General features: G+C 48.7%; 1 protein-coding gene, 1 long non-coding RNA gene and 1 other non-coding gene across 12 annotated transcripts; 2 read left to right on the forward strand and 1 right to left on the reverse strand.

Moving 5' to 3' along the window:
* Positions 1-8,984: 8,984 nt before the first annotated feature.
* LOC100383461 (uncharacterized) lies at positions 8,985-46,748 on the forward strand. 8 transcript variants are annotated; one of them, XM_008653505.3, is made up of 9 exons: positions 8,985-9,620; positions 10,676-11,830; positions 16,631-18,895; positions 18,997-19,078; positions 39,974-40,224; positions 40,416-40,575; positions 40,655-40,744; positions 45,660-45,940; positions 46,127-46,724. In XM_008653505.3, the coding sequence occupies exons 1-9, from the start codon at positions 9,234-9,236 to the stop codon at positions 46,556-46,558; spliced, it is 5,103 nt and encodes a 1,700-aa protein (XP_008651727.1). In that variant the 5' UTR covers positions 8,985-9,233; the 3' UTR covers positions 46,559-46,724. The 8 variants fall into 8 exon arrangements, with proteins under 8 accessions (XP_008651727.1, XP_008651729.1, XP_008651730.1 ...); XM_008653507.3 differs by having other exon boundaries at positions 16,631-17,056; XM_008653508.3 differs by having other exon boundaries at positions 16,631-17,032.
* Positions 10,033-28,535, reverse strand: LOC109940840 (uncharacterized). 3 transcript variants are annotated; one of them, XR_002263535.1, is made up of 3 exons: positions 25,060-28,535; positions 24,876-24,956; positions 10,033-10,316 (listed from the first exon to the last, which is right to left on the reverse strand). It is a non-coding gene; the product is annotated as an uncharacterized lncRNA (long non-coding RNA). The 3 variants fall into 3 exon arrangements; XR_002263534.1 differs by having other exon boundaries at positions 24,876-24,970; XR_002263533.1 differs by having other exon boundaries at positions 24,876-28,535.
* LOC111589837 (small nucleolar RNA Z247) lies at positions 14,031-14,169 on the forward strand. Its single transcript, XR_004851672.1, has one exon. It is a non-coding gene; the product is annotated as a small nucleolar RNA Z247 (small nucleolar RNA).
* Positions 46,749-71,898: the final 25,150 nt, after the last annotated feature.

The following is a 71,898-nucleotide window of genomic DNA, read 5'->3' on the forward strand; positions in this document are numbered from 1 at the left end:
CCTGACACCTTTATCCTGACACGCGTCCTCCAGTCGACAGAGCCGAAGTGACCGCAGTCACTTCGCCGCTCCACTGACCGACCTGACAGAAGGACAGCGCCGCCTGCGCCGCTCCGACTGCTGTGCCGCTCGACAGAGTGAGGCTGACAGGCAGTCAGGCCCGACCTCAGGCACCATAGGAAACTCCGCTCCGCCCGACCCAGGGCTCGGACTTGGGCTCAGCCCCGGAAGACGGCGAACTCCGCTGCGCCCGACCTAGGGCTCGGACTTGGGCTCAGCCCCGGAAGACGGCGAACTCCGCTCCGCCCGACCCAGGGCTCGGACTTGGGCTCAGCCCCGGAAGACGGCGAACTCCGCTCCGCCCGACCCAGGGCTCGGACTTGGGCACAGCCCCGGAAGACGGCGGACTCCGCTGCGCCCGACCCAGGGCTCGGACTTGGGCTCAGCCCTGGAAGACGACGAACTCCGCTCCGCCCGACCCAGGGCTCGGACTTGGGCTCAGCCCCAGAAGACGGCGAACTCCGCTCCGCCCGACCCAGGGCTCGGACTTGGGCTCAGCCCCAGAAGACGGCGAACTCCGCTCCGCCCGACTCAGGGCTCGGACTTGGGTCGGGCGCAATTTTGATTACTTTAGGTTACCAAAACATATTTTTGAGTGGTCGATAAGCATTGCATTTTAATGTAATTTGTTCCATGTGTAAGACTTATGTAAAAATTCACTTGGACCCCCGAGGCCGAGGAAGCCCTCGGGAACCTGAAGGCGCTCCTCACGAATGCGCCCATCTTGGTGCCCCCCGCTGCCGGAGAAACCCTCTTGATCTACGTCGCCGCGACCACTCAGGTGGTTAGCGCCGCGATTGTGGTTGAGAGACGAGAAGAGAGGCATGCATTGCCCGTCCAGAGGCCAGTCTACTTCATCAGCGAGGTACTGTCCGAGACCAAGATCCGCTACCCACAAGTTCAGAAGCTGCTGTACGCGGTGATCCTGACGCGGCGGAAGCTGCGACACTACTTCGAGTCTCATCCGGTAACTGTGGTGTCATCCTTCCCCCTAGGGGAGATCATCCAGTGTCGAGAGGCCTCGGGTAGAATCGCAAAGTGGGCAGTGGAAATGATGGGCGAAACAATCTCGTTCGCCCTTCGGAAGGCCATCAAGTCCCAGGTCTTGGCGGACTTCGTGGCTGAATGGGTCGACACCCAGCTCCCAACAGCTCCGATCCAACCGGAGCTCTGGACCATGTTCTTCGACGGGTCGCTGATGAAGACAGGAGCCGGCGCAGGCCTACTCTTCATCTCGCCCCTCGGGAAGCACCTACGCTACGTGCTACGCCTCCATTTCCCGGCATCCAACAATGTGGCTGAGTACGAAGCTCTGGTCAACGGGTTGCGGATCGCCATCGAGCTAGGGGTCCGACGCCTCGACGCTCGCGGTGACTCGCAGCTCGTCATCGACCAAGTCATGAAGAACTCCCACTGCCGTGACCCGAAGATGGAGGCCTACTGCGATGAGGTTCGGCGCCTGGAAGACAAGTTCTACGGGCTCGAGCTCAACCACATCGCCCGGCGCTACAACGAGACTGCAGATGAGCTGGCTAAAATAGCCTCGGGGCGAACAACGGTTCCCCCGGACATCTTCTCCCGAGACCTGCATCAACCCTCCATCAAGATCGACGACACGCCCGAGCCCGAGGCACCCTCGGCCCAGCCCGAGGTACCCTCGGCTCAGTCCGAGGCATCCTCGGCACGGCCCGAGGCACCCTCAGCTCGGCCCGAGGCACCCTCGGTTCAGCTCGAGGCACCCTTGGCACCCGAGGGTGAGGCACTGCGCGTCGAAGAGGAGCGAAGCGGGGTCATGCCTAATCAAAACTGGCAGACCCCGTACCTGAAATATCTCCACCGAGGAGAGCTACCCCTCGACCGAGCCGAGGCTCGGCGGTTGGCGCGACGCGCCAAGTCGTTCGTCTTGCTGGGAGATGGGAAGGAGCTCTACCACCGCAGCCCCTCGGGCATCCTCCAGCGATGCATTTCCATCGCCGAAGGTCAGAAACTCCTACAAGAGATACACTCGGGGGCTTGCGGCCATCACGCAGCACCTCGAGCCCTTGTTGGAAACGCCTTCCGACAAGGTTTCTACTGGCCGACGGCGGTGGCCGACGCCACTAGAATTGTCCGCACCTGGCGAAGGGTGTCAGTTCTACGCAAGGCAGACCCACCTGTCTGCCCAGGCTCTGCAGACGATACCCATCACTTGGCCTTTTGCCGTGTGGGGTCTGGACCTCGTCGGCCCCTTGCAGAAGGCACCCGGGGGCTACACGCACCTGTTGGTCGCCATCGACAAATTCTCCAAGTGGATCGAGGTCCGACCCCTAAACAGCATCAGGTCCGAGCAGGCGGTGGCGTTCTTCACCAACATCATCCACCGTTTCGGGGTCCCGAACTCCATCATCACCGACAACGGCACCCAGTTCACCGGCAGAAAGTTCCTGGACTTCTGCGAGGATCACCACATCCGGGTGGACTGGGCCGCCGTGGCTCACCCCATGATGAATGGGCAAGTAGAGCGTGCCAACGGCATGATTCTACAAGGACTCAAGCCTCGGATCTACAATGACCTCAACAAGTTCGGCAAGCGATGGATGAAGGAACTCCCCTCGGTGGTCTGGAGCCTGAGGACAACGCCGAGCCGGGCCACGGGCTTCACGCCGTTCTTTCTAGTCTATGGGGCCGAGGCCATCTTGCCCACAGACTTAGAATATGGTTCCCCGAGGACGAGGGCCTATGCTGACCAAAGCAACCAAGCTAATCGAGAAGACTCGCTGGACCAGCTGGAAGAGGCTCGGGACAGGGCCTTACTACACTCGGCGCGGTACCAGCAGTCCCTGCGACGCTACCACGCCCGAGGGGTCCAGTCCCGAGACCTCCAGACGGGCGACCTGGTGCTCCGGCTGCGACAAGACGCCCGAGGGCGGCACAAGCTCACGCCTCCCTGGGAAGGGCCATTCGTCATCGCCAAAGTTCTGAAGCCCGGAACGTACAAGCTGGTCAACAGTCAAGGCGAGGTCTACAGCAACGCTTGGAACATCCAACAGCTACGTCGCTTCTACCCTTAAGATGTTTTCAAGTTGTTCATATACCTCGCTCCCATGCAAAGTTTAGTCATCAAGGAAGGGTCGGCCTTGCCTCGGCAAAACCCGACCCTCCCTCGGGGGCTAAAAGGGGGGAACCCCCTCTGCGTCGAATTTTTTTCCTTGAAAAAAGATCCTTTCTGCCAGAATGTCTTTCGTGCTTTTCGACTACTTCGAAAGTGGATCCTGAAAACGACGGAGTACACGTAAGCAGCCAAGGCTGACCGAGCCGAGGGACTCCTACGCCTCCGGGATACAGATACCTCACTCATCACCTTCTGCGATAAGTAACCCACGTTCGAATAAGTGATTCCGCAGACCGAACAAGTCTTCACGTTCGAAAGCTCCTCTGCCGAAGCGATTCTTCGAGCCCTCTTGACTGCGTCGGTGACAGAACCCTATGGACGGGTAAGAGTGCGCGTAAGCGGCAAGGCCGACCGAGCCGAGGGATTCCTACGCCTCCGGGATACGGATACCTCACTCATCACCTTCCGTGAGAAGCAACTCTCGCTCGCACAGACAATTCTGTTACCGACGAAAAAGTCCAGATACTCGAAACAAGAGGAAAAGAGATGCAGCTTTACAACACGGCGAGGGTGTGTTTGGGCCTCGGCGGCCGCAGAAAACACACGCTACAAGATAATCCGATCCTGCAGGCTCGGATCTTGATGGTTGAAGGGAGCAGCAGCACCCTCGGCGTCAACTACACCTTCGGCAAGGTCCGACCTAGCCTCCGACGGCGACACGATCCGAGGGTCTCCACTCTGAAAGATGACTTCATCATCACTCCCGGGCCATCGCCGCCCGGGTCTCCTCCAAGAATCCGGCTCGAGCAGGCGGCTCGGCTGGTCACCCCGAGGCCTCGGCCAGCTGTCCCCCGAAGACATCAGCCCGGCCCGAGGCCTCGGCAGATCAACTCCGGCGTCGGTCCCGCTAACGGACGACCCGGCCAGGCTCCGACCGACCAAGTCTTCTTTTCGAGCCAACTCTGCCTCTGTTCGTGCTGACACCGCTACCCCTGGCTTCGGCTCATCGAAGAGCGGCGGAGGGGTTCCTTTAACTAAGCAAGAGAAGCCTCGGACAGCAAGGCCGACCGAGCCGAGGGACTCCTACGCCTCCGGGATACGGATACCTCACTCGTCACCTTTGCATGGGGCGACTCACGCTTGGTGAAGCGGTTCAGACAACCAACAGGCGAGTCTTAGTGCTCGAAAATGAGGAAAAAACACGGCTCCGTGCCAAAAATACATACATGTTCAGGCCTCGACAGCCACAATGAACAAAAACACCGGCATTCAAAGTGCCATTACAAACGGAACTCCGGTTCCACCTCCGCAGGTACGAACAACCCCACTCGCTGGGGGGCCTGCGGAGCAACAGAAGACCGACGAACGGCACGTCGTCACCCGCTCCAGCAGCGGCGACGACGACGACTTCTGCTCCGGGGGGGCGAACAGCAGCAACGATGACCTCAGGGCGGATGCTGCTGTCAGGAGGCCCCCTCTCGTGCCCAAACTCGTGAGGCAAGGACGGGCAGAAGGCCGTAGAGTTGGAGGTTGGTCCGTAGGCGGCTCCGGCTATCTCGTCGGCGGAGGAACCTCTTCTAGCTGCCATGGCGGAAGGCGGCGCCGGGAGCGGCTCCGAAGCCACTCGCGTCCGAGAGCCGGGCATGCGGCAGCTGCCAGCGCCACGGACGGTGAACGCCCTTCCCCCCGATCACTGAGGGAAGGAGCGGGCCACCGCCCACGCAGGGGCCGACCCCAACTCGGCACACTCCCCTCCCCAGCACTGGTGATGAAAATCCTTGAGGCTGAGTGAGGGGCAGAGGCCGCAGCTCGGCTTGCTTTCCCCCGCCATCGAACTGGAGGTCACCGTCTTGGGTGACCGCCGGCGGAGGGGTGCAGCCGGGCTGCATGATGAAAATCCTTGAAGCCGAACGATGGCTGAAAGGTACCGACTCCCACGGAGTTGCATTCCTCCAACGACAAGATGAAAGGACTGCGGGCATCCCCCATCCGGGGGCTTGGAAGGTGGAAAGACACGATGCATAAGGGAGCGCGAAGACATGGTCGCCTTTCAAGGGGGTCACCCTCCTTTTAAAGGCGACTCTCCCTACTTGCGTCCCCAGCCGTCGTGGGCTGAGTCTTCTCCAACATGCTCCAAGGTCCTCCCCCTACGGCGCGGGGGCTGGGTCCCACACGTCATGCAAGCCGGCCCAGAGCAGAAGAAGCCAAACCGCCGCGCGCGGTACATGCAACTGCCCAGCGGTTACAAGCAATTCTCCGCTTTCGCCCAGACCAGCGGGCGAAAGGGCGGGCAGCCATGCAGGCAGCATGCAACCGCGCCACGTGGGCGCACCTCTCCGACTTCCAACGCGCCCAGCATGGAAGCCCACGCCCACGCGTCATGCAACCGGCGCGCCGGTCGCTACGTGCAAGCAACTGCACCGCCACTCGCACCACTGCCACGCCTCCTCGACTGCGGAACCAACACCACGACTCGAGGCAACCCTGCGTACGACCCAGCAGTGCCAGCCAGGCGCGACGGTCAATGCGGCCAAAAATGGGCCGGCAGTGATGGCGGTGGCAGGTGGGCGGGAGCAGCGGTCACGTTGTCAGCCAAGCTTACGTCCCATCCTGGGGCAGTGAGAGAGCCCTCTCTCACGGCGTGAAGATGACGCGCCCGTGCTCCGTTCCTCGAACGGCTCGCGCACGCGCAACGGCCGCCCCGCGAACCACTCGCCCCGTCGCATTAACTCCGCGGCGGGACAGGCGACGACTCTGGCAGGGGAAGCGAGCGACACTTCGCCTTCGCCATAATGACCGCGTCAAAAAAGGTACGCCACGTCATTTGATTTTGTGTCCTTTTCCTTTTCCTCTTTCTCTCTCTTCCAATAGGGACCGAGAAAGGGGGATACCCCGAAAAGGACCCTTCTCCATGAAGGAAACAGGCTCCGAGCCTCCCTACTGATCAGAGGTTCGAAGGCTGGCCCCTCGGAGGGGTTCAACAGCCGCCTCAGAGCACGTGGGCTCCACACCCACTACTGGTCAGAGGTTCGAAGGCCGGCCCCTCGGAAGGGTTCAACGGCTGCCTCAGGCCACTCGGGCTCCGCGCCCACTACTGATCAGAGGTTCGTAGGCTGGCCCTCGAAGGGTTCATAGTCGCCTCAGACACAGAGCGAGGGATGACCATGGGTACGTTCCATACATAACCAAGGCTCGGGCTATGCTCCCGAGGTACCCTAGGACATTTCCGAGACCAGCGGGAACGATCTTGTAACGGAATCCCATCAGAGGGAGGCATCGAGCCCTCGGACCCCGTCGACAGGGGACCGGGTCCGGCAGATCACCCGCAGGTACTTTTGGGCGCGCCTCTGGGCCTCTAGCCGACCCCTAACAAATAGGGCATAGACGTCCGCTCGGATTACCCGCCAGTAGCTCACCGGAGACACCATGTTCGGCGCCCACCGAGGGCAACATGGCGCTTTCCCCCCCTCCTCCTTGCGGAAAGGCGACACAGGGGCGTATGTAAAAAAGTCGAGTCTGTCCCTGATCGTCCTCTCGCCCTGTGCAGAGGCTCGGGGGCTGCTCTCGCAAACCCGGCTCCGGCCAAACCATTGACAGCGTCAACATACCAGCCCGAGAACTTGGAACCCGACCGTGCACCCGGGCTACGGCCAGCTCGCATGAGGGAACGACCAGACCAGCCGAAGCATTACGCGAGGCATTAAGACCTCGGAGGAGTCAAACCACTCCTCCGAGGCCTCGGGGGCTACACCTGGCGGGTGCGCTCGCGCGCATCCACCGGAACAAAACGCAACCGAGAAAGGCTGGTCCCCTTGCAAAAAAGTGCGACGAAAGCCTCCAAGCGAGTGCTAACACTCCCTTCGAGGCTCGGGGGCTACTGTCGGGGACCATAATTAGGGGTACCCTCAAGTCTCCTAATTCTCAGCTGGTAACCCCCATCAGCATAAAGCTGCAAAGGCCTGATGGGTGCGATTAAGTCAGGGATCGGTCCATTCGAGGGACTCGATCACGCCTCGCCCGAGCCTAGCCTCGGACACGGGCAGCCGACCCCGGAGGATCTCCGTCTCGCCCGAGGCCCCCCTCCAGCGACGAACATACTTCCGGCTCGTCCGAGGCCCTGTCTTCGCCAAGAAGCAACCCTGACCAAATCGCCACGCCAACCGACCAGATCGCAGGAGCATTTAATGCAAAGGTGGCCTGACACCTTTATCCTGACACGCGTCCTCCAGTCGACAGAGCCGAAGTGACCGCAGTCACTTCGCCGCTCCACTGACCGACCTGACAGAAGGACAGCGCCGCCTGCGCCGCTCCGACTGCTGTGCCGCTCGACAGAGTGAGGCTGACAGGCAGTCAGGCCCGACCTCAGGCACCATAGGAAACTCCGCTCCGCCCGACCCAGGGCTCGGACTTGGGCTCAGCCCCGGAAGACGGCGAACTCCGCTGCGCCCGACCTAGGGCTCGGACTTGGGCTCAGCCCCGGAAGACGGCGAACTCCGCTCCGCCCGACCCAGGGCTCGGACTTGGGCTCAGCCCCGGAAGACGGCGAACTCCGCTCCACCCGACCCAGGGCTCGGACTTGGGCACAGCCCCGGAAGACGGCGAACTCCGCTGCGCCCGACCCAGGGCTCGGACTTGGGCTCAGCCCTGGAAGACGACGAACTCCGCTCCGCCCGACCCAGGGCTCGGACTTGGGCTCAGCCCCAGAAGACGGCGAACTCCGCTCCGCCCGACCCAGGGCTCGGACTTGGGCTCAGCCCCAGAAGACGGCGAACTCCGCTCCGCCCGACTCAGGGCTCGGACTTGGGCTCATCCCTGGAAGACGACGAACTCTGCTTCGCCCGACCGAGGGCTCGGACTCGGGCTCAGCCCCAGAAGACGACGAACTCCGCTCCGCCCGACCCAGGGCTCGGACTCGGGCTCAGCCCCGGAAGACGACGAACTCCGCTCCGCCCGACCCAGGGCTCGGACTCGGGCTCAGCCCCAGAAGACGACGAACTCCGCTTCGCCCGACCCCAGGGCTCGGACTCAACCCTGGCCTCAGCCGACGGTCTCCGCCTCGCTCGACCCAGGGGCTCGGACTTGACCACGGCCACGGAAGACAGACTCAACCTCGACCTCGGAGGAGCCTCCACATCGCCCAACCTAGGGCGCAGACCGACCACGTCGATAGGAGGCGCCATCATTACCCTACCCCAAGCTGACTCAGGCTACGGGGAACAAGACCGGCGTCCCATCTGGCTCGCTCCGCCAGATAGGCAATGATGGCGCCCCGCGCGCTCTGTGACGACGGCGGCTCTCAGCCCCCTTACGGAAGCAAGAGGACGTCAGCAAGGACTCGACAGCCCCGACAGCTGTCCTTCCGCCAGGCTCCAGCGCTCTTCCGACGGCCACGACACCACACGAACCGGGTGCCAAAACCTCTCCGGCTGCCACGACGACATGTACTTAGGGCGCTAGCTCTCCTCCGCTAGACACGTAGCACTCTGCTACACCCCCATTGTACATCTGGATCCTCTCCTTACGCCTATAAAAAGAAGGACCAGGGCCCTCTTACAGAGGGTTGGCCGCGCGGGGACGAGGACGGGACAGGCGCTCGCGTGAGGCCGCTCGCTCCCTCTCCCGCGTGGACGCTTGTAACCCCCTACTGCAAGCGCACCCGATCTGGGCGCGGGACGAACACGAAGGCCGCGGGATTTCCACCTCTCTCACGCCTGCCTCCGGCTGCCTTTCCTTCCCCCCTTCGCGCTCGGCCTCGCGCCGACCCATCTGGACTAGGGCACGCGACGACATTTCACTCGTCGGCCTAGGGACCCTCGGTCTCGAAACGCCGGCAAGGATGGTTTCATTTTTTTAAATAAATATAGAAACAGAATGTTCCCATGGTTTTTCATGTCCTCGATGTCGATATCCATTTATGGGAGACTCTCTTTAGCCATGTGTCCTCGATGATGATATCCATTTATCAGAGACTAGTGAGACCATGTTCAATTACGTTGGATTGTATCCGGAATCGTTTCGGCTAATCAAAATTTATATAAATTAAAGAAACAATCCCGTTACGTTCCGCCCACCAATCGCGAAGATGCTAATCTTCGCCGGTCGCCACTCGCCCGTCTCGGAGCTACTGCCGCTGGCCAACCATTTCACCTGTTGCGGCTCTCGCCCCTCCATCGAAATCGCCATGCCGCATGGTCACGCCGCAGCCGTGGTGGACCGGCTGCTGCGCAGGCTGGGGTCCGCCGCTTGCCGGCTGGAGGTGCCCCCGAATATAGACGGGGACCTAGCGCATGTGTGGACAACTCTGGCGAGGTTGCAAGATATGCTGGTTAGCCTGGAGATCCGTCCGGAGCTGCAAGAATGGATGGGGGATATCAAGCAGGTCGCGTACGATGTTGAGGATCTGGTCGATGAATTGGAAGACCACAATAGCATGGAATCTCAGATGAGCGGCTGCGTTGCAGTTGGAGAGGTTTGGTTCATAGATCCTTAAAATTATTGCCGATGCAAGTCCTTCTTCCATTATTTTAGAATTGATATTTATATAAAATTTTTAGTGCGAATTACTTGAGCTTGTTTGATTGTCGAGCCCCTCCAATCCCTCCATTTTCCTTGCTGCCACAAGCCCTTATCGTACCTCCCTCCTTCCGTCGAGCCGCACAACAGTGGTCTAATAAAATTAGTTTGAGAAGATATGAGTTATGCAAATATTTATGACAAAAGAGTAGTATCTGCACATGAATATCGTTTTCACGTAATCGCTATGTCTAACATTTCATCAAATAATTTATATGCTATCGTAACCAACGGACATTGTAATAGTAAATACTACAGCCTAAGGTTGGCAAGTTTTAACCTTTTCGGGCCCTACATTTTGAACCTAGTTTTATGATTGAATATCCGTTAAAAACACTGACTATTGCAAATGCGTGCAAAGTTGGTGTAGATGTTTTAAAGTTTTCTTAAAATTTATTACTGACACATAAGTCGATGCATAATGCAAAAATGAATCTCAAGGGGTTATCTGTCTTCCTCATCTCCAGAACCTTTCTTTTCCCTCTGTCCTGCCTCTCAATAAACTCCGTGGAGCTCCAGCGGGTAAGGGGACTTGCTCCTGCAGCCCCGAGTCGGATCTGCCCCTGCTGATCCGAAGGGCCACCTTCTCTACCTACACAAAATAATATCAAAAGAACACTTAATTCGAAAAGTATGAGAAAACTATCTTTTTTTCTATCTATTTCTGTAGTTAATTACTAAACCTTTGTCTAAACGAGGATTAACCTTCAAGATATGATCTGAATGTAAACTAATCTAGGAGGTTGTGGACCTAATCCGCTCTGCCCATGAAATCCTAAATGTGTAGTAAACATGTTAACTATTAAACTTATTGTGAAACTATCATTCAAATTTGAATGTAGGCAGTATTTTTTTCATACTTCATTTAGCAGTTCTTTGTGAAAGATATGCTCATCATGACACATAACTAGAAGCTGATCGTCTTTGTGGTCATTTTAAATAAAATTACAGGAAACAAGATGGTGCTGTTCATGTTCGTTTCTCATGCATAGTACAAGAGCGGACAGAATGAAGACAATCAAAAGAAGGTTGGACTTTTTAGTAAAAGATTCTGTCATCTTCAGTTTGATGCAGTACCCTTTTCCTGATGTTGAGAGATTTGATAATGAAGCATTTGATAGAGCTGCAGTCGTTGGAAGAGATAATGACAAAGCAAAGATAAAGGACATGATCTTGCAAAGTAATGCACAAAAGTTCTCAATCATTCCCATTCTTGGCCTCGTGGGGTTGGGGAAAACAACTCTTGCTAGATTAATTTTCCTTGACCAGGGAGAAGGTTGGGATTTTGATCTTCGTATCTGGATATCCTTAAATAGGAAACTAAACATAAAAATGATTGCTAGTGATATAATCTCGCAATGTAATCATAGAGAAGAAAAGCTTTTAGATGTTCGTACGGACATGGAGATCCAGGAAAACTTTCAGTTGCTAAAGAGGTGTTTGCAAGAGGCACTCCATGAAAAACATTGTCTGATTGTCTTGGATGACCTTTCTAGCACAGATAAAAACCAGTTGGATGAATTGAAGGAAATGCTGAAGGGTACAAATGAGTCTATCAAGGTTTTAGTGACGACCTCCAGCGAAATAACTGCAGAACTACTGCACACCATTCCACCGTACAAGTTGTGTCCTTTATCTGAAGACGACAGTTGGAAAATATTTTCTCAAAAGGCTTTTGGGAATTGTGATGGTGATAACACTGACCTTAAGAAAATCGGAAAGGAAATAGTAAAAAGGTGTGAGGGAATACCATTATTGACTCATTCTCTTGGTTTAGTTGTACAAAATGAAGTCACAAATGTGTGGTTAGCTGCAAGGGATGAAGAGATATGGAAACTAGAAAGAAGAGTTGCCACTAAAATAGAATTGTTTTCACCATTATATCAAATATACAATGACTTCTCCTCAACTATTAAATTGTGCTTTCTATATTTATCCATATTTCCTAAAGGGTCTACAATAGATAAGGAAAAACTGATCCAACAGTGGATTGCACTCGAGATTATTGGATCAAAACATGACTCCTTGCCTCCTTATGTGAATGGAGAGATGTGCATCCAGGACTTTTTGTCAATATATTTTCTCCAAGTTCGAGATACACACTCAGTAAGTTACTACATACTTATTAACTTGGGAGTCATCCTTTTCATGTCTAGTATGCCTTCAAGCCTTAAACTAATACAATCACAACTTAAAGATTAATGTATACTTAATCATTCTTTTAATGATTAATTCCATGTTCTTGTATGTTTTTCACTTGTGAGATATTTACTGAAAATCTACTTTAAATTTGGAACGTGTGGCGGCCAGGAATTGGGAACGTGGTCACGTTCCTCGTTCCGGGAGCGTGGGAACAATCTCGTTCCCGTAATGTTAAAACCCACGTTCCCGTTCCTTGATCCTATCGATCCAAGAACCTGGTTACTAACTGTGGCCTATAATCTATTCGGAGTGTTAGAATATGCTATACATAAGCTATGACCTTAGTTGTCTAGGATTCCCTTGGGCTAGATTAGAAACCGACTTGGATTAGAGGTTAGAGATAAAATATAACACTATCGCATTTGTTCAGTTTATTTAGAGTCAAGAGTCAGTTGGGATGTCCTAACCGAATAAGATTCCTCTTGTAACAGTTGGTTTTTGCTTATATAGCCAATCAACCCTAGAGGTCAATGGAAGCAATTTAATATCTTGTTGTTGTGTTTCTTTTATAATATCAGAGCCACTTCATCTATTAGTCGACGTCAGGGGTGGATTTGGGCCCTAGGCCACCTGGGACGTGGCTCGGGTCGAGGCCTAAAAAACCATTTATACCTAGTGGTATTTTAGCCCAAAAAAGCAGGCCCAATAACCCCTTCCACATTCCACTTCCCCTAGCGGCTGGTTCCCTCACCACAGCGCGTGTTCTACCACCGCCGCCTCCGCACTCGCCTCCGCGGATCCACTGTTCACAGTCCGCGGCGATGACCTGTGCCATATACGGTCCACGAGCACGGATGCGCCGCGGTCGTACCATGTGCCCCTTGCCGGTGGCTGTGGCTTCACTCCGTGGCTCGGCCGGCTCCACTCCACCATCTCCATGCCGCGGTGGCCACAACCCACAGTGCCGCGTCGGGCGCCAGACTCTCCTCCGAGTTTCGGCCCTCCATGTCCTGCTGTCCACGACGCCAGGCGCCGGCTGTTCCTGCTCTCCTCGATGTCCAACTGCCCCACACCTCTCCATCTCCCCTCTCTGTTCAAACTCCGCAATGCACAGTGGACAGTGTTGCAAACTGCCAGCGCAATGGGCTCAACTGGCCAACAATCCAAGGCCGCAGTGCACAATGAGTGATTCTCCTTTGTCCTTCCCTTTTCACTACTTGTGTACTAGATTATTAAGTGTTACATTGTTAATTTGTAATCGTATTAGAAAGCTACCTCCAAAAAGTTAAGTGGTATGTTTTGTGCTCAATTGTTGTATTACCATCTCTCATTTATTGCAAATGTTTAACTTCCAATGTGTATGTTTAAATTCACGTGCTAATATAACAATATTGATGAAGCTATTAGAGATAAGGAAGGGCCAAATTTCCTTTAATTAGATACTTTTATCTTTTTATTAAGTTTGTTGCATTTTTAGGCGCTGAATTGATATAAACACTATGTTAGTCTGTGTTTGTAATGTATTATGATTTTAGCGATATATTTAGCTATACAATATTTTGGAAAGCTATTTAGGGCGATTTTCGAGTTTTATAGAGTGGTTTGGGGCGTCATTTTTACTGAGCTCCGCCACTGGTCGACGTCCTGATCAAGAGCAAGTCGATATCAACCTCATCGGCGACAAGATCCCATGGCATCATCTAGCTCTGTAGTACCAACGCCTCTTCTAGGGGAAAGCGTTGTTGTAAAGCTCAACAATACCATCTTCGCGCTCTAGAAAACACAAGTTCTCTCCATCCTTAGGTGCACAACTACAAGGTGACCTAGATGACACGATTGTAGCGCCCGGTCAAAAGATCTCCGTCATCAGGATGGCAAGATGATCGACGACGTCAACCTGGATTACATCAGATGGGTCGCGCTCGAGCAGGTCCTTAGCTTCCTCATGACATCCATGACTCAAGAAGTCATGGGCCAGCTTGCCATCTACTAAACACCCTATGAGGTGTGGTCAAAATTGCAGAAGACCTACGTGTTGCAGTTAAGAGCCTGAACCGTGAACACATGGATTACCCTGACAACTACAAGAAAAGGTAATGTGACAATGGCTGAATACAAAGCCATGATGAAATCTCTTGCAGATGAGATGACATCCACAAAGAAGACTGTTCATGATGAAGAACTCTTCTCGTACATTTTGGCGGACCTTGATGAAGAGTACATCCCGATGGTCCTTGCTTTGGTGGCTCATGTTGAGCATGTCACTGTAGCTGAAGCCACCTCCCAACTTCTCAGTTTTGACACCAGGATAAATATACTTCATGGAGGTCATCAAGCCTCTGCTAATGTTGTTGGTCGAGGGCATGGAAATAACCGCGACTGTGGCCATGGTTGAGGCAGAGGGCGTGGTGGTCTTGGTGGCCGTGGTGGCTACCAAGGTCCATTGTCATCTTCGTCTGATGGACGTCCACAATCTCGACACACTGATAAGATATGTCAAGTCAACGACAAGGTAGGGCATATTACCCTCAACTGCTAGTACCGCTACGATGAGAGTTACACCTCCAACACCAAGACTGTAGCTGCAGCCACCCATGGTGGCTATGGTGTCGACACCAATTGGTACATTGACACAACAACAATAGATCATGTTAGATCCGACCTAGACAAGCTATCAGTCCATATCAACTAGCAAGTACAAGGGGACAGATCAGATCCTCACAGCCAGTGGGGCATGTATGAACATTGACGACATTGGTCATGTTGTTATTGATACCCCTGTTAAAAATCTTGTATATCAACAATGGCTTAGATGTTCCTCGGGCCAAAGAATCTAGTCTCAGTCCATTGTTTTTTAAAGACAATCATGTCTTACTTGAATTTTTTCTTATCATTTTCTAATTAAGGATATAGACACAAGTAAGGTTCTGCTTCGTGGTAGATGTGAAAATGGTCTCTACCCCTTACCAAGTCTCTAGTGAGGGGCTCTTCTCTGCCTTCTCTGCATATGCGGTTTGGTGCTCCAGACTACAGACTAAATTTGCAAACTTGTCCAATTCTTCTTCAAATGAATTTGACTGGTCTAGAGGATGTTCCTATGACTTAGACAAACATATCCAGTGGCAATCTAACTAATCTAAGTCATAAATCTTGGATATTTTAATTTTACTAACTCATATCCCTGTTTTTAGCTCAAACTAGCTCCAAAAGAGTGAATTGTTGAAATTGAGCTATCCAACCCTTCTAGATGTGTCAAATATGTTCCTTGGGGTATTTAGAACTTATCCAAAGTATAGAACTATTGCTAGTTCATATATTCCAAGTTTTAACCCTACACGGCTGGGTTTGAGCTATTTCTAACTTAGAAACTCTGAAGTTGATCTTATGGACCTGTGAATCAAAGACTTGGCAAACTAGTTAGTCCACATGGTTGTGATGGTCATCAAGCACAAAAAATAATATAAAAAATGGTGTGGAAGCTGAACCGCTCTCTGTACGACCTCAAGCAGGCGCCGAGGGCTTTATACAGTTGCTTCGCCTGCTACTTAGTCTTCCTTGGCTTTGTTAAGGCTAAGTCGGACACGTCCCTGTTCATCCATCAGGATTGCAACGACACCATATACCTCCTCTACGTCGACGACATTGTGCTCACGGGGTCCAGTGCCGCCTTCCTCCAGCGCACGATAGCCGCCCTTCAACGCGAGTTTGCGATAAAGGACCTGGGGCCGCTCCATCACTTCCTTGGGGTTACCATCGAGCGGTGGCCCCAGGGCTCTTCCTCCACCCGCGCCAGTATGCCCTCAACATTCAGGAGCGGGTTGGAATGTCTGACTGCAAGCCCTGCTCCATGCCTGTCTACACTCAGACGAAGCTCTTCGACGATGACGCCCCCCCCGGTCAGCGACATGACGTCCTACCAGAGCCTCATCGGCGCCCTCCAATACCTCATGTTCACTCGGTCTGACATCGTCTACGTCGTTCAGCAGGTGTGCCTTCACATGCACACGCTGCGGGAGCCCCATCTCACTGCTCTCAAGCGGATTCTTTGCTACTTTCACGGCTTCATCGACTTCGGGCTTCTCCTTCGACCCTCCCCGACTTTTGAGCTAGTGGTCTACACCTACGCCGACTGGGTTGGCTGCCTTGACACACGTCGATCCACATCCGGCTACGTCGTGTTTCTGGGTGTCAATCTCATGACCTCGTCTCTTGGTCTTCGAAGCGACAACCTTTCGCCTTCCGCTTCAGCGCTGAGGCCTAGTATTGCGCTGTGGCCAACGGCGTGGCCGAGGCCTCTTGGCTCTGCCAGCTTATTCAGGAGCTCCACAACCCCCCTCCTCGAGCGTTTCACCCTCGTCTACTGTGACAACATCAGCGCGGTCTACCTCTCCACCAATCCCGTGCAACATCAGCACACGAAGCACGTGGAGATCGACCTTCACTTCATACGCGAGCGTGTCGCCGTTGGCGATGTTCGTGTTCTCCGCGTCCCGACCACTTCACAGTTCGTCGACATATTCACCAAGGGACTTCCATCTAGTGTTTTCACTTAGTTTCGATCCAGTCTCAACATCTGTACAAGACAGATTTGCGACTGCGGGGGTGTTAGAGTACTGTTAGAGTTATGTTAGGGTTTTCCTGTATTTCCCTGTTTACCTCTACTGTAACGGGCTTTGGCCGACCTAACTCCCACTCCAGGATTAGGGTTAGGGTTTCTAATTCTAACACTTCTGTTACATTTATTTATGTGCTATTCATTTTCAGGTTTATGGAATGGATAACAGAGTAGTTCCTACAACATTCTACATTCATAACTTTGTCCATGAATTTGCAAGACATGTTGCTTGTGATGATATTATAATTTTCGATGGTACCAAAATGCAAAAGGGCTGTGCAAAAAGACAAACCTTCCAATATGCACTCTTGACATGTTACCGGGTGCAGTCAACATTTTCCCACTCAACGCTGACAAGGACAAGGGCATTGCATATCATGAACTCTGAGGCGATAACATTTCCTCGTGAAGCATTTGAATTACTGAAGCACTTGCGTGTTTTGAATCTTAGTGGATGTTGCATTGAAGAATTACCAGCCTCTATAGGTTGTCTAAAGCGTCTAAAATATCTTGATGTTTCTGGTGTGCAGATACAAACATTGCCATTCCCGGTGAGTAGGTTGACAAACCTTGAGGTACTGGATCTATCAAAAACATGTATGAAGGAATTACCCTCTTTCATTGGTAATTTACAGAACCTAAAATATTTAAACATGCAAGGTTGTGATAAACTTCAAAACCTACCTTTATCCCTTGGTCATCTACAACGACTTGAGCAACTTCGACTGTCATGCTGCAGATGCATTGCTATGCTACCAGACTCTTTGTGCAACCTTATCAATCTTCGAATTTTGGATTTATCAAGATGCACTATGCTGCGACACTTACCTGCTTTATTTGGTAACTTAGTGAACTTGGAGGATCTAAGCCTATCTAGTTGTTTCAACCTTAAGCAGTTACCAGAATCTTTTGGTAACCTTTATTTTCTTAGGTTCCTGAACCTATCAAGCTGCTATGAACTTCAGCAGTTTCCTGAATCTGTTACAAACCTCGAGAAACTGGAAGTTCTTATACTCCGGAGATGTTGTAGACTTCGAATTCTCCCCCCCTCCTTTGCAATGATTAAGTACCTTCGAATTCTTGATCTGGCTGGCTGTGAAGCACTTCATGTAAGTACTGAGATGCTAACAACCAATTTGGAGTATCTGAACCTACAACGGTGCCTAAATCTTCAGACTCAGCCATACTATTTCGAAAACTTCAATAAGTTGAAGTTTTTGAATCTTTCCCATTGCCTCCCTACCGTTGATTGCCTGGAATCTATTAGTTACTTGTTCAACTTAGAATATCTAGATCTGTCAGAAACTTCCCTTGACATACCTATGTCTTTTGCAAGGCTTCAGAAGTTGCACACACTGAACCTCACTGGTTGTGCTCCAATGCATCCATCCTCTAATGTACACCAAACATGGCCAGGTATATTAGCAAAAATTACAAGTCTCAAGTCTGTGCTGACGATGGACCCAGTATTAGCGGCCTCTCTTCAAGGACACACCGAGTGCTCTGCTGACTATGATTATCACTCACTCACAACAACCGATGAGCTTGTTATTAAAGAGATCACAGGCGGTTCCCGAGGCCTTCGTATTGCTGAGCAGTTGAATCTGCAGAATCGACTGGAGGTTTGTTTCCTTAAGCTGGAATGGGTTCCTAGGTCCCAATCAGCTCAAGATCAACTATTGGAATATACAGATGAGGAAGTGCTGGAGAAGTTCCAACCAAATGAGACTCTGGAGCATTTTATGCTAGTTAAATATACAGGCAATGTGTTTCCTACATGGATGATGAACAAACTGACTTCACTCCCATACCTTGTCAATCTTTGTTTGTTCCACCTGCATAACTGCAGTGCTCTCCCTCCAATTGGCCATCTACAAAATCTGCGTTACTTGCATATTAAAGATATGCCCAACCTCACAAATCTAGAGATGGGTCTTTCTGGGGGGCCTGTGTCCTTGGGGAAATTGACTCACCTCAAACTGGAAGCACTGAATTTAGAAGAGCTGTCTATACTCTTGTCAGCCAACAATGAGAGTCCCTGTTTCATGTTTCCCAATCTTGAGGAGTTATCTGTTCTATCATGCTCTAAGCTTGTCTTCAAACCATCTGTGCCTAAGTGTGCGAAATATGTAATAAAAGAGAGTAACATGGTTCTGTCATGTTGGCAGCCTCTGGGGCCATTCTCATCTCCACCAATAGAAAAAGTAGAGATAAGTGGGTGTGTGATGCCTTCTGGTTGGTTGCAATGGCTTAGATCCATACAGACTCTTGAGAAAGTAGTGATAGATGGTGAAGCTCTTTCATCTTTTGAGCTCCAGAAGATATATGCATTTCAAGAAGCATCTGGTAGTAAGATTTCAAAGGAAACTGTAAGTTCATCTAGGACAAATATGTCACGTGAGTTGACCACTGAGGTAGTTGACCACTTGTCTTCCTATTTAGTTTTGCAACATATATATGTTTTTCTTATCATCACTGACACTGCTAAAGAACGTTTATATGCTGTTAAATATAGGATGGTGCCCTTAAAGCTATTGGTATCGACAACTCAACAATCAAACATATTCCAAGGTTTAACACCACTTCTGAACTCTCAGGTTAGCTCAACAATCTCCTCATTCAAATCATGGTCTTTGAAACAGTATTTTTTCAAATTAACTCCCAGCAAAGGTGCTATGACACTAAAAATATAAGTTTTAATTGAAGTTAGGTTCACATGCATTCAAATCAAGTTTAAATTTTCTGTTGATAGAAATGATGATAGATATGTATGCTCTATCTCTTGCCCATAAAATTTAGAGCTAACATAAACATCCCTTAGAAGGATCATGTAATATAAATGCCAAGTCTAATATAAAATGAAAGGTTCCATATGATCTTGATCTAAAAAAACTTGATCGGTAGGGGAAAGATTGTCCCCACGGTATCATATTAAGAAGAAGCTCAATTAGAGTCCCGACCGAGAAAGGTGACGAATGCTGGCCCTCGTGCACATGAGGGTCCACCCCCTTATAGGGCAAATCTTTACTTATGTTTTGAGCCCTCCCAGCCCCTACACGAGGATTCACCCCCCATAGATTAGTCCATCTTGTGTGCACACAACCAGGGAAACTAGCGAGTGACCTTTTTTAACCTCAGCCTGAAATTCGCTCCTACCGGTTTCGAACTCAGGACCTGAGAAGTGTTACTCAGACCACCTAACCAACTCAGCTAGAGGCCCTTTCGCGTATGATCCTGATCTAATACTAGGGTAGTGTTTGGTTGCAGAGTTTAGTAGGATGGAGCCACTCCATCCTAGTACTAAAGGTGTTTGGTTCGAATCTAGAGAGAACGGAGCCGCTCTAATTTAGGAATATTCCCTCAAGATGTTGCATCTCTAGTCCTAAAAAACTACCGGACCCGAGCGCTCACGATCGAAGGCTCCTCTCCCCGTCCCTGTATGCTCGTCCTCTTCCTCTGCGCTCTTGCTCCTAGCACTTCCTCGTGTTTGTCCCTGGCCATGGCGCCCGTGACCTGGCAGTCGTTCTCCTGCGCCCCGCTCACCGGTGGCCGAGCACGCGACCCGTGCGTCGTCTACACTGCTCCATTTGCTGACCTTGCTTCTAATCCCCATGTGAGCAAGTGGGCAAGTCCCTGTGCTCGCTCATGGCCTTGGCCGTTTGAAGCCAAAAAGTAGCATGTGAAGTGTGGTCTTGAATCTGTACCCATGCTCCTAATCTGAAATTAGCTTCAACTTCTACTTGTTCACTCTAGAAGCAAACAAAAAACAGAGTGACTCTATTCTGACTACCAAACACAAAATATAACCGCTCCGTCTAAGTAGGTTCTCGAACCAAACACTGCCTATGTGTTCTATAGTTGTGACTTCGGGAGTATTTTACTGACTAGTCGGGTTGATGCTCACTAACTATAAAAACGACAAAACCAAGAGGCCAAATCAAAATAAATGATGTTTTTTGTTGCTCTCAATATTTCTCAATTTATGATGCACAAATAGTTATTTTTACATTAAATTCATAAATTACTCTAATGCTGATGGAATAAGTCTTGAGCATCTAGAGGACAACAGTCGCTTTTTGACTGTTCTCTGTAGTCTCTTTAGCATCTAGAAGACGACAATCGTTTTTTGGGTGTCCTCTGTAGTCTCTTTAGCATCTAGAGGACATCAGTCACTTTTTGACTGTCCTCTATAGTCTCTTTAGCATCTAGAGGACAACAGTCGCTTTTTGACTGTCCTTTGTAGTCTTTTTAGCATCTAGAGGACAATGACATTGTGTAGTGTTTGAGGAAATACACAGGAAATTGCCCCAACTCATGGTGTCATCCTCTTGATGAGAGTAAGAGTTCCATTGTTTACAATTGGTATCAGAGCCAAACTATCTTGCAGCCTAAACATCTCTTGCTTATCTCCTTCCCACGCCTCTCCCCACACTCAGTCGGCAGCAAGAGCTCCAACTGTTCCTTCCTCTCCTGCTCAGACGAGCAGCCTTTCGTCTGAGACAACCTCTTCTACACGCAGCGACCCCTCACTAGCACACCATGTCCCTACGCTCGGTCACTTCGAGTGCGCGGCGCCAGCAGGAGGTCAAGGTCGCCGCGGCACAAGAACGCGAGCGAGCAGCAGCAGCAGCGGCTGCAGCGACAGCGGCGAGGCAGCACGGCTGGCGGCGACGGAACTGGCAGCAGCGAGAGCGGAAGTAGAAGCAGCGGAGGCGGCGGATGCTGCACGTGCGGCGGAGCAGAGCTCGAGGTTCAGCGCGGTAGTAGAGCTGGCAGCTCTGCTTCTGTCGTCGACAACACCGATGAAGAGCTCAGGCTGGCGAGGGAAGCAGCGCGAGAGCAGGCGACATAGTGGGCAGCCACGCATCCCCATGGGGGCGCGCGTGGCGGCAGCCCTGATAGGCGCCGACGCGCTGACGGCACTCCGGTTGAGGGCGCACGCGGCGGCAACCCAGACGGGCGTAGACACGCCGACGGTGCTCCCGGCGGCGGCGACCGAGTCAACGGAGATCGCGGCCTCTACAGGCGGCATGGCTCTCCCTCCTCGGATCGGTACCATGGTCGCCGCATGGCCCAGGCCATTGTCAGGGACATCGGTCCCAGCGGTGGGTGGCCTACCCTCACCAAGACCAACTACGTCGAGTGGGCCGCGGTGATGAGGGTACGGCTCCAGGTTCGCCACATGTGGGAAACAGTTCGGTATGGCGACGTCGACTACCACGAGGCTCGACGGGCGCTGGATGCCCTCATTGCTGCAGTCCCGCCCGAGATGCAGTTTTCGCTTTTGCAGAAGTGGACTGCCAAGGAGGCCTGGGACGCCATCGCTGCGACCCGCATCGGCAGCGACCGTGCCCGCAAGACCACACTGCAGGCACTTCGCAAGGAGTGGGAGAACCTGGCCTTCAAGCCAGTTGAGGATGTTGATGACTTTGCTCTCCGCCTTAACACTCTGTTGCAGAAGATGGTGTAGTTCGGCGACGACACCTACGATGAAGAGATAGCTGTTGAGAAGCTCTTCCATTGCATCCCCGAGAAGTACAAGCAGATTGCTCGCTCGATCGAGTCTCTGCTAGACCTCTCCACGATGACAATCGAAGAGGCGATAGGTTGTCTCAAGGTGGTCGACGGCGACGAACCACAGGCTCCCTCTGGGCCTATCACTATCGGCGCGAAGCTACATCTCACTCGGGAGCAGTGGGAGGCCTGCCAGGGTGGCAAGAAGAAGGGGGAGTCCTCCTCGACACGAGGCCGCAAACGCGGCAAGCCGCGCTGTGGCAGCCCTCCCAAGTTATCGGGCCCACGTGCACCAATCCTTGCCTTGATGGCCTCAGATGGCTATGCACGTGTACTAGGTAACTTAACAAGGCTATCACGAGTTCAACAACTTGAACTCATCATCCTAAGGATCTCCCACCATACATGCATATTACAGTAATCACATTCAATACACACACTTCGGAGATAAGAGCGAAAGACTTTATAAAACATTCTTCTCATTTCTAAAACTGAAGTTTATTACATAGGAAGAGTTACATTTATTAAAAGTCCTGATATACTCAAAGTGCATAACTTATTACAATAGCAGGAAGGTAGGAACCCTCCAAAGCTTATACATAAGCCTAACTAATCTTCTTCTAGAACTGGAAACACCCTCTAGCCTCAGGAACATCTAGAGTACTCATCACCTACAACAACATGGGTTCGAAAACCCTAAGTACGAAGTGTACTTTCGCAAGTCTTATCCGATTAAGGAAAAATGACTCTCAAGGATATGCTGGTTAAATAGGAATCAAGGAGAAGGCTTTAGCAAGAATCAATTTAGATAGTTTTGCAGAAATAACTTACTAAAGTGAGTCCTTACTTTCAATATTTTAACGCCAGATTAAATATTAATAGACTCTAGTTGCATCTAGTCTAATTTCACCATCTCATCAATACAACATCTTTTTTATTCATAATGTTTACATCCTGACTTAGGTTGCAGGTCAGAGATCAAGTCTTCACTCTCCGGGGATATAACGGCGATCCGAATCGATTTACTCAGCTGAGGATCTCTAACCACACGACATATGTAGCACTCAACCCTTGCATATGTCAACCGTTCCCATAGATCCTCCACAACGTGAACCGGTCCGCGCTACCCGGGAGCACAGTACTCCTCCGTCCAGCCTCTAGCCAGGAGGGTACACGCTACTCCCACCATCTCCCACGCCCAGTGCGCGGTTGTCTTTTCACGTATGGAATAGTCGGGTTCAAGCTTACCCTGTCCCATATCCAGGGCATGTGGCCAGTTAAGATAGTCCTTGATCATACAGGCCTACATACGCATCCAATCCTTAATTAACCTGGGTGGAGCATCACCTGTTCCTAGCCCAAGTCTCGAGTTAAGTACTTCCACCCTTAGGATTGTTTTGTGTTCCTAAGGATGAAAAGAGCATTATAGGGAACTTTGCAGTAAGATCCCACCATGCACCTAATGAAAATATTCTTGCAGGTAGAAGCCATCCTTCCTCAGGATAACCCTTGAGCTAGGCATTATTGCAAAAGACAACCTCTATCCACAAGATCTAAGCAGGACTAAGTATTTTTGTAAATCAAATTTTGATACTTCATTAAAAGTATCTATAAAGGCATGGATATCAAGGTAGTCAATGCATCAAATAGTTTCCAAGCAATTCCTATAAACTTAATGCACATTTCACTAGACTTAAGTGTATAAAAGCCTTTTTAAAAATACAAGGAAGGGGTAAATGCACCGGGGCTTGCCTTATTGCAAGAGAAGATCCCAAAATCCTTCTACCCAACCTTTAGTTAGATAGCTCCATCCACTTGATGAGCAGGCATTGGAGCAGACTCCTTCAAACACCACTTCTTCTAGGTGTTCTACAAGTCAATTACAAATACATGTATGCTTATGTTATGATATGAAATGCAAACTCTCATAAGGAGAGGTGGGGAACATAAACACTCCTAAATAAGTACATGACAAGTATACACATACTTCTGCACAACCTAGCATCCAATAGAAGTGACCAATTGAATTCACTTAGGTAAACTAGGGAACTAATCCAACTTATATCTCATCCAAAGCTTAAAACTTCTTAAGCAAGTCCCTCACTTCACTAAACTACTAGGTGTCCTCATTTCATAGGTGAAATCCTTTTCTTTTTGGGAAATAATTAGTTTGCTAACTAAATCATATAATAGTTCCAAACTTCGCCCAAGGGTTCATCTTCTGATAACAAGCTTCTCCAAACAATTTCATGATTTTTGGTGCTCAACTCTTATTTCTAAAATTCCAATAGTCCTTCGAAGAGCACCTTTAATTCACTTAATATTTTATAACTGCCTTAAAAATCCTAAATCTAACTTTACCAGAGAGCTCATGAATCTAGACATCCAACAAAATTTGTCTTGCTATTTTTGGATTTTTCTACAATTTTTGGCACCATTTCAAATCTCTCAGATAAATAATAAAGGGAAACGATTTAAGCCTAGGCTGACTCTGGCCCACACGGCCCACTGCCAGGCCAAAGCTGGCCTGTGGCCGGGAGCCCGCGCCAGCACTTTTGCAGAGAGAACCCTCGGTAACACACTCACCTAAGTCCCTTGGTTTTTTTTTGCTTTCACAAAAACTCGGCCCCAACGCCGCCGCATACAACTCCGGCGAACAACGAATCATGGTGCGACGGCGCTAACCCCTTGCGGCCACTAATCCACCACTAGCACGTGTTTACGGCCAAGGTTAACGAAGTACTGAGCTTCACTACCCCTGCCCAGCACCTGCACACTCTGACCATGACACCGGCAAGATCCTCGGCCCGGTGATCCTAATTCCAAGGCATACACACGGTAGAGCTTAAACAATCGACTCAGGAAGCTTCAGTGATTCACCTAGTTGTCGGTGCTTGCGAGGACTCGGCCGGAGAAAGCGTGAGTTGTTCGGTCGACGTAGAGGCTGCTCACGGCTCCGGTCTGCGGCGGCGCAACTCCGTTCAGAGCAGCACACAGCAGTAGAATTAGGAAACCCAGTTCGGTGAGCTTCACTAATTCAGGGAGATTACCAAACAAGGCTCACCTGGGTAACAAACTTCTCGAGATACTCTGGCCACAGCGAGGTGGAAGGATGATTGCTGTGGTCACCAGACAATGGAGTGGCACTTGATGAACTGAACAAAGCTGACTTGGAGGCTAGGGAGACGAGCTCAGGCCTGCACACACTACCACAGAGATGCCCAAGGAACCAGCTAAAGCTCGAGACAACAGGGCTCCATGGACCAGCACTTAAGTAAGGGATAGGGCTGGGGCAGGTTCGCTGGACCTGTCTATGTCACTGTGATGAAGAATTCTCAGGGTGCCAGCACGATGTGAGCTCAAACACACATCGCAATCATGCACATACACCTCTCCAGCACAAATATCCCTTTAGTCTAGTTTTGCAGACAGCAATTAAAATAGATATGACTCTATTTATGGATAGGCACAAACAAGCCCAACTGAAATACGTTCAGCAAGGGGAAAAGAAATGAGACGCCTAGAGCCTAGTTATGCACTGTACCTTTATTTCAATCCACATAATCAAACAAAATACAGCAGGGCGCTGATCTTTATCCACCCACGTGGTTAGGAACCCAACAGCTAGGGCTGCATCTTTGAGTAGGTTCAAACTAGTCCAAAACTGGATATTTTCAGTTGGGAGAGATCTCTAGATGCTTAGCCATGTTCTCCATCCATATCATCAGCGATATATATACAAGTGCAGCCACAGTAAGGATGAAAATATCTTCTTCAGATATTCTTGGAGCACACTAAACTGCTACTGCTTGACTGAGTTCACAACATCACTCCTTCATTTCTCCCAGTTTCAAACCACAACAGGGAATCAACCTTAATGAACTTTGTTCACCAACTAACCCTCTAACAATTTGCCGTTGGGACCTTAGTCTTGTACCTCTTGGATCAGACACAAAACAGCTCCGAATTCCAAGGAAAAACACTAAACCAAACCAACAGTGAACTGAATCAGCACAACACTGATCCCTTGCAGACCTCCCTTTTCAAACCTTGGTTTCTCACAATTCCATATGTCAACTGGTCAATCTTCCTTAACCAAAACTATTCTTCACTTATAGCCCTTCCTACTTGGTATAACATTCCATGGCTTAAAATGCTCAGAACAAGAGTTGTGGTGCACTGAAGTTGAGCAACAACACTGAAAATCCAATTTCAAAGTCTGAAATAGCATATCACCAAGTCTGACAGAACATGTTTGGGACCATTTTACTCCCTTCTTTGTGTAGTACCAGACCAAACCCACTTAAGGAAACTTGTGCTCCTATATATGGTATTTCACTTTACTATAATTTTTTTAACTCAACTCGCTTTATACTAATTACCACAGGGTTCCAAAGGTGGGTAAAAACACACTAGAACTGCCATCAACAGTCAACTAAATCAGCACCTCTCAAGTCTGACAAAGGAAATTAGAGGGTACTTTACTCCCAGATTTATATAGTACCAAGTCTATCTTTCTTCAAGAAACTTATTCACCTTGTTATGGCCTACAACTTTACTATGTGTTTCTTAGTCGAAATCCACATGAATGGGTCACAAATGGGCTCCAAACTCAGAAACTTTCACTGAAATTCAGTTTTCACTAACTGAATAAAATTCAGTTTCAGCCATAGACAGTCCAACTTTGAGCCAGTTTTACTCCACTTTTCGTGTAGGATCATGCTATACCCACTTACTGAAAATTATTCACCATCATATGGTCTTTATTTCATCTACAAATACTATAGCCTAAAACTTTATAGGCTAGCCACAAACCAGCTTTCAAACAACCATCAAAACACTGAAACTTAGTTTCAGTTACTGTTTCCAATCTGAAAATTCAGAAATATAGCAGCACCACTTAGAACCACTCTTTTGCCTGGGTTCCAAATGTTTCTAGGGGCAAGTTGCTTAATAAAGTTTATACTTCTATAGCTCCTCTACAAGTTTGATATAGTGACCATTGACCAAAACCTCTTGGATTCCAAACTACACTAGCCCAAAGCTTGCTCCAAATGCTGAAATTCATGCTCTGAATTTCACTAAGTCTGAAATCCACAATTTTTGACAGCTTTACTTTGGACCAGTTTTACTCAAAGTTCCAAATAGTTTTAGAGCTATATGACTTAACCAAACTTATACTCCTCATGTAGCTCTATTACTTTGTTATAATGATCATCTTCAAAATGGTTCTAGATCAAAAGTTACAAAGGACTAAAATTGCCTAGTTGCTGCTATTATCAGGAACTCCAAAACTGAAACTAAGCTGAACTTTTACAAATTACTCCAAATTTCTCCACACAACATGGAAATCTCCAAATAACGAAATTGTGCAACTTTGGAAATCCTACCACCTTGGTATTTTGACCTCTTGCAAAATGTGGCTAAATCTCCAAATCAACTTTTGGGCTCCAGTTTAGAGTTTAGAGATACTCAACCACCCTAAGTACTTCACCACTTGTAATCCACATATCAAAATCAAACTTCTCCATCCTCCTAAAGCAAAGTTACTCCTTAATCTCAAATTCAACTTTGGCTTATAGAACTCAGGTCCAAAGTATCCTTGATTTAGGAGTTGTTTGCTTACACTCAATTCCAATCAAGGTTTTCAAGCCTTAGGATTTTGAAGTTAATCCTTCGGTCCAAGTATTTCTTCCACTTGATCTATCTTTGAAAACAAATTTTCTATAGACTCTAGGAATTGCCTTTAGCACTTCAAAACTCCAAGTCAATTTGTTACATGCTCAAGGGATGACCTACTCCTGTTTAGCTTAGGTCCTTAACTAGGTCCTCTACTCTCCACACAACATCACCTTATTGTAAAATTTTGATCTGGTGAATGCATTCTAGGTGTAACAAGCAAGTTAATGCAAATGCTTATGATGACATATCAGAGTTTTAGTTCACGTAACACCTGGGGTATTACACGCGCAAGGCGCGTGGAGGCGCCCAGGCCGGGGCGCGAGGACATGCTGAGGGTGGTGCCCAAGGCGGCGCCGTCGGCAACAAGAAGCCGGCACGAGACGACGGTTGTCACAACTGCGGCAAGCTTGGCCACTGGGACAGGGACTGTCGACAGCCACGACGTGGCCAGACCAACGTCGCACATGATGGAATAAGTCATGTGGTCAGCAGCAGTTGCAGTTTTTGACTGCTGCAGGACAGCAGCAGTTGCAGCAGGACAACATGCAGCAGTCTTTTGACTGCGCAGGACAGCAGTAGCAGCAGTCTTTTGACTGCGCAGCAGCAGCAACCTTTTGACTGCTGCAGGACAGCAGCAGTTGCAGCAGGACAGCATGCAGCTGCAGTCTTTTGACTGCGCAGGACAGCAGTAGCAGCACAGCAGAGGACAGCAGTAGCAGCACAGCTGTTTTGACTGCACTTTAGTATCTAAAGGACAGCACCTGTGTGCTGCAGCGTGTAGTGTTGTGTGTAGTGCAGTGTAGTGCAGCCCCTAGGGCTATAAATATGTGTCCCCAGCCCCTCTAAGGGTATGGCATTGTGTAGTATTTGAAGAAATAAACAGAAAATTGCCCCAACTCATAGTGTCATCCTCTGATGAGAGTTAGAGTCCCTCTACTTACAATTGGTATCAGAGGCAAACTATCCTGCAGCCTAAACATCTCGTGCTCATCTCCTTCCCGTGCCTCTCCCCACACTCAGTCGGTAGCAAGAGCTCCAACTGTTCCTTCCTCCCCTGCTCAGACGAGCAGCCTTTCGTCTGAGACAGCCTCTTCCACACGCAGCGACCCCTCACTAGCCCACCATGTCCCTACGCTCGGCCACTTCGAGTGCGCGGCGCCAGCAGGAGGCCGAGGTCGCCGCGGCACAAGAACGCGAGCGAGCAGCAGCAGCGGCTGCAGCGACAGCGGCGAGGGCAGCACGGTTGGCGGCGGCGGAACTGGCAGCGGCGAGAGCGGAAGTAGAAGCAGCGGAGGCGGCGGATGCTGCACGTGCGGCGGCAACAGAGCTCGAGGTTCTGCGCGGCAGTAGAGCTGGCAGCTCTGCTTCTGTCGACGACAACACCGACGACGAGCTCAGGCTGGCGAGGGAAGCAGCGCGAGAGCAGGCGGCACAGTGGGCAGCCGCGCATCCCCATGGGGGCGCGCGTGGTGGCAGCCCGGATAGGCGCCGACACGCTGACGGCGCTCCAGGCGGGGGCGCACGCGGCGGCAGCCCAGACGGGCGTAGACGCGCCGGCGGTGCTCCCGGCGGCGGCGACCGAGTCGACGGAGATCGCGGCCTCTACAGGCGGCGCGGTTCTCCCTCCCCGGATCGGTACCATGGTCGTCGCATGGCCCAAGCCATTGTCAGGGACATCGGTCTCGGCGGTGGGTGGCCTACCCTCACCAAGACCAACTACGTCGAGTGGGCCGCGGTGATGAGGGTACGGCTCCAGGTTCGCCACATGTGGGAAGCAGTTCGTTACGACGACGTCGACTACCACGAGGATCGGCGGGCGCTGGATGCTCTCATTGCTGCAGTCCCGCCCGAGATGCAGTTTTCGCTTTCCCAGAAGCGGACTGCCAAGGAGGCCTGGGACGCCATCGCTGCGACCCGCATCGGCAGCGATCGTGCCCGCAAGACCACACTGCAGGCACTTCGCAAGGAGTGGGAGAACCTGACCTTCAAGCCAGGTGAGGATGTTGATGACTTTGCTCTCCGCCTCAACACTCTGTTGCAGAAGATGGTGCAGTTCGGCGATGACACCTACGATGAGGAGAGAGCTGTTGAGAAGCTCTTCCGTTGCATCCCCGAGAAGTACAGGCAGATTGCTCACTCGATCGAGTCTCTGCTAGACCTCTCCACAATGACGATCGAAGAGGCGATTGGTCGCCTCAAGGTGGTCGACGGCGACGAACCACAGGCTCTCTCTGGGCCTATCACTATCGGCGGGAAGCTACATCTCACTCGGGAGCAGTGGGAGGCCTGCCAGGGTGACAAGAAGCAGGGGGAGTCCTCCTCGACACGAGGCCGCAAACGCGGCAAGCCGCGCAAGGCGCGTGGAGGCGCCCAGGCCGGGGCGCGAGGACATGCTGAGGGTGGTGCACGTGGAGGTGCCCAAGGCGGCGCCGTCGGCAACAAGAAGCCGGCACGAGACGACGGCTGCCACAACTGCGGCAAGCTTGGCCACTGGGCCAGGGATTGTCGGCAGCCACGACGTGGCCAGGCCAACGTCGCACAAGCGGAGGCGGAGGAGGAGGCCCTGCTCCTGGCACATGCAAGCATCGAGCCATCTCCAGCGGCACCGGCCGCAGCGGCACTCCTCCACCTTGATGAGTCGAAAGCACGCGCTTTCCTCGGCGACGGCTCCAACAAGGACATGATCGAAGGATGGTGCCTCGACACCGGCGCCACTCATCACATGACCGGCCGACGGGAGTTCTTCACCGAGCTTGACTCTAGCGTCCGAGGCTCCGTCAAGTTTGGGGACGCCTCCGGCGTAGAGATCAAGGGCGCCGGCTCAGTCGTCTTCACCGCCGCGTCTGGTGAGCACAGGCTGCTCACCGGAGTCTACTACATCCCCGCGTTGAGGAACTCTATCATCAGCTTGGGACAGCTGGATGAGAACGGTTCGCGCGTGGAGGTCGAGCACGGAGTCATGAGGATCTGGGATCCCTCTCGTCGCCTTCTTGCCAAGGTACGCAGGAGTGCAAATCGGCTTTACATCCTCAATGTGAAGGTGGCACAACCTTGCTGCCTTGCTGCTCGTCGAGACGACGGGGCATGGCAGTGGCACGAGCGCTTCGGGCACCTTAACTTCGAAGCCCTGAAGCGGCTCAGCGCCAAGGAGATGGTACGAGGCCTGCCGTGCCTTGACCATGTGGAGCAATTCTGCGATGTCTGCGTGTTGACAAAGCAGAGATGACTCCCCTTTCCCCAGCAGTCGAGCTTCCGAGCCAAGGAGAGGCTCGAGCTCGTGCATGGGGACTTGTGTGGCCCGGTGACACCAGCCACACCAGGAGGACGACGCTACTTCTTGCTGCTCGTCGACGATCTCTCCCGCTACATGTGGGTGCTGATCCTTGGCAGCAAGGGAGAGGCTGCGAACGCCATCAGGCGTGTGCAGGTCGCTGCGGAGGCGGAGTGCGGCCGCAAGCTGCGCGTGCTGCGCACCGACAACGGCGGCGAATTCACGGCGGCTGAGTTCGCATCGTACTGCGCGGATGAGGGCGTTCAGCGTCACTACTCCGCGCCGTACAGCCCGCAGCAGAACGGCGTCGTCGAGCGGCGCAACCAGACGGTTGTGGGGATGGCTCGGGCTCTCCTCAAGCAGAGAGGAATGCCAGCTGTCTTCTGGGGAGAGGCGGTGGTGACAGCGGTTTACATCCTCAACCGCTCGCCCACCAAGGCTCTCAACGGGATGACACCGTACGAGGCTTGGCATGGGCGCAAGCCGGCGGTCTCTCACCTACGAGTCTTCGGCTGCCTCGCGTTCACCAAGGAGCTTGGCCACATCAGCAAGCTCGACGATAGGAGCACCCCGGGGGTGTTCATTGGCTACGCGGAGGGCTCGAAGGCCTACCGCATCCTTGACCCAAGAACACAGCGTGTGCGCACGGCGCGCGACGTAGTGTTCGACGAAGGGCGAGGATGGGCGTGGGACAAGGCGGTGGACGACGGCACGACTCCGACGTACGACTTCACCATCGAGTACGTCCACTTTGAGGGAGCTGGGGGAGTAGGCAACTCTTCTCCGAGCAGGTCTACCCCAGCCCCCAAGTCTCCACCGACTCCAGCGCCACACTCTCCAGCTTCTGCTACAACGAGCTCTTCACCACCACGCACTCCAGCCACGACTCCGGCTACAGCGAGCTCTTCGCCACCACGTACTCCAGCACCGACGGTACCCTCTCCGGGAACGTCCTCTCCGACACCAGCTCGTGTCGAGCACGACCCAGTGGAGCTCGTGACCCCTCTGTCCCGCGACGAGGAGCGCGTCGACGCGTGCTACGACGGCGAGCCGTTGCGGTATCGAAGGGTGGAGGGCCTTCTCATCGACCCGTCGGTGCCAGGCCCTGCATCTCGCATTCTGGCAGGAGAGTTGCATCTTGCATGCGACGATGGTGAGCCTCGGTCTTTCGCGGAGGCCGAGCAACATGCGGCTTGGCGTGCCGCGATGCAGTCGGAGATGGACGCGGTTGAGACGAACCGCACTTGGGAGCTCGCTGATCTCCCTCATGGTCATCGCGCGATCACCCTTAAGTGGGTGTTCAAACTGAAGAGGGATGAAGCCGGCGCCATCGTCAAGCATAAGGCTCGCTTGGTGGCACGCGGTTTCTTACAGCAGGAGGGGATCGACTTCGACGATGCCTTCGCCCCTGTAGCACGGATGGAATCCGTGCGACTCCTCCTTGCGCTGGCAGCCCTGGAGGGCTGGCATGTTCATCACATGGATGTCAAGTCGGCGTTTCTTAACGGCGACTTAAAGGAGGAGGTCTATGTACACCAGCCGCCAGGTTTTGCGATCCCTGGCAAGGAGGGCAAGGTGTTGCGCCTGCGCAAGGCTCTCTACGGCTTGCGACAGGCACCAAGGGCGTGGAATGCCAAGCTGGATTCCACGCTCAAGAGGATGGGCTTCATGCCAAGCCCGCACGAGGCGGCCATCTATCGGCGGGGCAATGGAGAAAATGCCCTGCTGGTGGGTGTCTACGTCGACGATTTGGTGATCACCGGCGCCAAGGATGCAGAGGTGGCAGCGTTCAAGGAAGAGATGAAGGCCACCTTCCAAATGAGTGACCTGGGGCATCTCTCCTTCTACCTGGGGATTGAGGTGCACCAGGGAGACTCCAGGATCACACTTCGCCAGACCGCCTATGCCAGGCGCATTGTTGAGCTGGCTGGGCTCACCGACTGCAACCCAGCTCTCACTCCGATGGAGGAGAGGCTGAAGCTGAGTCGCGACAGCACGACGGAGGAGGTGGATGCTACTCAGTACCAGCGTCTCGTGGGGAGCCTTCGCTACCTCGTCCACACACGGCCTGACTTGGCATACTCCGTCGGCTACGTTAGTCGGTTTCTGCAGCGACCGACGACGGAGCATGAGCAAGCTGTGAAGAGGATCATCCGCTATGTTGCGGGGACTCTCGACCACGGTCTCTACTACCCGAGGTGCCCTGGGGAGGCACACCTTGTCGGGTACAGCGATAGCGACCACGCCGGCGACATCGACACCAGCAAGAGCACAAGCGGGATCCTCTTCTTCCTCGGCAAGTGCCCCATCAGCTGGCAGTCGGTCAAGCAACAGGTGGTGGCCATGTCCAGCTGCGAGGCCGAGTACATAGCGGCGTCCACTGCTTCGACTCAGGCTCTCTGGCTGGCTCGACTGCTCGGTGATCTCCTCGGGAGAGACACTGGAGCGGTGGAACTCAGGGTGGACAGCCAGTCCGCTCTGGCATTGGCCAAGAACCCCGTGTTCCATGAACGGAGCAAGCACATCCGGCTGAGATATCACTTCATCCGAGACTGCTTGGCAGAAGGGAGCATCAAGGCGCGTTACATCAACACCAAGGATCAGCTTGCAGACCTGCTCACCAAGCCCCTTGGGAAGATCAAGTTTGTTGAGTTTTGCTCCAGGTCCGGGATGACCCAACTTTCCCACAAGACGACGCACAAGACTTAGGGGGAGAATGATGGAATAAGTCATGTGGTCAGCAGCAGTTGCAGTTTTTGACTGCTGCAGGACAGCAGCAGTTGCAGCAGGACAACATGCAGCAGTCTTTTTGACTGCGCAGGACAGCAGTAGCAGCAGTCTTTTGACTGCGCAGCAGCAGCAACCTTTTGACTGCTGCAGGACAGCAGCAGTTGCAGCAGGACAGCATGCAGCTGCAGTCTTTTGACTGCGCAGGACAGCAGTAGCAGCACAGCAGAGGACAGCAGTAGCAGCACAGCTGTTTTGACTGCACTTTAGTATCTAAAGGACAGCACCTGTGTGCTGCAGCGTGTAGTGTTGTGTGTAGTGCAGTGTAGTGCAGCCCCTAGGGCTATAAATAAGTGTCCCCAGCCCCTCTAAGGGTATGGCATTGTGTAGTATTTGAAGAAATAAACAGAAAATTGCCCCAACTCATAGTGTCATCCTCTGATGAGAGTTAGAGTCCCTCTACTTACAGCACAGGCGGAGGCGGAGGCGGAGGAGGAGGCTCTGCTCCTAGCACATGCAAGCATCGAACTATCTCCAGCGGCACCGGCCGCAGCGACACTCCTCCACCTTGATGAGTCGAAAGCACGCGCTTTCCTCGGCGACGGCTCCAGCAAAGACATGATCGAAAGATGGTGCTTCAACACCCGCGCCACTCATCACATGACCGGCCGACGGGAGTTCTTCACCGAGCTTGACTCTAGCGTCCGAGGCTCCGTCAAGTTTGGGGACGCCTCCGGCGTAGAGATCAAGGGCGTCGGCTCAGTCGTCTTCACCGCCGCGTCTGGTGAGCACAGGCTGCTCACCGGAGTCTACTACATCCCCGCGTTGAGGAACTCTATCATCAGCTTGGGACAGCTGGATGAGAACGGTTCGCGCGTGGAGGTCGAGCACGGAGTCATGAGGATCTAGGGCCCCTCTCGTCGCCTTCTTGCCAAGGTACGCAGGAGTCCAAATCGGCTCTACATCCTCAATGTCAAGGTGGCACAACCTTTCTGCTCGTCGAGACGACGGGGCATGGCAGTGGCACCAGCGCTTTGGGCACCTTAACTTCGAGGCCCTGAAGCGGCTCAGTGCCAAGGAGATGGTACGAGGCCTGCCGTGCCTTGACCATGTGGAGCAATTCTGCGATGTCTGCGTGTTGACAAAGCAGAGACGACTCCTCTTTCCCCAGCAGTCGAGCTTCCGAGCCAAGGAGAGGCTCGAGCTTGTGCATGGGGATTTGTGTGGCCCGGTGACACCGGCCACACCAGGAGGACGACGCTACTTCTTGCTGCTCGTCGACGATCTCTCCCGCTACATGTGGGTGATGATCCTTAGTAGCAAGGGAGAGGCTACGAACGCCATCAGGCGTGTACAGGTCGCTGCGGAGGCACAATACGGCCGCAAGCTGCGCGTGTTGCGCACCGACAACGGCGGCTGAGTTCGCGTCGTACTGCGCGGATGAGGGCGTTCAGCGCCACTACTCCGCGCCGTACAGCCCGCAGCAGAACGACGTCGTCAAGCGGCGCAACCAGACGGTTGTGGGGATGGCTCCGGCTCTCCTCAAACAGAGGGGAATGCCGGCTATCTTCTGGGGAGAGGCGGTGGTGACAACAGTTTACATCCTCAACCGCTCGCCCACTAAGGCTCTCAACGGGATGACACCGTACGAGGCTTGGCATGGGCGCAAGCCGGCGGTCTCTCACCTACGGGTCTTCGGCTGCCTCGCGTTCACCAAGGAGCTTGGCCACATCAGCAAGCTCGACGATAGGAGCACCCCGGGGGTGTTCATTGGCTACGCGGAGGGCTCGAAGGCCTACCGCATCCTTGACCCAGGAACACAGCGTGTGCGCACGGCGCGCGACGTAGTGTTTGACGAAGGGCAAGGATGGGCGTGGGACAAGGCGGTGGACGATGGCACGACTCCGACGTATGACGACTTCACCATCGAGTACGTCCACTTTGAGGGAGCTGGGGGAGTAGGCAACTCTTCTCCGAGCAGGTCTACCCCAGCCCCCATGTCTCCACTGACTCCAGCGCCACGCTCTCCAGCTCCGGCTACAACGAGCTCTTCACCACCATGCACTCCAGCCATGACTCCGGCTACAGCGAGCTCTTCGCCACCACGTACTCCAGCACCGACGGTACCCTCTCCGGGAACGTCCTCTCCACACCAGCTCGTGTCGAGCACGACCTAGTGGAGCTCGTGACCCCACTCTCCCACGATGAGGAGCGCGTCGACGCGTGCTACGACGGCGAGCCGTTGCGGTATCGAAGGGTGGAGGGCCTTCTCATCGACCCGTCGGTGCCGGGCCCGGCGTCTCGCATTCTGGCAGGAGAGTTGCATCTTGCATGTGACGATGGTGAGCCTCGGTCTTTCGCGGAGGCTGAGAAACATGCGGCTTGGCGTGCCGCGATGCAGTCGGAGATGGACGCAGTTGAGACGAACCGCACTTGGGAGCTCGCTGATCTCCCTCATGGTCATCGCGTGATCACCCTTAAGTGGGTGTTCAAACTGAAGAGGGATGAAGCCGGCGCCATCGTCAAGCATAAGGCTCGCTTGGTGGCACGCGGTTTCTTGCAGCAGGAGGGGATCGACTTCGACGATGCCTTCGCCCTGTGGCACGGATGGAATCCGTGCGACTCCTCGCGCTGGCAGCCCAAGAGGGCTGGCATGTTCATCACATGGATGTCAAGTCGGCGTTTCTTAACGGCGACTAAAAGGAGGAGGTCTATGTACACCAGCCGCCAAGTTTTGTGATCCCTGGCAAGGAGGGCAAGGTGTTGCGCCTGCGCAAGGCCCTCTACGACTTGCGATAGGCACCAAGGGCGTGGAATGCCAAGCTGGATTCCACGCTCAAGAGGATGGGCTTCATGCCAAGCCCGCACGAGGCGGCCATCTATCGGCGGGGCAATGGAGAAAATGCCCTGCTGGTGGGTGTCTACGTCGATGACTTGGTGATCACCGACGCCAAGGATGCAGAGGTGGCAGCATTCAAGGAAGAGATGAAGGCCACCTTCCAAATGAGTGACCTGGGGCATCTCTCCTACCTGGGGATTGAGGTGGATTGAGGTGCACCAGGGAGACTCCGGGATCATACTTCGCCAGACCGCCTACGCCAAGCGCATTGTTGAGCTGGCTGGGCTCACCGACTGGAACCTAGCTCTCACTCCGATGGAGGAGAGATTGAAGCTGAGTCGCGACAGCACGACGAAGGAGGTGGATGCTACACAATACCGGCGTCTTGTGGGGAGCCTTCGCTACCTCGTCCACACACGGCCTGAGTTGGCATACTCCGTCGGCTACGTTAGTCGGTTTCTGCAGCGACCGACGACGGAGCATGAGCAGGCTGTGAAGAGGATCATCCGCTATGTTGCGGGGACTCTCGACCATGGTCTCTACTACCCGAGGTGCCATGGAGAGGCACACCTTGTCGGGTACAGCGACAGCGACCACGCCAGTGACATCGACACTAGCAAGAGCACAAGCGGGATCCTCTTCTTCCTCGTCAAGTGCCTCATTAGCTGGCAGTCGGTCAAGCAGCAGGTGGTGGCCATGTCCAGCTGTGAGGCCGAGTACATAGCGGCCTCCACTGCTACGACTCAGGCGCTCTGGCTGGCTCGACTGCTCGGTGATCTCCTCGGGAGAGACACTGGAGCGGTGGAACTCAGTGTGGACATCCAGTCCGCTCTGGCATTGGCCAAGAACCTCGTGTTCCATGAACGGAGCAAGCACATCCGGATGAGATACCACTTCATCCGAGACTGCTTGGCAGAAGGGAGCATCAAGGCGTGCTACATCAGCACCAAGGATCAGCTTGCAGACCTGCTCACCAAGCCCCTTGGGAAGATCAAGTTTTTTGAGCTTTTTGCTCCAGGTCCGGGATGGCCCAACTTTCCCACAAGACGACGCCCAAGACTTAGGGGGAGAATGATAGAATAAGTCTTGAGCATCTAGAGGACAACAGTCGCTTTTTGACTGTCCTCTGTAGTCTCTTTAGCATCTAGAGGACAACAGTCGTTTTTTGACTGTCCTCTGTAGTCTCTTTAGCATCTAGAGGACAACAGTCGCTTTTTGAAAGTCGCCTAGAGGGGGGTGGATAGGTGGAAACTGAAATTTACAAACTTTAAGCACACTTCAAACTGTGGTTAGCGTTAGAATAAAAGTTAAGTCCGGGAGAGAGGGGAAAACAAATCAACCAAGAAAATAAAGCGGATGGCGCGGTGATTTGTTTTACCGAGGTTCGGTTCCAAATAACCTAGTCCCTGTTGAGGTGGTCACAAAGACCGGGTCTCTTTCAACCCTTTCCCTCTCTCAAATGGTCACCTAGATCGAGTGAGCTTTCTCCTTAATCAAACGGGTCACTTAGACCCCGCAAGGACCACTACAAACTTTAGTGTCTCTTGCTTTGATTACAAGTGTCTTGAGAACAAGAATGAGGAAGAAGAAAGCGATCCAAGAACAAGAGCTCAAAGAACACGAGTAAAAACTCTCTCTCTAGTCACTAGGAGTTTGGAGAGGCTTTGATTCTTTTGAATTGTGTCTTGTATTGATTGCACTAGCTCTTGTATTGAATGAGATGTCTGAAAAACTTGGATGCCTTGAGTGGTGGTGGTTGAGAGGTATTTATAGCCCTCAACTACCACATAGCTGTTGGGGGGGCTGTCTGTCGATGGCGCACCGGACAGTCCGGTGCGCCACCGGGCACTATCCGGTGCGCCAGCCACGTCACCCAACCGTTAGGGTTCTGAAGATTCTGACCGTTGGAGTGCTGACTTCATGTCGCACCGGACAGTTCGGTGCGGCACCGGACAGGTGTTGTTCACTGTCCGGTGCGCCTCTGACGCCTGCTCTGACTTCTGCGCGCACTGTTCACGCACTATTCACGCTTTTGCAGACGACCGTTGCGTTGGATAGCCGTTGCTCCGCTGGTACACCGGACAGTCCGGTGGCACACCGGACGGTTCGGTGAATTATAGCGGAGCGGCGCCTGAGAAACCCGAAGGTGAAGAGTTCAGCCTGTACGACCCCTGGTGCACCGGACACAGTCCGGTGGCACACCGGACAGTCCGGTGCGCCAGACCAGGGTTCTCTTCGGTTTCTTTGCTCCTTTCTTTTAAACCCTAACTTTGATCTTTTATTGGTTTGTGTTGAACCTTTATGCACCTGTAGAATATATAATCTAGAGCAAACTAGTTAGTTCAATATTTGCGTTGGGCATTCAACCACCAAAATCATTTATAGGAAAAGGTTTGACCCTATTTCCCTTTCACTTTTTGACTGTCCTCTGTAGTCTCTTTAGCATCTAGAGGACAGCAGCCGTTTTTTGACTGTCCTCTGTAGTCTCTTTAGCATCTAGAGGACAATGACATTGTGTAGTGTTTGAGGAAATAAACAGAAAATCGCCCCAACTCATAGTGTCATCCTCTTGATGAGAGTAAGAGTTCCATTGTTTACAAATGCAACATGGAACCAATGCCATTAAAGAATCTACTACTCCCTCGTCCTGAAATAAAAGGATCCAGAGTTCAAAATTTGCACAAAGAGAGGTGAGAAGATGACATTTTAATTTACATGGCTCTCGTCCCTTCCCTCCCCCCTAACGTTCCACCTTCCTCCGCATCGGTTCCCACTTCGGGGTCGGCGACCACCATCAGCGTTGGCGCAATTTCAACCATCACTTCAAAGTGTGTGCCGGCCCCCCTTCCCCCAAGTGTCGTCCCCTGTCTCGTCCCAGTCGAAGGTGGATGCACAGCTGGGTCGTTCCAGGTTCTAACGTTAGTGCAACAATAGCCTCGGCGGCTCTGTTGGTGAGGTGGTACCAGATTCGGATGAGGTTCGCCCCTCCTTCTAGAAGCCGATTCTGATGGCTAAAATCCGGCCAGAAGCCGAAACAAATAGGGCCTATGTGTTATAATGGAATAAGTAGGTAATCTAGATACAAATCTGAGGGATATTTAGATTACATATTACAGTGGCATGTGGATAATTTAGCTTCAGATTTAGGTTGTTACTTTGTGTTATTTCTTATATATTGTTATTATTCTTTTTAGAAAATAAAATAAGTCTAATGCTACCGAATTGATGACTGATGTTTTCTTCCCTGAGAATTTAGGATTTTTCTTGCGGTAGTTTTGTTGAAGTATATAAAATGGTCATCTCCTTGTAAGCTTTATTATCAATTTAATATTTTGTATGTTGCAAAGCACCAGATTTCATAGCCTCCCAGCCAATTTTTAAGTGTACCCTCTAGAGGCATATTTAATGTCAAAACGGGGAACATGTTTGAACTATTCTGCCTTATCATTTTTTTTTCAGTGGATACTATTTCATCCTCTAAAGTAAGCACACCATCCAAGGAGATCCCATCAACTTTACGCCGTCCGGACAAGTCAAAAATGCCTGCACTAATACCTGGAGATGGATCTTTAAACTTAAGCCTTAAGCAGGTTCAGAAGGTTACTCATAATTTCTCACCTTTATTTGAGTTAGGTGAAGGGGGAACCTGGGCAGTTTACAGGGCTGTATTATCAGATAACCAGGTTGTTATCATCCGGAGAGCTAAAAAGGTTGATCCAAATACTCTTATTTTCTCCCCCTTTGTCCTCTTTTACCAATTGCCTTTTCAATATTATTTACCATGGGGATGTAATTGATCAACCTAATTGAAATTCTGCATAATATGAACTGGAAGTGACTAGATAACTATCGCCTTTTTTTCTTCACTAGCCAGTAGTTACAGACTGTACTCTATTGCCAGGGCCACGTTCAAGAGGCAAAACATCTTATGGAAGTGAAGCTCCTTACAAAAATTAATCACTGGAGTTTGGTGAGATTCTTAGGTTTTATTGATGAAAAAGATGAGTGTATTCGGATCACAGAGTATGTTCCAAATGGCACTCTTAGGGAACACCTACATGGTATGTTAAGTTTGCTATTATCTTCTCCTTTTCATTAGATAGTTTGAATTACTTGTTTTTTCCCTTAACCTCCTTGCAGACCAACGTAAGAGAATCCTGAATTTTAATCAACGTATAGTGATTGCCCTTGATGTTGCTATTGCATTGACTTATCTCCATTTGTGTTCTGGTAAGAAAGAAGTGTCTCATTGCTTGAATTTTCTTTAGATGAAATCATTGCTTGAATATTGGTTCAGTTTGCTTTCAATAACTTTGATAGAAAGGCTATTGATACTATATTGAGTTGCATGCACCAACCAGTGTAATCCAAAAGTTTATGTTGTCTGAGAGAGGTGGACAATTCACTTGTACTCTAACAAACTTGAATAGTTCTAATAGTTTGGAAATAGTAGCATGAACCAAATAGAACGAGTTGTTTCATATGAACATCTGCTGCGATCTTTCTTCATTACTATTAACAATCTCATATGGATATCTTTTTGTTTTTTTGGAATATTCCAGCATATTACTATTTTTAGATAATGGGAAAAAAATACTCGACCTTTGCCTCCATAGAGGCTACAGACGCTTATTAGAAAACAGGATAGACAAAACTGCCGTCTATATCGTGTCAATCAATTTGTCTAAAACTAGGTGCAGCCCCTTAGTCGCATTTTGGAAGAGCACATTAGTTGGTATACTTAGCTCTTTATATTCATATAAATAAGAGACTTCACCTGAGAAAAATTATCTTTATTAGTTCTAACCAAAACCACTGTGTGCTCATCTGTGAATGCTTGTGTGTGTTCTAGTGTTCCTGCTATAAGCCAATAATTAGCATCAAATCTAGTTTAAGCACTCGTGAGAATTCAAATGCCTCGAGGTCAGATAATGTCGCCAAGGCACGCACCTCCACCTTGATCCAGCCACCGTGATGATGATAGTGGAGAGAGTAGGAATTGTGGGCTGGTGATCCGTTGTGTGGTGACTGGTGTGCGGTTGGAGGATCGACATGGTTAGAGGATCCGCGAATTACTCGACTCCCAGGAAGACAAACTACCCCGAGTAGTCCCTAGGCAACTATCATGTGTGGCAGCTGCGTACCATGTTATTGTTGGCCAGCGCAACACCTGGAAACCAATGTGCTCGTAGCGCTCTCCATGCCTCTCTTATGCGTCACGCTTGTAAGCAACGAGACTCTTACTCTCATCGAGAGGATGACACTACGAGTTGGGGCAATTTTTTGTTTATTTTCTCAAACACTACACAAAGCCATACCCTTCTAAGGGTTGGGATACATACTTATAGCACGGGGTGGAGGGGACTGCCAGGCATATGGAATATGCTGTCCTACTACTAACTGCACTACACATTACACAGTGAACACGCTGTTCTACATACTGCACTACACAGAGGTGTTGTTGTACTCTAGTAAAAAGAAAGACTGCAACAAGCTGCTGTCCTCCAAAAGCTGAAAAGGTGAAAAGGAGATGCCTGCAGCACGCTGTCCTTCCAGTCAAAAGACTGACACGCTGCTGCTGTTGTCTTACGCTGTCCTTGTAGTCAAAGGACTGAGATGCTGCTGTCCGACAAGGACTGCTACTGTCCTTCCACAGACCACGAGACTTATTCCAACAATTCTCCCCCTAAGTCTTGTGCGTCGTCTTGTTGGATAGTTGGGCCATCTCGGACCTGGAGCAAAGCTCAAGGAACTTGATCCGCTCAATGGGCTTGGTGAGCAGGTATGTAAGCTGATCCTTGGTGTTGATGCAGCGTGCCTTGATGCTCCCTTCTGCCAAGCAGTCACAGATGAAGTGGTACCTCACCCGGATGTGCTTGCTCCGTTCATGGAACACGAGGTTCTTGGCCAATGCTAGGATGGACTGGCTGTCCACCCTGAGTTCCACCGCTCCAGTGCCTTTCCCGAGATCACCGAGCAGTCGAGCAAGCCGAGCGCCTGAGTTGAAGAGGTGGATGCTGCTATGTACTCAGTCTCGCAGTTGGACATGGCCATCACCTGCTGCTTGACCGACTGCCAGCTGATAGGGCACTTACCGAGGAAGAAGAGGATCCCGCTTGTGCTCTTGGTGGTGTCGATGTTGCCGGCGTGGTCGCTGTCGCTGTACCGACAAGATGTGCCTCCCTAGGGCACCTCGGGTAGTAGAGACCGTGGTCGAGAGTCCCCGCAACGTAGCGGACGATCCTCTTCACAGCCTGCTCGTGCTCTGTCGTCGATCGCTACAGGAACCGACTAACGTAGCTGACAGAGTATGCCAAGTCTGGCCGTGAGTGGACGAGCCTGTGTACCACCCGGTCGACCCTGCCAGCGCCAAACGCGACCCCGTCAACCCTGCCTGCGCTACGCGCGGCCCCATCGACCACGCCTCTGCCTCGCGTGGCCCCATCGACCATGCATATGCCATGTGCGGCCCCATCGACGAGCGCGGCTTGCTTTGCCGACCCCACCCTCGTCTAACACCGTCGCGGGCGCGCCACTCCCTCGGCACCCACTGACCTGGGCCCGTCGACGAGCGCGGCTCGCTTTGCCGAACCCGTCGTCGTTTATCATTGCCGCGAGCCGGCCTCGCCGCGGCTCGCTTTGCTGAACCCGTCGTCGTCTATCATTGCCGCGAGCCGGCCTCGCCCGCGGCCCTCGACGTCCCGGCGGCCCGCTCTGAACCGCCTGTGTACCACCCGGTCGCCATCCACTGCGACCCAGGGCACGTCCACCCGATGTTGACTCGGCGCGCCGCCGGTGTTCTTCGCCCCGTCGACCGGCTGATTCTGGCCGCTGATACGACCGTCACTCCTCCGGATGCCTCCCCGGTCCCCTCCTCCGTTTGCACCGCCCTCACCGACCCACATTGGTGTCGTGCTATGGAGGAGTACACGGCCCTACTGGCCAACCACACCTGGGATCTGGTGTCGTGTCCACCAGGCACCAACGTGGTCACCGACAAGTGACTCTTTCGCCACTAGCTGACCTTGGACGGCTCCCTCGGCCGCTACAAGGTCCGTTGGGTCCTTCGGGGCTTTCACCCAGCGCTCCGGAGTGGACTACGACGAGACCTTCAGCCCTGTTGTCAAGTTCGCCACCATTCGCGCCGTCCTCTCCCCTGTCCTCTCCTGGGACTGGAGATCCATCAGCTCAATGTTAAGAATGCCTTCGTCCACGGCACTCTGACGGAGACTGTCTACTGCAGCCAGCCCACTGGCTTCATCGACGCCGCTCGTCCGGATCTGGTCTGCCGGCTGAACCGCTCCCTATACGGCCTCAAGCAGGCGCCGCGGGCCTGGTACAATTGCTTCGCCTCCTACTTGGCCTCCATCGGCTTCATCGAGGCCAAGTCAGACACGTCACTCTTCATCTACCAGCGCGGCGACGACACCGTCTACCTCCTGCTCTACATCGACGACATTGTGCTCACGGCATCCACCGTCGATCTCCTACATCTCACGATCGTCGCCCTCCAACGGGAGTTCGTGATGAAGGACCTGTGGCCTCTCCACCACTTCCTCGGCATCACCGCCGAGCGTCGGGACTAGGGTATTTTCCTTCACCAGCGCCAGTACGCCATCGACATCCTGGAATGCAAGCCCTGCTCCATGCCTGTGGACACTCAGGCGAAGCTCTCTGAGGACGGCGCCCCCGGTCACCGACGCGTCGTCCTAACGAAGCCTGATCAACGCCCTCTAGTACCTGACCTTCTCTAGGCCCGACATATCTTACACCGTCCAAGAGGTGTGCCTGGATATGCACACCCCGCGACAACCCCATCTCACGCTCTCAAGCGGATCCTGCGCTACCTCCACGGCTCCCTCGACTACGGCCTTCTACTGCGACCCTCCCCGATGTTGGAGCTCGTGGTCTACACTGACGCTGACTGGGTTGGCTGTTCCGACACGCGCTGGTCCACTGTCAGTTATGTCGTGTTCTTGGACGTCAACCTCATCTTCTGGACCGCCAAGCGGTAGCCCGTCGCCTCCCGCTCCAGCGCGGAGGCCGAATACCGCGCCGGCCAACGGCGTGGCAGAAGCCTATTGGCTGCGCCAGCTTCTCCACGAGCTCTACAGCCCTCTCCAGCGTGCCAGCCTCGTCTACTGCGACAATCAGCTCGGTCTACCTCTCCACTAATCCCGTGCAGCATCAGCACAAGAAGCACGTTGAGATCGACCTGCACTTTGTCCGCGAGTGGGTCGCCGCAGGTGATGTTCGGGTTCTTAGCGTCCCCACCACACTGCAGTTCGCCAACATCTTCACCAAGGGGCTGCCGTCGAGCATCTTCGCCAACTTTCGATCTAGTCTCAACATCTGTACATGATATAGTTGATCTGTACATGATATAGTTGAGACTACAGGGGGTGTTAGGGTTTCAGGACTAGTCCCTATGTAATTACTTGCATACCCTCAGTGTAATGGCCTTGGCCCAATTACTCAGTATATTTATGTGCACTCCCAACCCAGTTAGGGTTAGGGTTGTCATTCTCCAACTGCGCTGACGAGCCCGAGGACCTCCGGTGCGGCCGACCCATGCAGCTGCGGCGGTGTCGGCGTCGGCACCTTGCGGGAGGAGGACGCCCTAGGCTTGGGCATGGCCGAGCTCTGCTTGAAGCCCATGGCCGCCTTGACTCGACCGACCACCATGGCTGCTGTTGCTTCACGAGCACTGAGCTCCTCGTCGTCGGTCGGTGTGGCTGGCTGGGAGCGGTGGCGTGGAGGGCCTGGCGGCTGGGATGGGAGAACGCCCCCGGGAGTGAAGGATGAGTCTCCCGAGGGCAGCAATGCAGAAGCAGTGAAAACCCTAACCTAGTATGATATCATATTGGAGAATGGAACTCAATATTTATTGGATAAAGGAATGTTACATATATAGACTCAGAGGAAACCCTAACCCTATTGGGCCGGCAGCCCAACAGTGGTGTCAGCCCCTTGTGGGGTGTTTGACCCCTAAGGCTTTGTAAACCCTTTTTCTTCCTAATGAATTGACGCACAACTCTCCTGGGTGGTTTGAAAAAAAATGGTTGGACAACTACTGAAGTATTTATATTGTTTGTTTAATTGTTTTATTGCTTGGTAGTTCAAACTTTTATATGCTTGTTAACAGGGGACGCTTTAATCTGTTACAACTTGAGGACGTCAAACATCCTACTGACAGAGAGCTACCGAGCCAAAGTGTGCTGTTCTGAACTGTCAAAAAGTGGTAATATCGTGCTATTAAAGGGAACAGGGGGCTACATTGATCCAGAGTACTTGGAGACCTCAGAGCTCACTGCCAAATCTGATGTCTACTCTTTTGGAATAATACTCTTAGAAATCATATCTTCTCATGGGCCACAAGACTGGGATGTATTGATGAACCACCGGCAAAGCAGTGTTGTACAATGGGTAAGTTGGAAACCATATGCTCTCATCTCCAGTTGTCTTTATCACGATCAGATTGATGTTAATTAAGCGTTGGTTGTTAAGAACAATATTAGTTTGTTTTCCCATGAAGATATATAGAATGCTGCTCCAGCCGACACAGTATGTTCTTATTTCTGTATGTATGTATGTATGTATGCATGCGAGCAGGCTCTTGAGAAATTCTATGACGACCTCATGAATGAGATATTGGATTACCGTATGGAGGATCGCGTGGATGGAGATGTGGTCAGGGACTTGCTCAGCTTAGCGTTGAGTTGTGTGGTTTCGCGTGGCGCTGATCGCCCAAGCATCGTAGTTGTCGGGGAGCGACTGTGGAAAATATGGCAAGATCATCGAAGAAACGTAGGGGAACAGCACGAGTACCAAGGAAGCTGGGCAGAATTTATCGAACAAGAGGGAATCCTGAGGCATCACAAGTGTGTGCTCAAGAGAAGTTGGGAGCCTTCAACAACGCAGCAGGATTGGTCTGTGTATGTTAGGCAGATTGAATTAGTTCAAGAAGCTTACGATACCCCATGGGGAGAGGAAATTTTTTCGGGGTCTGTTTCATTGGACGATATCACAGTATATTCTCGGTAGAAAGCTTCAATACGATTATATTACTCCTGTTTTCTCCGCGGTATTACATGTGTAGATTGGAGGACAATAACCTATTTGTTCTATTTCTGTTTCATTGGACGATAAATCATAGTGTCTCCTCGGTATGAACTCTTGAAAGTTTCAACTCGTTGTTTTCCTCACTCTATTTATTCAGTGATATTGCTGTTAGAAAATTACGCAATTTCAGTACTAATTTGGTCTAGAAAATATTAATAATATATTGGTGGCATCAGGCTTGCACGTGTGATCATAGTGCAACAGACATGAACATGATATCGTGTGATCATAGTGCAAAAGACATGAACATGATATCGATCGTAATGATTTTAATCACAGAAAATAAAGGATACGTAGATTTCAACATGAGCATCTAGTGGCATCAAAGCCGACACTAAATAATTAACAATCAATTATTTGTTACTAGTAACTCACTAATCAACTACTAACCCATCTTAGGATATCCCACTAATGGCTAGTAACACATCATGAATTTCATCTAGTATTAATCGTATCCTTGAAATTAATTGATTTTTCACATTTTTAGATGTATGGAGGTAGCCCAATAGTAGTTATTACTCCTTAATTTCTTGACAGATTTTAATGGCTTCCTCTCCTGTCTTGTTAACTTCACGTTATCCTTAGAACTGCTCACTTCAATTATTACTGTCTGATTATCAATAGTTCATAGACATAATCAACTCCAATTTTTTAACTATCAATAAATCTAGAAGGATTTTATGAGACGTAGTATCTAATGCTGAGTTATGCTTTCATTATTTACCTTACTAAGTTTGGTTAGTAGGCTTCCATGAAATAATGTCACCTCCAAGTGAGAACACATCTACTTGTGATGTAAATCTCATCAGTGTCAGATATCTAATTTGCATCACAATAACCCTTTAGCGTCCTTAGATACCCAGTATAGTGAATGCCATAGCTCACAATCCCTTTTAGATAGCACAATGCAATGATCATCTCTCGGATTTGAAGCGATCTAGCTTAGTTTGCTCACATCAAATGAGATGTCAAGACTTGATGCACTAGCTAAATACATATTGAACCAATAATTTGGGAGTGTCTCTATTGTTCTCGTGCCATTCTGTAATTGTTTCTTAATAGCACAAACTATATCCAAAATGACCCAACAACATTTCCACATAATGGGATTGCACAAATGTTACCCAACATTTCCTTATCCAAGTAGCTTTATGTTAAGTATAACATTAGCCTCTCCTAAAACTTCCATTTCAAAGTTAATAGATAAAGATATTTCACTTCATTAATCTAGGGATGTTCCTAAAACATCCAAATTTTATGACAAATCTAATATTTTAACATAGACATGCATAAAATTTGGTGCTAATTTTTAGTCAGTTATTAAGAATACTACGAAGTACAAGAATAAAATTTATTAATTTTTTGCATGCATTATTTGCTCCCGATAACAAAAAGGTGAAAACATCCAAATGTGTATCCATATCCGTATTCAAATTTTATATCAATTATTTAAAAATATATAGAACAAATTTGAGTTTTATTTTTTATGAATATTAATAGGTTCAATAGTAAAAACAAGAATATAAATTTGCATAACAAATTCTATAGGTTACTTGTTCACAATCGAAGAATGTGAACACCTCAAGTTCTTTCTTTAGAAACAATTTGATTCCAGTATGGTCCTTTAGAGAAGGGATAGTAATTTTAAAAATAGAGTGGATTTGTGTAATGCATTCACTTTTGGAGCATGTCTTTTCTTTGTTAATGAATTTCAAAAATGAATTGGTACCCTATTTGTTTCTTTTATGTGAAAAACATTTTATTTGAATATTAGGGTCTACCCTAAAGTTTTATTTTTTAAAAGATGTATTTTTATTTTTGAGCTTATTATGAATAAGGAGAATATTTAAATATAGATTCATATCTCCATGTATTTGAAATTAAGAAAAAAGGGTATTTAAAATTCAGAGAAAAACAAAAGGAAATTCTTTTTCTTCCCCGGGCCCGCGTCCCCTTTTGGCCTAGTAGGCCCACCCGCACGCGCCCCTCTCCCTTCCCTTTCTCTCTCTCTAGCGGCCAGGCCCCGTGCGTCAGCCCCCTATTCATCGTCTTCCTCGTGTCCATGCCGTGCCGCCCACATCGAGTCGCATCTGCCTGATTCCTTGCTAGATGAGGAGCACACCGAGATTCCCTACCTATTCCCCATGATCTCGTCCGATCTCCCCTTTCCTTTGCCGCATATTTCTTTCCTTTCTGCTCGTCGTTTATGGAAACCGGTCGGAGGTCGACCTTCCCTCAGATTCTCACCGATTTGGTAAGTATCACCCGAGCCCCCGCTATCGATTCGACACACCAGCGCCCCTTCACGTGCCAGGCTGCTTTCTGTCCGCACTCGCCGTCACCACCGCACCGCCGTCGCCCGTGGCCAGGAACACCTAGAGCCTGTTTGGTTGGTTTCTCTCGGCAACCTGGCTGTGTCAGCCAGGACTGCTGAAGCCTAGCTCCAGAGATGCGACCAATCTGCTCGTATCTGGTGATCCTGGTCCAGGGTGTTTTAAGGATCGTACGAGTTTAGATCCAAATCTACATGCAGGCAACCAAACACAGAGCTCGTACGTGCATAGCATAGCTCACAGCAACCAAGCATCAGCTAACCGAATTCCACGATGTAAACATGCGCAAATGCAGGAAACCAAACGCACCCCTAGTGACCTTCCGACCACGCCGAGGCTGTTGTTGCTTCAACGAGCTCTCCCGGTACTCTGTCAAGCCCTGCTGTGGTACCTTAACCACACCGGAGCTCGTCGTGTCGCCACTCCTTGTCGCCGACCCTCCTTGCTACCTCGACCCCCTCGGTGAGGCCCCGAAAACGTTCGCCTTTACCTCAGCTACCTCTCGAGCCGTTTTACTAACATGTTTGCCCCTGGAGCGCCGTTCACCGTCGCACGTTGGCCTCCCAATGCCACGCCCTTTGCCATGGCTCGCTGGCTGCAGAGCCGCGCACGTGAGCCAAGCCACACGATCTAGTTCGTTGGATCTAGATCGAGCGATCGGTATTGAATCAGTCAAGTCGGCTTGCCCCTTTTAAATTGTGGCGCTCGGATCTCAATCGGATGGTCACCGATGGCCGATACCCTTTTGCCCAAGACGCTCCACCGGTTTGGTAAATAACCCCCGTGTTTTAGTGTTTATTTACCCGCCTGTTTTCATAGTTCAAAGGTCATTTCAATTAGGTCATAGATTTTGTGGTTTAGCCACTGTGCTTTTGAGTATTAGAAAAAGCCGTCCACCCCCTATTGTTTTAGCACCTGAGCCCCTCAATTTTTAATTAAAACCCACATGCCCCTAATCTTTTGATAAAATCCCCTGTAACATATATTTCTAACAGGTCCCTGTAGCAATATTTTCTTCATAACTTGACCATTTTAAGTCCAAATAAATTGGTTTTTGTTGTGCTATTTTCCTAAAACCATGCTAAACATTTCCGAGAATTGATAGCAAAGTAAATGTTGGTGTGCTAGGTGCCATTTATCTACAACAAAATAATGCAAAATACTAAGATAAAAATGTCCATGACAGAGTAAATCATATTAAACATTTAATAGAATCTACTCCCACTAAAATCAATATCCCTCGGTTGATACTTAGTGATTCAGAACCCACAACTAACAAGTCTACTATTGGCCTTTAGCATCACCGCTAGAAGACAAGGTAGATTGGTAAGCAACTCTTTGCTAACCATATCATATATGATTTCTGTTATTGGGTGACATCTCTATGTCTCGGCTCCCAACCTTATGTCCCAAAGTCCTTAATTGTTGAGCTGACTTAGTTTAAGTTAACCAACCCTTTATGCAATTTGTATCTGATACAAACCTATCTAGTCAAGGAAAACTAGTGGCACCCTAATTTTATAAACCCACCACCAATTGTACAAGACATATGGCTCCAGCTGTATTGCCCTGGTAATGACACGCAGGTCATGAATAATTCATTAATAAGCATCATATACACACAACGGCCATACCGATCACAAGATGTCCTGCAAAAACAGGTTAGACAAACACGTTTCTATATGTTCGCCACTACAGCAGATAGCCACGACGGTCCCTAAAAACCTCACAGAATTCCATGCATCATATGTATAGAAATTCCACTGAAAATCTCATGTGACTGATCAAATCAACCCAAATATGAGACTTTCGACCCAAAGAGGATTACACTCATGACATTGATCTGTTACGTCAATCTACTGGTTGTGCATGCAGTTAGCCCCGATGGTGATTCTAGCCGGTAGGGGCAAGTCGCGCACATAACAAAGAAGGACGAACTAATCTTTTCAGTCATATCCGAGGCAATCTACTTCAAAACTTTATAACCAATTGATCTAATCAAACCGAGCAACAAGTAGATCCATCTCATGAACCTAGATCCAGACCTAAAACTATGCAGAGCCTGACTCTGATACCACTGATGGATTATGGGGCCGCTACACTAGCGCAAAACAAAATTTTCGACCCTATAAACCAGAAACTACTACGGTTATAGATCATGGAATTACCACTAGACGCGCAGGGCAGCGGAAGACGTCCTGATGTAGACGGACGTGTCGAGCAGTGTTGTGCAGTCGCCGACGACCTTCACGTCCTCGTGTGGTTCGTCCTAGTGCTCCAGATGCTGCACCTCCGAGGTATCCACATGTACATGGTGGAAGCGTCACGTTCCGAACTGCTAGTTTCGCGACGGCGGCTAGGCGAGGGCAAGGGGTGGGCAGCTGCTCGTTTGTTAGTGGCGAGTTAGGGTTACCTTAACTGTGCCCCTACCCCTCATTATATAGGTGTTCTGGTGGGCTTCTAACTCCGAGGCCCATCAGTAAACCTAAAGCTCTGTCTAATTTTGGATCTAATCCGAGTTAGGCTTCCTTCCCCCTTAAGTGTGTGACCCTATAGGTTCACGTACATATAGACATGGCCCAAGTACTCTTACTTGGCCCAATAATTGACAACGGCCTCTAGCAAGACATGTCAACTCCTATGCACACGTAAAGATCATATCAGGCAAACCATTGCAACATTATGTATATGTTGTTCCCTTTGTCTCACAATATTTGGTCTGGCTCTAAGCTGACCACTCTTTCTTGATACTGCGAATTGGAATCCTTTAATTGTTTAACACTTAACACTAGCATGGCCATGTATTTCTTGATCCAATCACTCGAGGGGCCTAGATATATCTCTCTCAAGAAGAGAGGGATAAATTCCATCTTGACAGACCATGCCTCACATCATGCTTCCTGACAAACCCAAAACTACCTTTATAACTACCCAGTTACGGAGTAGCGTTTGATAGTCCCTAAGTAAGTCAATTCACATCTTGAGAACGTGCGAAAATCTCAGGTCTAAGGCTACATTATACATGTGCAAAAAGAAAACTATATTACAATATCTCACGTTGGGTCGGTCCAGCCTCATGTCATACATGAGCCCACATTATTAGTTTAACATCTCCATGTCCATGACTTGTGAAATGTGGTCATCAACTAATACATGTGCTAGTCATCGACTCTGACTAGGGACATCATTTAGAATAAACATACAAGTAAAGAATCTCACAAACAATTCACATAATTGCTAATCAATACAAGGTGCCTTTCATGGATATTCTATTAATCTATACTACTAATTATGTGCCTATCGTAGGCATCCACAATTCCTAGTGGCACACGGTTCTGCCGTCGCGCTACACGCCTGCCATCTCCCTCCCGCGCTCCCTCCGTCACCCTCCACGCTCCATCCACGCTGCATCAACGCCCGCGGGTTCTGCCTATCCCTCTCACTGCGCCGCCTGCCCCCGCCGCACCCCTCCACCGTGCCCCTTCCCCCGCCGTGAATCTCCCCCGAAGGCGCCGCGGATCCACCGTACTCCCGCCCTGGCGCCTCGGTTCCCTGCCATGGATGCCCTGGATCCACCACCTCCTCCTCCTCTCCCCATCACTGCACCGCCTGCCCCCGCCGCACACCTCCACCGTGCCCCTTCCCCTGCTGTGGATCTCGCCCATACGCCAGCGGATCTCGAACTCCTTCCTAGGGCGGCAGTTACCCGAGGCTGAGCTCGTGCGCACGTGTGGGGACCCCCGTGCTCAGCTCGCGAAACCCTAGGAGCAGCAGGAGGCGAGGCTTGGCTGACGGCGATGGACATGGACTCACGCATGGCGACGGAGTCCGACTCCGACGCGCGCGGCGGCAGCGGGTCCGGGAGCGAGACCCCACGGCGTCCCCGTCTGCGTCCCCGTCCCCATCCGCGCCCGGGACGCCCACGGCCGCGATCGCGTCTCCGGCGCCGGTTGCGGGGCCCAGGCCGGCGACGATGTGATGGACAAGGAGGATAGACCGGGGTCCAGTGCGGCCACACGCTCATGGCAGTGCCGACAGCCGGGGAGGAGGGCTCACCCGGGTACGTGGGCCCACTGCCATGGGGACCCCGTGCTTAGCTCGTGAAACCCTAGGAGCAGCAGGAGGTGAGGCTTGGCTGGCGGCGATGGACGTGGACTCACGCATGGCGACAGAGTCCGACTCTGACTCCGACGCGCGTGGTGGCAGCGGGTCTAGGAGCGAGACCCCCACGGCGTCCCTGTCCCCATTCGTGGTTAGCTTGGCGCTGACATCTTCCTCGTCTCCTTCTCCATCCACGCGCCCAACGCCGAGGAGGACGGCAGCAAGGTACAGGCCTTCCTCGTGGAGATGGAGAGTGCCATCAGGGACCACCCACTCTGGGCCAACACCACCGACCAGGAGATTGACCACACACTCGAGGTGAAGCCCTGCCCCTCACTGAATCTCCATTCCTTGTTTTTCGCCTCCGTGTACCTGATGAGGCCTTTTTTGTGCGTTAGGGTCTGGAAAAGTATGTCATGACCAAATTGTTCGACCGCACGTTTGGGACTTCCACTGAGGATGCCGTTTCCGACATGGACATCTCGGAGAAGATTGGTCTCTTGCAGCTGTTTGTTAAGCCTCATCACTTGGATATACCCAAGGTCGTGCATAACGAGGCATCGTGGCTGGTAACTCATTCTGAGCTTGAAGCATCCACAATGCGATTTCAGTCCTTGATGCTTGTCATTAACACACCTAATGGCATATTTGCATTGACCGTCCCTGCTCTTCTTGACTGCAGTCGCTAACATTGCATTAATCTATGTGAACCATTTATTCAGGCGATTCTCATTTCTCAGTGATGACGATGTCCTGTACTCCTGTATATTTGGATTCAACAATATGCCATTAGGTGTGTAGTCCCACTTCTTTGAGTTTTCCTTTGTCAGCATGCATACTCATTGTTCTTGCCATACACTTATCCTTTTGAAGCTACAGTGAATAAATCGAACTTTATTGGAGTCATCGATGTGTTGTGTTTTTTAGATGCTGGTATGCTAGACATGTTAGTTTTTTTGCTATAATGCTAACATCTACGTGCTTGACACTTGTAAATATCAAAGGCATGAAATTTGTTCTTTAACTGAAGACGGTGTTTAGTTGGAAACAGAAAACAATAGATTTATGCTGTTTTTAGATGCTTGAACTCTGCATACATCCACATATAGTATTTGTCTAAGCAGTGAACCCTCGGTTGTATATATAAATGATGAAAACTGCCGTTTATTGCCAATGAACATGCATATTAACACATGATGTTTCCACTTTGGATAAACTGAAATATGTTCTCTGAAATGAAGGAAGAAACCGAATGCTTCAAAGAAAACTACTCGATCTGATATGGCAGATTTGCTTACTATACTATTCAATTTATTCGGAGAAGTTTGTTTGACCATGAATTTGCATTCCAAAACAGTTTGTTTTTTGCCACCAAGCAAAATGTGTTCTTTTTTGCTTGAAAACAACATGATGTGGTTTTTATTGCGGTCATGTTCAGGAACCATTTTACCTATTGTTGGGACCATGCTTCGTCACCGAAGGTCCTGCAGGAAGAAACAGCTTTGGCTAGAGCTGCTTATACATGATGACCGAAGCTACCACTCATGAAGCTTCGGTGTTATAACATATCCGAAGATGAAGGGTCGAACCGACTTAAAGATAGAATGACAGTTTAGTCCATAAGGGTCTGAGTCATTGTTGTAAACTTTTACAAGGGGCATAATTGTAATTCCTTACAGGCTGTGTCCTGTGCCTATAAATAGTGAACAGTATTCCTTTACTGTTCACGCATTCCTGTAATTGCAAATGCATCACTCGGGAATTATTATTTGTCAAGGCAAAGGTATAAATGTATAAACATTATGTTATAAAATTTTAGATTCATATAATAAGATATGCGAATAATGTCATTTATTTTTGATATATTTATCTTTAATGTTTCACATTTTATATTACTTCGTATTATTTTGTAAGTTTAATCACGAAGGTGAAACCTTCGTGATATTCTACTTGTGGTCTTCGTCTGAAGTTCATTAAATCCTTGGGGAGATAATGCTTCAGAGGACGAAGGGCATCAATATTTAACATTTTATGTTGCCTTGTTCTTAATTCATAGCATTTGAGAACAAGTCCCCAACATTGGCGCCCACCTCCGGTGAACTCACTTCCACTTTCCTGAGACAATGGCTTCGTTCAAGAACCAAGCTGGAACTGCTTCGGCTCCGAAGCTGATTCTCCCGATAACAAGCGGTTCATGCTCAGAGCCGGCTAACAAGAAACAGAAGAAGGAGGCACAGAGAAGAGTACAACATGTAGGGGTACAAGGACCCTTCATCAAGTCAAGATGGTCTCACATTCCAATTACCTTCTCCCAAGAGGATCTTCAGCTCAAGGATTACCCACACAATGATGCTGTGGTTATCTCTTGTGTGATCAAAGGATTTCTGGTCCATAATGTTTTGGTTGATACAGGCAGTGCAGCTGATATCATATTTGCTAAGGCCTTCAGACAGATGCAAGAGCCCGAAGACAAGATCCATGATGCCATGCATCCCCTTTGTGGCTTCGGAGGAAGGCAGATTGTAGCACTTGGAAAAATCACAATGCCAGTAACCTTCGGATTTATCAACAACACAAGGACTGAACAAGTTGTGTTCGACATTGTTGACATGGAATACCCTTACAATGCAATCATTGGTCGTGGTACTCTCAATGCTTTCGAAGCAATTCTTCATCCAGCATATCTTTGCATGAAGATACCTTTGGACCAAGGACCTATTGCCATTCATGGAAGTCAGGAAGCTGCCAGAAGGGCCGAAGGAAACTGGACAGACTCAAAAGCAATCCACAACATAGATGGAGCTGAAGCTTGTGAGCAGTACAAGTTTAGAAGGGAGAAAGCTGCTTCGGCCGATCAGCCGAAGCCCATGCTTTTATGTGAGGACATAGCAGAGCAGAAGGTGCTATTAGGATCCCAACTGTCTGAAGAACAGGAGAAAACCTTGATAAGGTTTCTGTTCAACAACAAAGATGTTTTTGCATGGTCAGCCAATGATCTTTGTGGAGTCAACAGGGATGTTATTGAACACTCGCTCAACGTTGACCCATCCTTTAGACCCAGAAAGCAGAGGCTTTAGAAGATGTCTGACGACAAGGCCAAAGGTGCTCGGAATGAAGTGAAAAGGCTCCTCAGTGCCGGAGTTATCAGAGAGGTAAAATACCCAGAATGGCTGGCTAACACTGTTATGGTAAAAAAGGCCAATGGTAAATGGAGAATGTGTATTGATTTTACTGATCTCAACAATGCCTGTTCGAAGGACGAGTTTCCATTGCCAAGGATAGATTCTCTAGTCGATGCAGCAGCTTCATCAGAGCTTATGAGTCTGCTGGATTGTTATTTAGGCTATCATCAAATTTGGATGAAGAAGGAGGATGAGCCAAAAACCAACTTCATAACCCCTAGTGGAACATATTGTTACCTTCGGATGCCTGAGGGGCTCAAAAATGCTGGAGGAAGCTTCAGCAGAATGGCAGCGAAGGTTCTTCATTCTCAGATAGGTAGAAATGTGCTAACTTATGTTGATGATATCATTGTAAAAAGCACGAAGCAAGATAATCACATTACTGATCTGCAGGAGACCTTCGCTAATTTTAGACAGGCCGGTTTAAAGTTGAATCCAGAAAAATGTGTCTTCGGAGTGAAGAAAGGGAAATTTCTTGGCTGTCTAGTTTCAACAAAAGGGATTGAGGCTAATCCAAATAAAATTGAAGCTATCCTTCGAATGGAACCACCAAGTACAAAAAAGGGGGCTCAAAGATTGACAGGAAGACTGGCATCTCTTAACAGATTTATATCTAGATCAGCAGAGAGAAATTTACCATTTTTCGAAGTGCTGAAATCAGCCGAAGTTTTTCAATGGGGACCAGTTCAGCAGAGAGCCTTCGAAGAGCTGAAGCAATATTTGATAGACCTAACAACACTAACTCCACCAACGCCAGGGGCTCCTCTGTTATTATATGTGGCAGCTTCGCACTCAGCGGTAAGTGCAGCACTTGTTCAGGAAAGGCTTGAAGGCCAAGTCAAAAAGCAAGCCCCAATATACTTTGTATCCGAAGTTCTTAGTTTATCAAAGAAAAATTATACAGAATTGGAGAAGGTGCTGTATGCTGTTTTGATGGCCTCCAGGAAGCTTCGGCACTATTTTCAAGCATACAATATAGTTGTTCCTTCTTCACAACCGCTGAAGGATATTATGAGAAATAGAGAAGCTACTGGAAGGGTTGGAAAATTGGCTGCGGAACTCAATGAATTTTGTATTGATTATGTGCATAGATCTTCAATTCAGTCCCAAGCATTGGCAGACTTCATTGCTGACTGGACGCTAGGGGCTCAGGAAGAAGAAGCGAGTAAAGGTGCTGAAGTTTGGACAATATTTTGCGATGGATCTTGGGGAACCTTTGGAGCAGGAGCAGCTGCTGTGTTGGTTGCACCTTCCAAAGTTAAAACTTGTTATGCAACAAGACTTGATTTCAGTTGCACAAATAACATTGCTGAGTACGAACCTTTGCTCCTTGGTCTTCGGAAGCTAAAGGCGATGGGAATCAGAAGGGCGGTTCTTAAAACTGATTCCCAGGTTATTTCTGGTCATATTGACAAAAGTTATAAAGCAAGAGATCCGAAGCTTGAAAAATATTTAGACACGGTCCGAAGGATTGAGGCTTCCTTCGAAGGGTTTTCTGTTAAAAATATTCCTCGTGGAGACAATGAATATGCTGATTTATTAGGTAAGTCAGCAGCACAGGGGCTGCCATTACCTTCCGAAGTATTTTTCGAAACAATAAAAGCACCTTCAGTTGAGCTTCTTGAAAGAGCAGTCCTCAACATATCCCCTGTTTATAGTGAGGACTGGAGAACTGAGATCATCTCTTTCCTCCAGGGTAACTTTCTTTCAGATGACGAAGCTTATAACAGGAGGATAGAGGCAAGAGCTCGACCATATGTTATAATAGAAGGGGAACTATACAAGCGTGGGGTCTGTTCTCTGTTACTCAAGTGTTTATCCAGAGCCGAAGGTATAGAATTGATGAAGGAAATACACGTAGGCCTATGTGGATCTCACATTGGATCTAGGCCTTTGCTTGGAAAAGTTTTTCGTCAAGGATTTTATTGGCCAAAGGCAGCTTCGGATGCAGCGAAATTAGTCCAAAAGTGCGAAGATTGTCAGAAATGTGCAAGAGATCAAAAACAACCTTCGTCTTTAACTCAGTTAATACAACCCACTTGGCCGTTGCAAAGGTGGGGCCTTGATTTGTTAGGTCCATTACCACCAGCACAAGGGAATTTAAGATATGTTGTAGTGGCAGTGGAATATTTTTCTAAATGGATTGAGGCAAAGCCTTTAGCCACAATAACTTCGGTCACTATTCAAAAGTTTTTCTGGCAAAACATTGTTTGTCGCTTCGGAGTGCCGAAGGCAATCACTGTGGATAATGGGACATAGTTTGATTCCGAAGCTTTCAGAGAATTTTGCGATCAAATTGGCACGAAGATCCATTTCGCATCAGTTCGACATCCGGAGTCAAATGGACTTGTTGAAAGAGCTAATGGCATCATAATGACAAGAATAATGAAGTTAATCTTCAATCAGCCCAGGGGAAAGTGGCCAGATGAATTAATCAAAGTGGTGTGGAGCCACAATACAACAGTATCAAGATCAAGAGGCTTTACACCATTCAAACTATTGTTTGGTGACGAAGCAATAACTCCGGAAGAGGCCAAAGCAGGATCAATAAGAATAGTAGCTTCGGCAGAAGGCGAAGCTGAAGCTGATTACTCTGTGGAAAAAGATGCTATAGAGGGGATCAGGCTTCAAGCTGTGGAAAACATCAACAAATATCAAGCTGAAACAATAAAATGACGTGATAGAAAGGTTAAGCTAAAGAACATTGAACCAGGACACTTGGTGCTTCGAAGAGTAGCCGACCCTGAGACAGTAGGCAAATTACAGCTGAAGTGGGAAGGACCTTTTTTGGTAGTATCTTCGTCAAGACCCGGTTCATACAGATTGAAGGATATGGACGACAATGATATTCCTAGATCGTGGAATGCGGATGAGCTTCGGCGATATTATGTTTAGCTTGATGTAATTTTTTTCTATTCTTTTTTGTGGCACCCTTTTCCTTTTCAAAGGGGGAGAAAGGTTTTTAATGGGGCCACAACATGTAATTTTTCTTTTCCTTATTTCAATTCTATAAGAGTGATATCCCCCAAAAAATGTAAATGTAAATGCAAAGGAAAAAGAAAAGAAAACAGGAAGAAGCTCCTAAGGGAGGCTTACAGCGAAAAATAAACGCTGATTCCGCCGAAAGTAAAAGGCGAAGAAGCTCCTAAGGGAGGCTTACAGCGAAAAATAAACGCTGATTCCGCCGAAAGTAAAAGGCGAAGAAGCCCCTAAGGGAGGCTTACAGCGAAAATTCAGCGCTGATACACCGAAACGTAAACGGTGAAGCCGAAAAATAAACGGCAAAAAGATTTGAGTCATTCCCAAGGGAATGAAGGCTATGATTATGGTTTGGAATATATTCCGATATTCATTTGCACGATACATTACATCATGACATTTGCATTCATAAACATTCATTTAGACATATATAGAATCATCATCATCATACCACAAAAGATAGATGCTTCGACTATGAGAAAAAACTTCGAAGAAAGAGGAAAGTTTCATGCTTCGTTGTGTACGAAAAGAAGGGAAGGTGTTTTTCGCCTTCGACTCAAAAAGTGAAGTTTCGTTCACAGCAAAGCAGTGCTTCGGCTATGAGAAAAAACTTCGAAGAAAGAGGAAATGTTCATGCTTCGTTGTGTACGAAAAGAAGGGAATGTGTTTTTCACCTTCGGCTCAAAAGTGAAGTTTCGTTCACAGCAAAGCAGATTGTATACGGATAAAGGAGACAAGATATATTACAAGGTATGTACAAATTTACATAAGTTTTTTCCACAATTATATTACAAAGATTTCTCCAGAATTTTTTGCAGGAAGGTCTTTTATAGCAACTGTTAAGCTTCAGCCCGTCATTCTTCAGCTTCGTCATCCTGCACATATTAAAAAGCAGAATAAGAAAGGTGCAAATTTCAAGGAGAAGGTAAAAGTAACAAATATAAGTTTCTCACTGGCTTAAGGTGGCTCCGAGCTTTGTCACCAGCCATTTTTCGCCCGCCATTTACCCAAATCTGGGTCATAAATCTGTTTCCGATGCTACGGGCTAGGCTTGGGATATCAACCAAATCTGCTGCTGACAAGCTGAAGTTTGGCCTATTTACAATTTTTCCATGCGTACAGCCAGCCTTCAAGAAAGTGGTAGCTGTGCCTCGAGAAGCTACCAGGGCGCAGAAGTCAGCATGCCCAGCAATAACTTCATCAAGTGCATCAACCTCGCCTTCAATATATTCCAAGGTGCTGGGCAGGTTTTCAGCTGAAGGTGTAAATTTTTCAGAGCTGGCTCCGAGAGAGTGAAACACATCCTTCAGCCGTTGCACGCATCGTCTGCCGAAATTTAGGCATTTCTCTTGAAGTTCCTTCAATGATTTTTGCAAATTTGAATTCTTCTCGATCTCAGTCTTGAGACTTGTTTCGAAGTTCTTCTTTTCCTGCTCAGATTTTTCTGACTTTTTGAGTAATTCATTCTTTAACCTGTCATTTTCGGCTTGGACCTCAACCAGTGAGCCTTCCATAGAATGAATAACGAAGTCTTTCTTTTCTAAGGCAGCTTCGTGTTCTTTAATTATGATTTCAAGGTCTTGAATGACGAAGTCCTTTTTCTTCAGAGCAGCCTCGTAATTTTCGACTTTGTCTTCTAGATCTTTGATGATAGTTTTGTTCTTTTCCTCTTCAAGATCTTGTTGTATTCTCAGCACTTTACTTAATAGTATACTCTGCCAAAATAACCTTCGTCAGAAAACAACTCAAATTTCCTTCTTATAATAATAACAATAATAAAAAATTGAGAGTTTGTTACCTTGAAATTAGCATAGAGCAGGCTACCAGCGATATGTTGTCGTTGATACCTGCAGAGGTCCGCTTCTATCTTCGGCAGGCCAACACTTTTGGAGAAGGTTCTAACAACTTTGGCCTCGGTTCGATTCCGAAGGCATCTTAGCTTCCCTTCGTTGACCCCACCAAATAGAAGAGATCCTGGTTTGTATCCACAGGATATGACATATTTCTTCAGCTCTTCTTTTTCAGCGCCTGTTAACTCTTGTCCAAGTAGATCTTGAAAGTTAAAATTTCCTTCTTCCAAAATGTCTTCAATCTGCTCTTTTCCTTTTTCAGTTGCCGTGTTCACCGCAACCACAACAACTTCTTCTTCAGCCATTTTCAGAAGTATATTGTCAATATCATCAAGTGTGGTTTCCAGGTTAGGATCTTTGCCATTTTCCAGGACAGGCAAAGGTTCAGTCATTACCTTCAGAATCTCTTCTACTTCGGCAGCAAAAGGTGTCGCAGGAGCTTCCTCCTCTCGGACCAATGTCTTTGGTTTTGGAGATGCAGGTTTTGGAGATACAACTTTTCTTTTCCTTGGAGCAGTTACTTTCGGCTCTGGGCTCAGTTTTTTAGAAATTTCTTGTTCCTTTTTGGCCAATTTGGTGCTTTCTTTGTCAAGGGCGCTGGCAATTCTTTTTCTCTTCGGGCCTTCGGCATCTCCGCCCAGTTGCTCATAATCAGGATAGTCAAAGTTCAAGGCATCTAACACCCGATTCAACCTTCGTTTGGGGCGACTGCCGAAGGCTGCTGTCATCAACTGATCTTCTTTCTTAAAATAATTTCCGAGGATATCGTTGCACATAATCTTGATTGTGTCCAACCACTCCTGACAGGGTTTTTTAAAGTGTTTCTTAAACTTGTAATAATAAGGTAATCGAACAAGTTCTCCCTTTTTCTTTTCTCCCTCCAGCTTTGGCATCTCCCAATCCCTCATTGTTGGGAACACTTTAAAGGCAGAAATTCCTGCACCAAGTCTCTAGTGCCAATGTGATCTGAAATCACGCGAAATTCAGCCATAGCAATTTGGCTCGGGCTCCCCCTTATCATGTTGCATCGGGGCCTCGTTTCTCCGAAGGTTAGCTCCAGTGGACTCTGGACCAATTTATCTTCATCTTTATCAACTTTAACATAAAACCACTCAGATTTCCATCCGGCTGGCCATTTGCTTCGGTAGCTTATCACTGGAAACTTCATAGTCTTGCGATAAGCAAAGTTATAACATCCGAAATTCTCATGAAGACCATCTCCTCTGGCTTTAGTCTGATAGTGTAGTTCATGGACTCGGCAGAAACCTTCACCAAACGGTTCTACTCCCTAGCTACGAAGGGCCCAAATATAAACACTTAATCTAACAATAGCGTTAGGGGTCAGCTGATGAAGGTAAACCCCAAACTTCTTCAACACAATAGCAATCATCCCATTCAGGGGGAATCTTAGGCCAGCTTTAAAGAAGCTTTTGAACACCACAACCTCATTCTTTTCCGGCTTCGGAATAATTTCCTCCCTGCCGAAACGAACCAGCTCCTTTTTTGCCTCACTAAAGTAGCTCAGCTTCACCAATTTTGGAAGATCAGCTTCAGAGATGGTGGACTTTCCAAAGTCCAAATGACTAGATTTGCTTGGCATCCAGCAGCTGTACTCATCTTCGGAACCAACTTCTTCGACATCAGCTTGCGTTGCTTCGGCAGCAGGTGTGTCCTCTGATGGAGCCAGCCCAGAGCGCCTCATTGCTTCAGAAATCGGAACAGTTTCAACGGCTTCGATCTCGTCTCCATCACGCTCAACCCTAGCAGTGGAGCGTATTCTGGCCATTTGATTTTAAATTTTCTTGAAAAATTCTTTGGAAGTCAATAACCTTTTTTCCGAAGCTCTTATCGTGACGAAGCACAATCCAAACTGGAGCTTCGTTTGAATGCAAAAATCAAGCTTCGGCTATGATTAAATTTTTGGCAGCAAAACAGTGCAATAGCAATGAATGCTGTGGTAACTTCACACCTACCTGTATGTTTATATAGTGCTGCAGGTAAAAAGGTGAATCGTCAGGATTTTTTCCACTGGACAAACAGTCGCCCGCACCCACTGCATGGTGGGCCGCAAAAACCAAGAAAGTGAACCTGCATGGTGGGACCGCTCCGCGCTCGGAAACTGCATCGTTTCTCGGCAACGAGCTCAAGGAAGGTGTTTTTCGGACCTTCGGCTTCCCGAAGCCTAAGAGACTTTTTTCACGGATCAAGCTCGTTACGAAAAACGATCTAGCACCGTGAAGGGGCTACTGTTGGGACCATGCTTCGTCGCCGAAGGTCCTGCAGGAAGAAACAGCTTCGGCTAGAGCTGCTTATACATGATGACCGAAGCTACCACTCATGAAGCTTCGATGTTATAACATATCCGAAGATGAAGGGTCGAACCGACTTAAAGATAGAATGATAGTTTAGTCCATAAGGGTCTGAGTCATTGTTGTAAACTTTTATAAGGGGCATAATTGTAATTCCTTACAGGCTGTGTCCTGTGCCTATAAATAGTGAACAATATTCCTTTACTGTTCATGCATTCCTGTAATTGCAAACGCATCACTCGGGAATTATTATTTGTCAAGGCAAAGGTATAAATGTATAAACATTATGTTATAACATTTTAGATTCATATAATAAGATATGCGAATAATGTCGTTTATTTTTGATATATTTATCTTTAATGCACATTTTATATTACTTCGCATTATTTTGTAAGTTTAATCACAAAGGTGAAACCTTCGTGATATTCTACTTGTGGTCTTCGTCCGAAGTTCATTAAATCCTTGGGGAGATAATGCTTCAGCGGACGAAGGGCATCAATATTTAACATTTTATGTTGCCTTGTTCTTAATTCATAGCATTTGAGAACAAGTCCCCAACACCTATCAAATAAAATAAAATGCTAAGCTCTTATAGATTTTCCTTTAAATGGTTGTTGTGTGTCCGTACCAGTTTTGAGGTCGAATGATCATAGCATTCAAAGCAATACATTTGACAGGTTCTAGATTCCCTTTCATGGACTCAGAAACTGAAAGCCTGACACCAGGGGAAGTCAAGCAGCTGCATCAATAATACGCTGATTAGCCTGTAACACAGAAGATCATTTAGAACACCGATGATGTTGGTCAGGTAAATTTTCAGTTAGGACACCCACTTGATGTAACAACAACCAGTCAATACTGGAGGCAGGCAAACCAGTTTCTTACTGGGCTACTCTTGTTACAGCTTCTTACTGGGCTACTCTTGTTACATCCGATGATTTAGCCATGGAACATTAACTAACTTACTGGGATGTGGAGAAATATAAATATTTACACAGGGAAAGCTATACCTGTACCAACACAGCACCAACAGCATCACCAACAAGGGCGAGGCCGAATTAGTTACCTCTAGGAAGCTCTTCATAAATTTCTTGTCCAGTGGACTACTCTTGTTGGGGTTCGGCCTCGCCCTTGTTGCCACAAGCACCAGGCTGCTTCTGGACCGGCCACTTCCTTGGTGTACCCATCCTAATTAATAAGGAGATGTATTTGCTACCATTCAACATAAAAAAGAAAACTACTCGATCTGGTGTTGACGTCTACTCTCTATTCTATGTTTGATATGGTGCAGTTGAATTTTTTTAGATATGGTGCAGTTGGTGTATCTCTTGTGCTTCGCAATTGCATGATAAATAGTATGTTCAACGGATATCATTTTAATTTCCAAGAAATACTTTGTAAGTTCCTCAACATATATACTGCACAGAGAACTAAGCCCCAACAACTGAATGAGAATCTATTACATGTTAAAAAATATGATTCTCGTGATCTCTCTGTCTATATATTACAGAATTAAGATGTGTTGATGCCCGAGCTTGGTAAATGTTTTTTTTCCATTGCATTGATCTGATCTGCTAAGCTGTTAACTTTTATAATCTCCTTTTGGAAATAGGTTGTAAAAATCGCAGACTTTGGTGTGGCGCAACATGGAAGTCAGTAGGGGTAGATGACTACTGAAACTGGAACTTACCGATGGATGGCACCAGAGGTATGGTTGATATCTTGTTTCTTTCCCTCTTGGAGAAGTGGTTTGTTTTTCATTAGTATAGTATAGTATTTCATTCTTTTCATTCTGACTTGTAGTTTATATTTCATCTAACAGAAACTTCTAATTGTTACTAAATGTGGCAAAAAATTATCCAATCTTTTATATTTAGTTAATATTCTATATGCAAGGTTAGCAAGTATTGATTCAAGTGTTGCATGTGAACTTGAGTTTCCTCAGGACTTGTTTGGTGACAAGGAAATCCCTCCAATCCCCCTCAATTCCCTTGCCACCAAAGGAGCCGTTCAAGAGAATTCTTTTCATCTCCAAGGTTTGGTCTAGATGAATAGAATGATTTAGCATGGCATTTTGTTAGACTCTTTGAGTCTTTAGAAGACTATTTTAAACTCCTTGAAATTCAGGGCCCAACCCGGCAAATTGGTTTACATGTACGCTTTAATTCATTTTTATTTGTTCCACGGTTTAACATTCAGCAGATGTGTTTCCATTTTTTTCACCGAAACAAACAGGCAAACAAATGAAGTTTATTTTGTATCTCTATGTCTCAGGTTCAGGAAGTTTTGTTCCCAAAGATAACAAATCCTCTTACCCCCCTTAAAAAAGTTTCTACCTTGAACATTGTATTTGAATAGCGTGCTCATAAGAGTCGGTTGTCTTGACAGATAATTAATCATAAGTCGTATGACCACAAAGCGGATGTATTCAGCTTTGCCATTGTTCTTTGGGAGCTGGCAACTTAAATGGTAGGTCTTGGTGTTGAATGCAGCTTGAGATTACTTCCAGGCCGTTTAAACATTAGTTTGCAGAGATCTGATGTGATGTGTTTATTTTGGTAGGTTTCAGAGGGGTTTGAAGAGGAAGCCCATGGAGATCTTCAAGAAGCTACGCAATGCAGTTAGTTTCCAACCGCTCAATTTTCATTACCTCCTTACCTCTGTTTGTTAGTGTTTTAGTGCAGTCCAATCGAAAAAATGCATGGATCTGTTGTGCATGATTTTATAAGTCTGTAATTTTCATTACCTCTGTCTGCTCTCTATTAATTCAATGAGGAAAGGAAAGGGGTCATAGAAATTAGTCTTGGCAGATGGAGGGGAACGTCTCAATGACCGAGGCACATTTTTTCTTGTTAGTTAGCTCATGGATTTTTATGGTCCAGGAGGAGTTGCTGCTATATGAATATGACAACACCCATTAATCAACATAACTATATGAATACAATCTGAAAGGAAGGTCGGTTTGGTCAGAAACTCATAGAGGTACTGATGGAGGCTATGAAACAGATAAGGTATACTTCACTAAATTATTCCTGAAACATTTGTATTTTTTAAAATAACATGTAATCTTGTTGATCTGGTTTACTCAAGCTGCATCGAGTTTGTACTCGACAAACCTAATTGGATCTCTATTCTAATCCAGACATTGCTTGTGTGTTGATGAAGAAGTTCAGGATTCCAAACCAGTTTTCATGTCTGTTTGATAAAGTTGTTCATGCTTTGTGCAATCTGCAGGTGAAGCTAGATTTTCTAGATGAAGTCCTTGTGTCTGTAAGTGGACACTATGGATATGCTGCTATATTTAGATAAGAAAATGTGTTCCAGTTGACAACTTATGAATGCATTAAATATATACGTGTGTATTTAGTCTTTGTACGATGGCATATCCTGATTTGCATTGCTACTTAGATGTGTGAACTGTTGGAGTTGGCAGAGCTGACCATATTTAGTTGTCATGCTGTGCTAGGCCTAAATTGTCTGATGATGTAATTGTTGTCTGTTGGCTATTGAGTCTGCTTGACAAACCTACCAATTCAAATTTAGTTATGCTATATGTTCTTTTTGTGAAATTACAAATCCGCATTGTTACAACATCTGAAATCCTGATATTTATTAGGTCTCTTCGTTCCCTTTTCAGATTTAATTAACCTCTGATTGGATTCAGAGCTATATACTGACAGCCGTATTGGTTTGATTACTCGGTACACAGGGGAACTACAACATTTGGTGTGAGTCGTACTACTTCGGGTTTTGGATCTTCAAGCTCACCTTCATTTGGCACATCAATTAGCATGTTCAGTTTTGGTTCTTCACCATCTTTTGGACAAACAACTGTTTCTTCTGGAAGCACTCCCTTTGGAATAACTTCCTGACCCTTTGGTGCACCCATGTTAATTTCGTGTGGACACTGTAAGCCTTTCCAAAATTTCACAGTGTTTAGATATTTTTGCTTTCTTGGTGATTACTAGCTCATTTTTACCTTTTCTACCTTCTATGATATCAATTCCAATCCTTCTTCATATAAAAGGTTGTGAGGAACTCAAGAAGAAGCTTCAGTCTATGGTGTCCAATGAAGAAATCATGAGCATTCTCCTCCATATTGGGTTGAATGAGAAGATGCAACAATACAAGATACATTGGCTTAAAGACAATGGGAACAACCGGTCAGCCATGTTGTGACTGAGAATTCTTTTCTTGGAGGAATAGGAACAAAGGGACTATTAGATTAATATGGTTTCTATACACAATTAAGAACTGTAGTTAGGGTGATTGTTGACAAAAAAATTATGAGATACTAAGGTCGATAATAATATATGTTTCAATGATAATATATGTGTTTGTTACCATGTAATCGTTGTGCACTATCGTTTTGTTGAATAATTTATATGCCGTTGCATCGCACGGGCATTTAACTAGTATATATATATATATCATGGATACAAAGAAATATGCTCATCTCTATGATTATCTCTAGGGCATATTTCTTACAATGATTCCTAGGTTCGAAAACTTTGTCCTAACGATTTTGATAAATTGGTGGTCTTCTAATTGTTTGGAAAAGATCTAAATTCTCTGGAGAACCTATGACCCATAATGATCATGCCCTCACTGTTCGCCTGTCTTCTACCTTGTCCATCAAACGTGGATGTTGTCTAACATTTATGCTCCCTACACAATGGAAGGAAAGAGGGCCTTCTTATAGTGGTTTTCTTTGTTTGACATCCCAGTTCATATTTCATGGATGTTCTTGGGAGATTTCAACCTTATTCGTTGCCCACAAAATAGGAATAAACCATGTGGCAACTTACAACTCATGTTGGAATTCAGTGACGCGACCAAAAAACTTGGGATTCAATCAATTCCCCTCAAAGGCCAAGCTTTTACATGGTCAAATAAGCAACATCGAGCTCTTCTAGAGAAGCTAGACTGGTGCTTTATTACACAACACTGGTCAATACAATTCTTCGAAACAAAAGCAAAAACCTTGAGAAGAGACATCACCGATCACATCACGATTCTTGTATCAGTCAAAACAAAGATCCCAAGGCCACAAATGTTCAGGTTTGAAAACGTCTGGTTACATCATGATGATTTCATTGTCGTGGTCCAAGATGCCTGGAACCAACCATCCCAATAGTAAGGCCCTGCCAAGATGTTGATTACTAAGCTAAAAAGCATAAGGAAAGCGCTAAAAATTTGGCATAAGGGTCTGCGTAACATTACAAACACACTCGAATATACGAAGCTGGTGATACAATTTCTGAATTTCTTTGAAGAAGCTAGAGATCTAACCATCCAAGAATGGAATTTCAGAGATATTCTGCTATCCAGGGTACAACATCTTCTGAACTTGCAACAAACTTACTGGAAGCAAAGAGGAACCACTAAATGGGCCACCATTGGGGACACAGACTCCAAGTTCTTCCACGTAAACGCTACGATCAGACATAGGCACAACTCCATCACCTCTGTCAGGGACAACAATGATCAACGAGTATTCATCCATAACGATAAAGCTGATGTCCTTTTTGAATTTTACAAGGATAGGCTTGGAATCTCGGAGCACCAGATGATGGTGTTTGACTTGCCCTCATTGCTTAGACCCATTAATGGCTTGTCTAGTCTGGAAGAACCTTTCTTGCCAGACGAGATAAATTCCATAGTATCCAGCCTCCCCTCAGAAAAATCACCAAGGTCGTGATTTAACACTGACTTCCTGAAAAAATGTTGGCCTATCATCTCTCAGGATTTTCACTCGTTGTGTTAGACATTCTACAACTGAAGACTATGCATGCAGAGCATAAATGGATCGTACATCGTTCTCATCCCTAAAAAAGAGGACCCAGTTCTGGTCAATGACTACAAACCCATTTTCCTCCTCAACACAAGTGTAAAGATCATAACAAAAAGGTTAATAGGCTCCATAAGTTACTTCCTAAATTGATCCATGCCAATCAATATGGTTTCATTAAAGGCAGATCCATACAAGACTGCCTTGCATGGACGTTTGAGTATCTTCACATATGCAAGTAGTCCAAGAAAGAGATGATGATCCTGAAATTAGACTTCCAAAAGGCTTTTGACAAAATTGAACACAATGCCATCATGGAGATCATGTCATAGAAAGGTTTTGGTGCTAAGTGGATGAGATGGATGCATATGATCTTGTTGTCCAGGACCTCATTCATTCTCCTTAATGGTGTGCCAGGCAAGGTATTTCACTGCAAAAGAGGTGTCAGACAGGGTGACCCTCTCTCTCTATTGCTATTTGTAATTGTAGTTGACCTACTCTAATCCATCCTTAATAAAGCTAAGAACCAAGGTCTCCTCCGGCTTCCAATTCAACAATGATGTGGGCAGGACTTCCCAATAGTTCAATATTGAGACGACACCATCTTGATTATGGAGGCTTGCCAAAAGCAGTTGTTCTTCCTCAAAGCGATACTTAACTCATTCACGGTTTCGATAGGGCTCAAGGTCAACTACCATAAGTCAAATATCTACCCCGTCAATGTGTTTGCTTTGAAGATGGAAGTCCTTTCAAAAAGTCTCGAGTGCTTCATTGGTACCTTCCCGTTAACGTACCTAGGACTCCCGATGAGAGGGTGGAGCACTGACTAAATTCAACATCACTATTCCTATCACATGTTGGACAGCTACATCTAGTTAACTTGGTCTTTTCATCTCTCCCTACATTCTATATGTGCACTCTAAAGCTACTGAGAGCTGTGATCAAGCAGATTGACACGTACAGAAAAAATTGTCTCTGGAGAGGGGGAGTGTAACACCCTAAATTTGGGGGTATAAAATTTTCTTCTCTAATACCTACCAAATTCAGGTGTTACTCCTTTTCTCACCTCTATAGTTTTTCTTTTCTATTCTCTTTAATAGGATTTTGGGTTAATTATGGGAGAGATGTATTATTTTCTTTGGATTATTAAACCCTAGGGGAGATATGAATGTTTGCATCATGTTGAGCTTAAACTTTATTTTTGGTTGATGCACAAGATTGAAATATTTGAATTTAAATTATGGTTTGATTTGAATTCCCTATAGAAAATAAAAAGGAAAGGAATTAGAAATTCAGAAGAAAAATGAAAAGCCATTTCAGCCCAGTCAGCCCAGCTAAGCCCAGCCCCGCACGCGCGCCCGCCCCTCCCTGACAGTCGAGCCCCGCTAGTCAGCGCCGCGCCCACGCCCACGTGTCCCCGCTCCCTTCTCCCTCTGTCCGGTGGGGCCGAACTGTCGGTGCCCGTTTCCTTCGAGCACGCACCTCGCTCTCTCTGTCCCGCGGGCCCCGTCCGTCAGTGCCGTTGCTCGTTCCCTCGCGCTCGCGCCCGTGTCTCTGCGTAGCAGACCAGCCCTGTCAGCTCCGCCTTCCTCGCAATCCACCATTGTCCCGCACGCGCACGCATGCTGAGAAGACCGGCCACGTCGCCTGCCCACTCGCCCCATCTCCCTTTTGAGCACCGCCCACACCTGCTCTCTCTCCCCTATCTCATTTCGCCCACGCTCACCCTCTCTCGCACTCTGCCACGACCGCCAGCGCCCACCGGAGTAAAGCGCCCGCCGTGCCAACCGTCTAGGACGCCAAGAGCCGCGCCAAGCTTTCTTGAGCATCGTCCTAAGGTGATGAACTAGCTCCCGTGCTCGGTTTCCCTTAATTCCTCCCTGCCTTGATCAATTCGCCCTCGCCGGTGCTCGGTCGCGCCAGTTCATCGCGCTCGCGCGGTGTACGACCAAACTGGCCCTGTCCCGAGCCTCAGTTGTGGTCCATAACATTCCTCTTCCCTCACCAGAGCTAGTTTGAGCCTTAGCATGACCGATTCCCCCTCCCCACGGCCAAGATTCCTCGCTGGAGTCAATCGACCTGCCCGGAACACCCCATTCGCCGTTCTCTCTCCTCCGATCCAATTCTCGCAGCCGGATTCCTGCCAGTGAGTTCCCTGGACCCTCCTCACCAGTTCTAGCCAACCCCAGCGACCCTAGACCCCTCGGAGGCTGCTCCTGCCCGTCACCAGTGACTTCACCATCACGGACGAAGCAGCGCCAGCCGTCGTGCTGGTTAGCCCCTAGGCGCCAGATCCTAACCGCTCACTCCTAATCCAACGGTCGGGATCTCTGGATACCGCTTCGGGCACACGCCCTGCTCCTAGGCTCCATCTGTCGGTCGCCTGCGCCCCCTGGCGCTGAGTGAAAGAAACATGTGATGCCTAAGAGGGGGAGGGGGTGAATTAGGACTTCTAGAACTTTCTATAAACTAGGCCACAAATAAATCCCTAGAGCAATACCTATGCAAATAATAAAACTGGAATATGGAAACTAGGTTTTGTTTAAGTGTTGCTATCTCTACTACAATGGCTAAGTTTCAATCTAAACAATATAAGTATGAAGGGAAGATTGAAACTTAAATACTTAATATAAATGCGGACTTAAAGAGCAAGGTAGAGATGCAAACTCTCGTGGATGACGCTGGTATTTTTACTGAGGTATTCGGAACCGTACAAG

Source organism: Zea mays, chromosome 7 (assembly GCF_902167145.1).
Source record: "Zea mays cultivar B73 chromosome 7, Zm-B73-REFERENCE-NAM-5.0, whole genome shotgun sequence".
In the NCBI taxonomy this organism is placed as follows: domain Eukaryota; kingdom Viridiplantae; phylum Streptophyta; class Magnoliopsida; order Poales; family Poaceae; genus Zea; species Zea mays.

Excerpts from the sequence above, each read along its gene's own strand:
- LOC100383461 (XM_008653505.3), top strand. The coding sequence starts at position 9,234 with ATGCTAATCTTCGCCGGTCGCCACTCGCCCGTCTCGGAGCTACTGCCG. Across the intron at positions 9,621-10,675 it reads GCTGCGTTGCAGTTGGAGAG|GAAACAAGATGGTGCTGTTC; the intron begins GTTTGGTTCATA and ends ATAAAATTACAG. Across the intron at positions 40,225-40,415 it reads TCATCCGGAGAGCTAAAAAG|GGCCACGTTCAAGAGGCAAA; the intron begins GTTGATCCAAAT and ends CTCTATTGCCAG.